The sequence below is a fragment of the Lissotriton vulgaris genome, chromosome 6 (genome assembly GCF_964263255.1).
Source record: "Lissotriton vulgaris chromosome 6, aLisVul1.2, whole genome shotgun sequence".
Lineage (NCBI taxonomy): Eukaryota > Metazoa > Chordata > Amphibia > Caudata > Salamandridae > Lissotriton > Lissotriton vulgaris.
In genome coordinates this window covers 552,227,601-552,299,689 of record NC_141694.1, presented here as the reverse complement: position 1 = coordinate 552,299,689, position 72,089 = coordinate 552,227,601, and positions in this window count along the sequence as shown.

The window sequence follows — 72,089 nt, the reverse complement described above, 5'->3', positions numbered from 1 at the left end:
TGATGTGCACTGTCACCCAACTGTGCATGCAGCTATTGACAGGTATACCTTTTTCCAAAGGAAACAAGCAAAGATGGAGTCAGTAGATGACTATGTTGCTGTGCATGAGAAACTAGCGATCACGTGTAAATTTGGGACCTTGCATGATGATCTCATAACAGATCAGGTAGGGATGCATTTTATTAATACTAGATTCCAAGAAAAACTGTGGGCATGCGGTGATTTACCATTGAATGGAATTGTCACCCTCGTAAAGAAGGCTCAAATGTCCAAAAGGTGTGCAAAGCCTGCATTAAAAAATGGTGGGGATGGAGAGTCTGTGTGCAAGGTAGCAATTGCCAAGGATGACAATAAGAAAATGGAGAAACGTAGTGGTAAAGGTCCTGTGTGGAGGAATCTGTTAAGGGAAAACTTGAGTTGGAAGACAGAGGTCCAGTATGTTTCAAATGTGGTATCAGTGGCCATATGTCCAGGGACGAAAATTGCCTGGCTGCTAAATGCAGGGGCGCATATTGTGGAATTGTGGGCCATTTTGCCAAAATTTGCAGAAAGAACAACAGAAAAGGGGACAGAAATGCTGTTAGATGTGTGATGGAGGCTGAAGAAGATGTAGAAGGAGAACAAGAATCTTATAGTGATGAAGGTGTTCTTAGTATGGAACGTGCATTGTTGGATGTGAATGTTGATACAAGAAAGAAAACTATGTACAATGTGGTTATTGGATATGTCCTCATACACATTGTGGCAGACTCTGGGTGACCATACACTAAAGTGCAAAGATCTGTATGGGAGGATACATTTGCAGTTCTGGATGATCAATTGCATCCTACAGACTGGAGAAAGGATCCCCATGGTGGGCATTAGGGAACTGAAATTGGAATTTAAAAGTAGAACAGCCCAAGGGAAATTGTATGTAGTAGAAAAAGGGCCATCTGTATTTGGGTGGGTTGATAAGGGGAACTTAGGTATTACCCTGGACCCCAATAGTGGGGACCAAGTGATGCTTGTTAATGAACAACTTGAACCTATGGTTGATGAAGCCAAGGAGCAATTTCCCAGTGTATTTTCGGGGAAGGTAGAGAAGTTAAGTTGTTTTGTTCACAAAATTATACTGAAGGAGTGAGCAACACCAGTGTGTCATAAGGTCAGGAAAATACCTATAGGTGTCAGGAAACGCATAATGAAAGTGTTGGATATACTGGAAATTAAAGGGATAATAGAACCTGTAGAGAGTGCAGAATCGTGAGCACTCCTATTCATAGCTCGGATACCTGATGGCTGGTTACATCTATGCGTTGCCTTCAAGTGCTTGAAAAAAAATATAGAGATAGACAAGTACCCCATACATAGCATTGATTAACTCCTGTCACAATCCAAGGATATAAAATGATTTTTCACTATAGACGTTCAACTGCATTCATCTAGCAAGAGCCTCACTGCATTTGTCACTCTTTTTGTATGTTAAAGATTCATGCTCATGCCGTTTGTCCTTATGTCAGCTGCTGCGGTGGTTCAGTGCTTCATGCAAAAATTCTTTAACAGCGTCGAAGGGGTGATGTGCTTCCAGGATGATATACTAGTGATGGGCTGAGACAGACTTGACCATGACACAATGTTGAAAATGGTGTTAAGAAAATTAGTGGACAAGAATCTAACAGCTGAGTTAAAAAAATTTGATTTGCAAGTTTGCATTGAAATCAATAACTTACCTGGGTTATGAGGTAAGCCGAGATGGTATTGCCCCCAAAAGGCCATCATTGAGGTAGTTGGTAAGGCCCCAGTCCCAACATCCAAAGAAGAGGTCAGGTCTTTCCTTGGTCTCACAGAATCTTATTCCAAGTTTGTACAAACTTTTGCCAAGAAGACACATGGCTTAATACAACTGTTAAAGGTGAGGAAATAATTTGGTTGGTGTGAAGAATTACAGACAGATTTTGAAAGAATAAATCAAGACATTACAGCCGTTCTTTTGTGAGGGTTTGAGATAGTGGCATACAGTATTGTCAGATGCCATTGGGATGCCAGTGGAAGCGGACTGGGAGCAGTATTAACTTAAGTGCCTGGAATGAGGGAACAATACACAGTAGTATATGTTTCTCGTTAATTGTCTCCCTCTCAAGAAACATTCTCAGTAATTGAGAAGGAGATGTTGGATGAAGTCTTGGCGATTGAGAAATTCAGGAAATATTTGTGTGGAACCAGGTTTGCGAAAGCCTTTTGAAATAACAGTACCAGATAAACCCTGGGGTCAGCCCCCTCTTTCCCCTCTGGAACATCAAATAGTCTCAGGTTGTGCCGGCCTTGACAATTCTCTAAATCCTCCACCTTATGTTGCAGTACACTAATTGTAGTGTCATGGGTGTGCTTTAGATCAATCGTCTGTGACATACCGCCAGATTCATCATTCTCCCGTTTTGCGAGGCCCTAATAGCGATTCATAGTGAATCGCTATTAAGGACTCGCAAAACGGGATTTATGTAGGAATCGCAATATTTTTTGCGATTCCTACACATTCTTTATTTGCGATTAGCAAATTGCTAATCGCAAATAAGGAAAAACTCCCCATTCATTCCTATGGGCCAAAAGGCCCATAGGAATGAATGGTGAGTATTCCTTATTTGCGATTAGCAATTTGCTAATCGCAAATAAGATAGCGATTTGAAGGGTGCCAGGGGTGTCCAAAGGACACCCTGTAGCACCCCTCAAATGATCTGTGACACAGGTGTTGCACACACACATGTCCAAAGGACATGTGTGTGTGTAACATGCAACTCAGAAAAATGCATTTAAATGCATTTTTCTGAGTTTTCGCAATTTACCGCGAGGTCTGACCTCGCGGTAAATTGCGCCTAGAAATTGCGAATTCGCAAATTTAAATAGGATGTTGAATTGCATTTAAGGAATCTCAAATAGAGATTCCTTAAATGTCATTCCTCGCAAAATTGCGAGATCGCAATTAGCGAATTTTACATTTGGGATGCTGAATCCCAAATGCAAAAATCGCTCTCGCAAAGGGCCGGATTCTCAGAATCTGGCCCTTTGCGAGCGCAAAAAAGCTTGATGAATCAGACTGATAGCCTCCGCAGTGTCTGCCACACGCTGCTGAAGGTATACAATATCCTTTACAAGAGTATCAACCTTAAGTGTTGCTGCCTGTAAGGCAAGTTGGATGCCTTGGTTGTCAGTTCTAAGCTGCGAAAAGTGCTCCTGAGTTTCTTGCCTTTAATCTTTTAAAGCTTGAAAGATTAATGCCAATGACGGTTCTGAGGGAAAGCTAGGCTGTTCTGTTGATATCAAATCAGGATTACCAACATCAGTTCCAGAAGCTTCTGAAATATCAAATGAAGCCGACTGCATACAGGCAGTAGAGGCAGTAGATATATCTTTTCCCATGTCGTCCACTACAGTATCCCTGTTCTGGAGCGATTCTGTTGGGCTACTCCCAGATAGTCGAGAGATAAGCTACTTGACCCCACCTTTCGTTTGGATGCAGCGACAGAGGGAGGTATCATTAGGTACCTCTTCAGGCTTTCAGACATCCTGAGGAGTAGGAAGGCTGCAGGTTGCGCTAGCGCTTTACTGATTACTGTATTTTTTAATAATACTCATTTTTAAATCTTTGCACGATATTCTTGCACGTGCTGTGCTCTACACTTGTTGTTCATTCTGACTGCCTCCCCGGTCCACTGCAGCTTGTGTGTGCTGTTTGAGTGGAGGGAGTGTCATCTCTCAAAGAAAGCTGAGGGATTCCTACCTACTTCCCGTCGGGGCACACTAGAACGGCCATTGTGGCAGGATGACGCTCTAGTGGTTGTGGAGCCCCTGACTATTTTTGGGCAGCACAATGCCAAAGCATAGCTTTCAGACAGCCTGAGGAGTTTGAAGGCTGAAGGTTGCGCAAGCGCTTTACTGATTACTGTGTTTTTTAATAATACTCATTTTTAAATCTTTGCACGATATTCTTGCACGTGCTGTGCTCACCACTTGTTGTTCATTCTGACTGCCTCCCCGGCCCACCACAGCTTGTGTGTGCTGTTTGAGTGGAGGGAGTGTCATCTCTCAAAGATAGCAGAGGGATTCCTACCTACTTCCGGTCGGGGCACACTAAAGCGGCCATTGCGGCAGGGTGATGCTCTAGTGGTTGTGGAGCCCCTGACTATTTTTAGACAGCACATCGCCGACGTGTAGCTTTCAGACAGCCTGAGGAGTTCGAAGGCTGGACGTTGCGCTAGCGCTTTTCTGATTACTGTGTTTATTAATAATACTCATTTTTAAAACTTTGCACGATATTCTTCCACGTGCTGTGCTCACCACTTGTTGTTCATTCTGACTGCCTCCCCAGTCCACCGCAGCTTGTGTGTGCTGTTTGAGTGGAGAGAGCGTCATCTCTCAAAGACAGCAGAGGGATTTCTACCTACTTTCGGTCAGGGCACACTAAAGCAGCCATTGTGGCAGGGTGACGCTCTAGTGGTTGTGGAGCCCCTGACTATTTTTAGACAGCACATCGCCGACGTGTAGCTTTCAGACAGCCTGAGGAGTTCGAAGGCTGGAGGTTGCGCTAGCGCTTTACTGATTACTGTGTTTATTAATAATACTCATTTTTAAAACAAACTTTGCACGATATTCTTCCACGTGCTGTGCTCACCACTTGTTGTTCATTCTGACTGCCTCCCCAGTCCACCGCAGCTTATGTGTGCTGTTTGAGTGGAGAGAGTGTCATCTCTCAAAGACAGCAGAGGGATTTCTACCTACTTTCGGTCGGGGCACACTAAAGCAGCCATTGTGGCAGGGTGACGCTCTAGTGGTTGTGGAGCCCCTGACTATTTTTAGGCAGCACAGCGCCAACGCATAGCTTTCAGAAAGCCTGAGGAGTTCGAAGGCTGCAGGTTGCGCTAGCGCTTTACTGATTACTGTGTTTCTTAATAATAACTTGTATTTAAATCTTTGCACAATATTCTTGCACGTGCTGTGCTCACCACTTGTTGTTCATTCTGCCTGCCTCCCCGGTCCACCGCAGCTCCTAACTATTTTTAGGCAGTATGGCGCCGACGCTCAGCGGACGTGCGCAGCTAGCACGCCGCTGGCGCACCAAATACGCGCCAAAGGCAAGCCCATCTGCGCCCGTCTACGGCCGGATGACGGCCAGGGCCAGGGATGCTGCCCGATCCAGCGCTGCTGTCAGATCCACTTATACACAGGTCGAGCTGTTCGCTCTCAGGACCTACCCCTGCCCATGCTTGCCCTTTACGAATCTGTGAGACACCAGGGTGGACTACACATGTCGGCACTGTGATTTCTCCATTAATTGGGCAAGTCCTTATAGCTGCACTTCATCGCAACCTCTTCAACCTCCCCCGGCCCTCCAAAAGGCGACACTCAAGGCTGGCTGATTAATTGCAGGTCCCTGGTTAAAAATGCTTTGGATATTTGGCAATCCATTACTGATAACAAGTGGGATCTGCTATTTTTGACAGAGACGTGGCTTAGGGAGGATACCAATCCCGCTCTTTCCCTAGCCATTCCTGATGGCTATGGCATTGTTTGCGATAACAGGAAGAATGGGAAGTTGGGTGGGGTGGCCATTATTTATAAAATCAAATGGGAGATTACTGCAGCTCCCTTCGAACTAGTGGATTCAATTGAGGGTCTATCTTATTGTATAATGCCCTCAGCAACTTCCTCCTGCTCAGGCCTCCTGCTTTATAGACCCTCGAGTTCCAACGTGGCGGAAATGGCGAGCATTGCTGACTACATCGCGCAAGCCAGTATACGTTATGCTAATTTTACTGTCTTAGGGTTTCTGAATTTACATGTGGACGATATCTCATGTCCACACAGCTCAAATTTTATTGCCACTTTAATAGGATACAATATGATTCAACACATCTCGGCCCCTACTCATAAAGCAGGACCTGGACCTGATCTGCTCAAATTTGCCCGATATCACAGTATATGCTCCGATACCTGTGATATGTCAGATCATTTTTTGATCCCTTTTCAATTGGTGTGGCCTAGCCCTCAGAAATCTATTTTCACTCCCAAAGAATTCAGACAGAACTGGAGTAGCATTACCTCAGATTCATTAACGCAATTCACTAAGAATTATAATCCCGTCCCCTCCCATGATCTTGATGTCAGCATTTTGCACCTGAGTAAGTGGGTCGGTCGGGCACTGGAGGCTCTGGCGCCACTAAAACTAGTAAAATCACCTAGGTCCTCTCCCTCTGCGCCATGGTTTTCTGTGGAGCTTAGACAAAAAAAGGCAGAAAGTAAAAGACTAGAACGTGGTTGGAGGTTGACGTACTCTGTTGATAGTAAGACAGGCTATCGGGCAGCCCTTAAAGAATACCGTAGATTGCTTATAAAAAGCAAAAGAGAGTTTTTAGCTGAGAGAATAGACAATGCTAAAAGCACCTCCACAGAGATTTTTAAAATTGGCAAGTCCTTTACCGATCCTTTAGCCCTTACCCACTCTTACTCTCCCTCACAGAGCTTATGTAATAAACTCTCCGAGTTTTTTGAGGATAAGATTGCCGCGATATACGCATCTTTACCGGATTCAGGAGATGATCCCCACATCTCTACTGATTCTGGTCTAGGAAAGCCTCCCAGCATAGTCCTCTCTGAGTTTCCTGATGTGACAGATGAAGTCTCGCTCTTAGAATTGCAAAATTGTAAATCGGGCTCCCCGAGTGATACCTGGCCAGCTAAAGAATATAGGGCCAGATGTAGGTAGCCCTTTACCGATCGGAATAGGCCGAAAATACCGATTTTCGGCCGTTTCCGATCGGTAAAGGGCTAGGGAGATGTAGGTGCACATATTCGGTAATTTTACCGAATCGTTATTATTACCGAATCAGTAATAAGTACCGATTCGGTAATAATTACTGAATCGGTAATATTTACCGATTCTGTAATATTTACCGATTCGGTAAAATTACCGAAAATGCTATGCGGGTAGCCAATTTTCCATTGGCACATGGCTTACAGAATCGGTATTTTACCATGGAATACAAATCCATGGTAAAATACCGATTCCTGTGTACATGCACATCAGTGCATGTACACATGTGCCATGTGACAGACAGACGTGCCCTTAGGGCATGTCTGTGTGCCACATTGCACACATGCCCGTTTTGGGGGTGCTAGAGGGTGTCAAAGTGACACCCCCTGCACCCTTGTGAATTCATTAATTACCGATTCGGTAAATACAGAATCGGTAATGCCTATTCATTCCTATGGGCTTCAAAGCCCATAGGAATGAATGGGCATTACCGATTCGGTATTTACCGAATCGGTAATTAATAAATTGTTAAGGATTCGGTAACGAATCCAGATGTTGGGACCTACATCCCATTTACCGATTTTGAAATACTGAATCGGTAAAATTCGGTATTTCAAAATCGGTAAATGGGATTTACCTACATCGGGCCCATAAAGTCTTAGCGGGGTTTCTCAACCCGCGTCTGAATCCTATTTGGAACTCATCACTTAAACTGGAAATATATCCGATGGCCTAGAAACATGCCTTTCTCCAGCCTATTTTAAAAAAGGTGAATGCGGATCCAGAAGTCCCGGGTAACTACAGACCCATCTCTCTACTGCTGGCCCACGCGAAGATCTTGGAGAAGTTAGCCTACCAAAAACTGTCCAGCTTCATTGAGGCAAATGATCTTCTTCACGAGTCACAATCCGGCTTTCGGGCCGGTAATAGTACAGAATCGGCATTATTTGAAATGGCCGATTCAATACACTGGGCGGTAGATGGAGGTTCAAAGGCAGTGTTAGTGCTGTTAGACTTGTCTGCAGCATTTGACACCGTCTTACACCCTATCCTCCTGAATCGACTTAAGGCCATAGGAATTCAGGGCACGGTACTCACCTGGATAACGCCATTTCTCTCAGACCGCAAACAAAAGGCTCAAACTCATCCTTTTACATCACCGGTTAAACCTCTTAAATGGGGTGTGCCACACGGCTGTGCCTTGAGCCCGCTGCTTTTTAATGTTCACTTAACCCCACTTGCGGAGATGTTCACTAAAACGGGGATCAAAATTGTCTCTTATGCTGACGATACTCAGCTTTTATTTACTTTCAAGGCGGTATCGGTCACCACTTTTGATCCCCTTAAAACATGTCTTAAGAATATTACGGCCTGGATGGATTTCTTGAGACTTAACGCTGATAAGACTGAGATCTTATTTTTTTATCAACCATCCCCTCTCTCCTCTATTCTATGGTGGCAAGAGGATTTGGGTACGGCTCCCCTTCCTAAAGAATCGGTGAGGAATTTAGGCGTTAGATGGGACAACCGGTTATCCCTCGGAGTTCAGGACCAAACTGTTGCAGCCACTTGTTTTGGAAAAATCAAAACCATTAGGAAATGTATGAACTACCTGCCGAATGCTACAAGCAAAACAGTAGTCCATGCCTTTATAACTTCCCATTTGGATTACGCAAATGGCTTATATCTCGGCCTTTCGCTGGGCTTGATTCACAGACTACAGACATTACACCAACTTCATTGGCTTCCCATTGCTAAGCAAATTGAATTTAAGGCCCTGACACTGGCATTTCGTGCGGGCAAGGGGCTAGGGCCCACCTATCTTAGAAGGAGACTTCGCCCTTATGCTCAGACCAGAATGCTCGGTCCAACTCCCAATGCCAGCTGATCATACCCAGATTTTAAAAAGCCAGATCCAGGGGGGAAATCTTTCGAGGTGGGTGCCACTAAATGCTGGAACAAATTTCCCATGCACTTACGGCATATCCAGACGGAACCTTTGTTTCGTGAAGCCCTTAGGCCAGCCTGCCTTCCTGCCCTCCTCATTGTCTGCGATAGTGCCGGGACACCCCGTTTGGGTAGCTGCGCGCTTAATAAGTGCCTATTTATTATTATTTATTAAGTGACATACGTACACTTTGTTGGTCAAGTTTGGTTGGCGTCTTCTTATTACCCCTTAAATGCGTAGATTTTATATTTACATTTCTTTTCTTGGCCACAGTCTTTGGTGTTTTCTTTGTATTTCGTTCTGCTTTTTCTCCCCTATGTCATTTTTAAGTTTTTCCCCTTCCTCCAAAGAGCTCATATTTAAAGGTGATTGTAAGTCCATTGGCACTTCAGAACAGTCGTTAATAGATGATGAGATCAAACTCTCTGGGCAATTGTCACCTCCCCTTTGTTGCAGCCCAGTAATCTGTTGTTGTCTTGCTGTATCAGACTGTAAGCTATCAGCCATATTAGCCATATTAATTACACTAGCCATGTCAATTGTGACAGTCGCGCTGCCAGCGCCACCCTCTGTCTCTGCCATTGAGTCAGTCTGAAGATTAGTCCCGCACAAATCCCCATCAGTCTGCTCTAAAATGTCCTTAATTAATTCATCTTCCCCCTGCACGGGAACAACTCCTCCTGCAGGGCTCCATCCTTTCTCTGTGCCCCAACAGATTTTTCCACGTACATTTGCTGGCCAGGAATAGCCTCCAACAGAATGCCCACAATATCTTGGCTACTAGCACTCTCAATAGGCAAATTTAGTGCAAACAATTCTGCAGCCTTCCCCGATCTAATTAACTGGAGTATGGGCTTACCGACCATGGAGCTGTCAGCCCGAGATCTCGCATTTGCCGCACCAGCACCAGCATCAGCGTCTTCAGTTTCCTCCACTTCTCCCGTTACAGCAGGAGGCAACTGTAGGAAGGTGGACATCTGACTATGGTTACCCCCAAACTTTTTGCCTGGTGTTTAGCTGGTTTTTTGACATAGTTGGCCTGGGATCCTACTATTCAGGGCCCCAGGCTGATTGCTCTCTCCTTAAAATGGACTCCATGTACCTTAGGTGCATACACAATTGGAACTGGTTCACCTTATTGGCCCCTGTAACAGTGTACCCTAGGTACCCAGGGCATAGGTGTTTCCAAGGCCTGCCAAGGGCTGCAGCATGTATTGTGCCACCCCTGGCCTGGCCTCCACATTTGACACAACTGGCTGATCGCTCAGCTGGGGCAAGTTGGTGTAATCACCTCTTGCTTAGGTGTAGTAAATCTATACCTAACCTAAACTGGACACATATGTTCCTATCAGCCACTCCTATGGAAGGCCTCATCAATCCTGGAGGCAGAGTGCTTGGAAATATGTGAGATGGTGCTCTAGCATGAGCTGAGCCTGTCTGCAGCTGTCGGGAACCACTCCCTTAGCTGTTCCAGGATATTGCCATACCATATACTCTTAAGTGCATTATAATCCTCGCGGTTATATGCTAACTTTGGTTTGGCTTTATCAAAACATGTCGAGTAAGGTGTCATACGATTTGGAATACTATCCCCTCGACAGTTCTGTCGACGGGGATAGCATTCCACCCTTCTAGAGGGACACGACATGTGTGTAGCTTTAACCCCGGTTAAAGTTAAGAAGAGCCTCAGCATCACAAAATGGATGCTGCCACCACAGACACAAGTCTGACCTCCTGCTGCTGGGAGTCCTTCCAGCAAGGGAGGCTTGGACAAAGGGTTTCCTGCCTTGGGAGGTGCGAGCACCACCCCAGACAGGATTTTGTGTATTGGGTAGGACAGGGCTGAATAGATTGAGACATGCCCGGGGCACACAAGGCGTCCCTGTGCATAAGCCAGTCCAAACCGGTCGTGGGACTTTCCAGACCCAGGCCTGGTGAGGAGCTGGACAAAGGAAAGGGGGTGTAACCGCCCCCCTTCCTGGTCCCACCCAGAGAAGGGACCTAGTAGGTGATCCACCCCTCAGATTGGGAATAAGAGTGGGAGCAGTGCCATTGCACAGCAGATCATCCTGAATCAACTTTAAACAAAGAAGACGACTGGACTTCGACATTCTGCTGCACAGAAGACTGAAGAGCATCTCCCTTGTGGCCTAGGAGTGGCCACCCTGTGAACACAGGCACAACCAGCGAATCGACATCTGCTTTGCCGCCGCCTCCCGCCGGAGCCCGAGCCCAGAGCCTGACAAGACCCAGACTCCCAGACTTCTCACAGCTCGATCCACAGTCCCTGCAAAGAAGGGACCCATGGAGGCACCGAGAGACGTGGGACCGGACATCTTGGAAGACACCCGAAGAGCTGACTGCGCAGCATCAGAGGCATCCTCGATGTTGTGCTTTGGGGACTGAGAAGCCGCACTACCGAGCAGCCCTTGCACTGAAGATCAGCCCCCCAGTATCTCCACGATCTGCGTGGGGCCCTTTTGCATTGTGCCACTTGACGCGCCATCCCGGCCACTAGCCATGTGGTCAGCGGCCATCTTGGCGACAAAACCGAAGAACTACACTGTGGGTCTGGTTGCTCCAGACTTGCCCTAGCTCCTGTAAAAAGGAGCTCCCGCTCTGACCTTGCTGGTCCGAGTAACAAGCCTTTCTTGATTCCTGCGTGGCTTGCTTTAGCCAAGGCCTGTTTGCTTTAATCAAGTTGCCAACACCGCCAACAGCGAGAAACCTACGTGGGACAGTTTGTGACCGACTCCTGGATGTCCTTGACCCCCGGTGTCCACGTGGCTGCAGAGAGAAGCTACACCTCAACGCCTGGTTGCACCCGACATCTCCTGGTTCCAATCTGGTTCCACGGTAGTCACTGGCTAGTGACTTTGAACATTGTCCCCTCTGCTTTCAGGTCTTCACATCTTCAGATCCACCCTTGGATCCACCGGAACTCTTCACATCGAGCCGCCTGTAGCATCTTCAGCTCCAAGCACCATCGACCAGCGTGACGAAACCCGACACTACTTCGATCCTATGCACCCGCTTCCTGTGGGTGAGGTAAATCAGCAACGCTGGTGTTCCTACACTGGTACACACCTCTAGGGCCTGTGTCTCAAGTTTCAGCTTTCTAGGTCACTCGGAAGGTTCCGAACTAACTAACTTTCTAACTTTTACGCACCATAGACTTTGTATTGGTGAGTGCGTGCACTTTAAACACTGCACCCGAGTCCCGCTGGCCTTTCCCGACTTAGTCACTGCTAGTCCCGAACAGCTCCAGCGATTCCCAAGGCCCTAGGCCTGTTTCCCTATCGATTGGTATCTCTTATACCACTTTCTTAGTATATGGTTTAGGTGGCCCCTAGGGCTCATCCATATTGTGCAACTTTTGTGTATTTTAAACTGTGTTTTGTTTAACGCTTGTGCTTCTGCGCTCATAAAGAGTTCAGGGGATATTTGTAGTTAATAAATATATATATATTTTCAATATATATCTGTGTGGTGTCCTTTCATTTGGTATTCAAGGGTGTTGTGTATGGTAATACAGCTGGCTTCACATGCCTTTCAGCGTTTAGCCTAAGACTGCTTTGTCCACGTTACCACTAGGATAACTGGTCTATAAGGTGGACTTACAACCGATCATCATAAGGGTTGTTTGGACTGATACAAGGTGGTTCCAGAATTGGAAACATAATATATCAGGCCAACTTCTCACAGCAACTGCCTGCCTGCACGTGTTGCACGAGCTGGTACCTTCGGTGGAGCCATCGTGAATCTAGTGCCCGTATCTAGAGCTAGGGATTTCCAGCTGATTACGGAGCTCAGCAGACGGATCATCTGAGGTCTGTAGAGCCGCCTGGAAGTACCGCTGTGTGTTAACGCCAACATATGCTACAGGTATCACAGAGTTCAATTAGTTTATAACTAGCTTTTCTTCACTTTGTTACTGTAGCACTATTTTCACGTAGGTGGGATAATGTTCAAGCTCTGTTTCACTGCATCAATTCAGCAGATTAAGCAATCCATCCGGCGGGATGTACGAGAGCTGCTCAGAGTGCCCGTGTTCCCGGCGGCGTCAACCCTCCATCTTGCTCCTCCCCTGCCAGAACCAACAAAGACTGGGACTGGGATAGCCAGATTCAGCGGGCACATAGACTCCCTCTCAGGCCTCAGAGACAAGTGTCCCGGTTTCCTAGCTCTTTGTTAATATATTTTGGTAACTTTCTGCTGCGTCAGGCTGTAAATTTAAAAGCCCGCCTGAGCTCTCCTATAACAATTGATGCTGTTACCTTTTTTGTGCAATCAGATCTGTGTAAGGCTTCAATGTATAGGAAATGGCAAATGCGGCAGTTAATTCATGGTTCTTCAGCGCTGGGATACCTCCGGGTGACTATCGCGCTTTACAAAAATAAATAATAATAATAATAATAATAATTGAACCTATGAAAGCTCTAAATGCACAGGTGTTTCTACAAGAACCAGCATGTTTTAAGGTTTTAAGAGGCGATCAAACGTATTTCTTTTCTATGTTAATGAGGCTAAGGAAGCTATCAGTAAATGGCAAAATGAGAAGGGTGAGAAGAAATGAAGTGATATGAATGAATATTAAATGAACAATTAGGCATAGATTGTTAAACTTTTATGGCTTCGGGTGCGGGGTTTTGGTTGTGGGGTTGTGTTCTGGGTGACCTGTTTTCCTCTGGCTTCAAGGGGGTAATTCCTCTCCCAAGTAACGGGGTGGGTTAGCGGGATGGTTTGGGGAGGGGTCAAGGGGGGAAAATATGGAAAATAAAATCAACAAGACAGCTTAAAGAAAAACTAAGTATGAGTTTGTTAATAGTAGGGAAGTGGAGAAGTGTGGCTCACTGGTTAGAGGAGGCAGACCTGGAAGCAGAGGTCAGCCCGGGACCAGGGTTCAATTCCCGGCTCGGCGGGGTCTTGAGTCCTAAAATGTCCACGGACTCGACAATTCTCGCTCCGGTGCCTACTCAATTCACGGGTTCACACTCTGCGACTCTGGTCAATAGCTTGCTTAATCTCCACAACGGCCCCTCGCGGTGGGATGCCTGGCTTTCACCTTGCGGATACCCTGCCGGGGTTATCTCACAGGGGAATACCAGGACAGGTTCCCTAAGCAAGCGCTTAGATACTGGGTCGGTGATTTGCGCTATATAAGTACATGTACATTTACATTTACAAGAAGGAAAGCTAATGGAAAAAAACAAATGTTGAAAGGTGAAAATTAAATACAATAGGTTACATGAAAGGAAAAAGATACTTTGATGATGGATAGAATTAGGTGTATAGTTTGGAATGTCGCCGGTCCAAATAGATAACTCAAGAGGCAGCTGGAATGGGAAGAGTTAAAGATACATAATCCTCAGTTTTTTTTTTTTTAACAGAAACACATCTTTCTTATAAAGACCATAAACTTTTATTACAATTGGGCTATGAAACTATTGTCTGTACTTCACAGTCCTGTTCCATTAGAGGAGTGGCTATATTGAAGCAAAAAGGCTTTTTCTGTGTGATACAAAAAACAATGCTGGGAGATGGATAATTGCACAGGTTGAAATACGATACAAAAAATATGTTTTCTCTGCTATATATGGTTCTAATGCAGACAAACCATTAATCTTTGATGCTTTAAATATGAAATTATTAAATTGGGAGGGGGGAAAGATGATAATGGGTGACTTTAACTGTATTATGAATTATAATATAGATACAAGTAGACAAAGGCCCACTCACAGAATGTCTAAAACAAGAGTTGCGATAGTGGAGCTGGGGCGCTTACAGTTAGTTAAAGATCTTTGGAGATATTTGTATCCTAATGTTGCAGGATATACTTATTACTCGTCTCCACATCACTCATATTCAAGAATAGACATGGCGTGGGTTGCAAATGGGATTTTTGCAACAGCTGATATAATGATATGCCCACGTATTACTTCTGACCACAATCCTCTTATGGTAACATTTCAGGTTATAGCAGGAGATAAGACACGTAAACCCTTTACTTTTCCAAAATACTTGCTTACAGATGAGACATGTATAGAGACTACTAGGAAGCAACTTGAAGTATTTTTCCAGGAGAATATAGGTTCAGCTACTTCTGTTATAATATGGGACACCTGGAAAGCAATTATTTGAGGAATATCCTTGCAGTATGTACTACAGCAAAATAAAAAAAAGCAAAACAATATAGAGGAAGGTATTTTTGCGATAAGACAGGCTGAAATAGAGCATATGAATTCGGTCCGGTTGGGATCATCTAACCAGGATGAACTATTAGTTGAATTAATTGATTTTAGGGTGGCTGCTAGAAAAGTATCCAGGGAAAGAATTGTTGCAAGATTTAATAAGTATTGCGCTTCACAATACAAATTTGGCGAACATGTAGGGAAAGTCCTTGCTCATAAGGATAGCTGACAATCGGGCTAAAACTCACATCAAAGAAATAAGGGTGGTAAATGGTACTATGTACACAGAACCAAAAGAGATTTTAAAACAATTTTCTGCTTATTATCAGAAATTATATACCTCCAACATTGTAACAAATGAGGAAGATATACAACAATATCTTCGAAAACTATACCTGCCAAAGCTAAAAGAGAAAGATATTATTACAATAGGTAATGATAATAGTGAAGAGGAGATACTTTTAGCAATAAGTGCACTCTCTTTGGGAAAAGCGACAGGGGAAAATTCCTTACCTTTGGAGTTCTACAAAGTATTTGAAGAGCAATCAATCAATCAAATATCTTTATTCGGATATACATTATCCATAAAAGTACAGACATTCACATACCGGAGAGGTGTCACAAGACTCTCAAAACTTTCACATGTGGATGCAATCAGTAACTCGCGCTCTTGCCCCTACAGAACGCCGAAAGAAAGATAAGAGGTTTAATCCTAAAAAGATAAGTGCCCCATGGTACACGCCGGCTCTTTCAGAATCCCCCCTCCTATGTAAAAAGGGCGAAAGAAAATGGAGGAAAGAATATGACCTGAACGCTAAAATACTTTATATAAAGCTTAGGAATTCATATCATTCTCACATAAAATCCGCTAAGAAGGATTACTTTACCAAAAAAATTAACAATGCCCAACAAAGTCACAAGACGATTTTCTCTATAGTAAAATCTTTTACTCATCCTAAAGCTCTGCAAACAGAGATTCCTCCCTCCCAAATTCTCTCTGATCATATCGCAGATTATTTTGAGGACAAAATAAAACTTATACAGAAAGACTTCTCATCGGATGACTCTTTGGTCGTTAATAATATAAGAGATGCCTCCACAGCCACCCTTGGTAATTCTCTTAGTACCTTTTAACAGGCTACCCTTACACAGACACGCGAGGCTATCTTGTCATGCAAATCAGGATCTCTCTCAGAGGCCTGTCCTCCTCTTATCCTACACCAAATTGTGGATATTGTGAACCCCATTACTAATAATATAGTCAATGACTCCCTTAGTTCAGACACTGTTCCTCAGGAATGGAAAAGAGCTTCAGTGAAACCTTTAATGAAAAAACAAAATAAAGACCCCACTGAACTTTCTAATCTTCGCCCTATATCCTTGTTACCAGTGTTAGGAAAAATAACAGAACGAATGGTGCATTCAGACCTAACAAATTATGTAGAAACACATAATGTCCATCACCACCAACAATCAGGTTTTAGGCCAAAGCATTCCACAGAAACAGCATTAATAGAACTCACAGATTCTATTAAAACTACACAAGATAAGAATTTATGCTTGAAATAGTCAAGCAGATAAAACCCAGTTCGCACAAAAATACACCAATACACATTTTAAGTTCCAACCATCAGTAGAAGATAAAAGAAGCAACAATTGTTCTGTAAAAGATGATGTGTTGCTGAAATGGCTCAAATGTTGGATTTGACTCAGCGGTGAGATGAGAGATCAAATGTATTTTCATTTCCAAAGGCGAAAAACAATGTTCATTTATACTTTATTGCTGTCGTAATCACTGACCATCCTTTTAATGTGGGCGAGCTTGTTCTTCAATTCTTTGCAGCGTTTCTTCCTGTTCAGATAGTCTGCAGAAGCTTTCACTTCCTTTAGCCGATTGAATTCAGCTGCAGCCACCCTATATTCCTTGGTATTTTCGGGATGCTCGTCTAGCTCTCGATCCAGCTGAGTTATGGCTTTACTGATTTCCTCCAAATCAACCTGCAGCTTTTTGTACTCCTGAAGGTCAGCATCAAATTCACGCTTATAATCTTGTCTTTGTGGGTCCGAATCAATAGGTGGGTATAGACTGTCCAGGTCGTCATCAAGCTCATCACAGGACTCTCCTCCTGTATTGTAATCTGGTTCATAAGAGTTTTTATCATTTTGTCTGGGTCTTCCTGGTCTCTGCTTTTGCTCAGACTTCTTCGTAGTAATATCAGATCCACTACTGTTATGTTGACGTGTGGGTGTCTGGCCAACACTTTGTACTGGGTACATTACTTCCGGTGTCGGCTGTGATTTGTAGGGACTGGGATAAGACATAACCCCAAATTCTTGTCTCGGACTAGAATATTTTTTGGTATCTTGAATGTTACTCTTGTAATAACTTTTGTGTCCTATTTGGCAAATTCATTGAATATCAGGGACGCACAGAGTTCGGTACTGCTTTCCTCTGAGCCCGGCGTTATTAGCATGACGAAGATGCTGACATCTTAACAGGGTTTCCATATAGTGGCATGGCTAACAATTGCCTTATGTTTTACAATACAAAAAAACGATTTAGTAGCATGCCGGGTTCAGTTTAAAAAATAGGACCTACTTTGACAAGCGTTATTACTCTGGCAAACAATGTAAAATATAATTAACATTTTTTTATGTTTTATCTTTAAGTCAAAAATAGTGTTTTTATCACCTCCATTTAAAATAAATATGCATTTTAGAATTGTAATTTTGTATCTTATGTATATTGAAAAATCGAGTTTTTTTTAAAATGCTACATGTACTTTTCTACTCCTGCTTGTATATATGTACAATTGCAATATTTTGTTAGTGATTTAACCATTATAGTCTTTTCATCTTGAGAACTAACATAAGTGGTAATTATGTTCTACTCTGCTACATTAAATAGATTTGAGCATCAAAAAAAAAAAAACTACACAAGATAAGGGAAAAAACTACTCAACCTCTCGGCGGCGTTTGACACCATTTCTCATAATATCCTCATAGAAATGCTGAGAGAGAGTGGGATAACAGACACTGCCCACAACTGGATCAAGTCCTTTCTCTCCGAACGCACACAAATGATATAACTTGGTTCTTATAACTCCATGGACAAGAAAATCACTTCTGGAGTACCTCAGGGCTCAACTTTGAGCCCTTTGCTTTTTAATATTTATATGGCCACTCTTATTTCACTCATTGAGTCATACGGCATCGAGGTTACATCTTATGCCAATGACACCCAATAGATTGTAAGTTTGGGAAAAAAACTCTACAGAAGCAGAACAGAATTTCCGTGACTGCCTGTCCAAAGTCTTTCAATTGATGAAAGATAACCACTTAAAATGTAATTCGAGCAAAACCAAAATATTGCCTATAGGCAAAAACACTAAATTTATCCCTAGTGATTGGTGGCCAGAGGTAACTATCCCTCCCCCGGATACAGTAGAGGTTGCGAGATATCTCAGAGTTTATTTTGACTCATCACTCGCCTTTGATCACCATGTAAGGAGCCTAGCAGGAAGCTGCTTCAGCATCATAAAATCTTTAAAGTAATTTGTTTACTTCCTCCCAACAAATTCTAGAAAATCAGTGACGGTGGCCCTGATACTTTCAAAACTCGACTACTGTAATAGCCTGATGGCTGGAATAAAGAAACAAACGCTAAAAAACTTCGGAGTGTCCAACATGCTGCAGCACGACTTGTTTTAAAACTTCCCCAAAAATCTTCTGCCTCGGCGGCCCTTAGGACACAGCAATGGCTCCCCCTCCACAAAAGGATTCTTTTTAAAATTCTCTTAATCACTTTGAGAGCACTAAATAATATTGGCCCTAAATACCTTTCGAAAAAATTCACACTTTACCGGCCTAATAGAGCGTTAAGATCGGCTGGTACAAACTTAATTAAAATACCAAAATTTAACTATAAGACCAGGGGTGGCAAATCACTCAGCTACCTAGCATCCAAGGCCTGGAACGCCCTCCCCAAAACACTTCTACTTCAAACCTCAGAAACGCATTTCAGAAAATCACTGAAAAATTGGATTTTTAATGCAACAGATGCATTGGTACTAGCAGCAATCTAACACGCCATCTTCCTTACCTGCTCATTCTTCCTAGCGCCAGGATGCTCCTTTCGGAGCGACAGTTCGCGCTTTACAAATAAAGAAATTAAATGAAATGATCACGTACATAGTCCATCATTATTAATGATAAAATCAGCGTTAAAATATTCAATTAAGATATTACTAAGTTATCCATATCTTTGATGAGAACGACGGTATTAAAGTGACAGTGTGCAAAGTGCAATATTTCCCTTTAGAGCAGCTAGGAATGAACAAATCACTAATTCTCAGGTAGATAACAATTAGCAGCATCAGATAAAGTGTAACTGTGCATAGTGCAAAAATATAAGTGAAAGCAATACAAAAACCAGTAAATACATACAATACGGCCTAATCCGACAATCATCAATTCATAGAAAAGCGTGAACGAGTGGCCATTTTCAAAAAGGTACACACTCGATATATAATGTCATCATCTTTAAGCTGGAGAATAGTTTTGTATGCTGCCTTGAAATACTTTATGCCTATCGCTTTAAAGAATGGTATCAATAACTGAATGCTGTAATTTTGATAAAAACAGCAAAAGAACAGAAAATGTAACAAGGACTGTTTCCCTAGGTTGCCACATGGGCAGGCCAAATTCTCAATATTGGGTTGATATCTTATAGGGAAACACAGCAAGTACTTTATTGATCCTGATCTGAGACGAAAAAGAAGGCTACGCTCCCAGCGTGTAATGTCTTTTAAAAGGTAACTAATTGGTAGGCAAGAAGGGCGTCCGCCATCACCTGTCATTAAAATATACTGTTTCACGGATACTTTGGCTGATTCCTGGGCATATCTTGCATCCCCATAGTGTTTATATGAAATTTTGCGGATAATCTTTCCGTCAATTCCATCTAATTGGTCAGGGTTATTAAACATATGCTCAAGATTAACTGCAATCAAATCCGCCCGTACCTGGGCCAGCCAGGGGATATCTCTGCCCTTATCGCATTTTAGGCAATCAGTCAAAATTTCCCTAGTCAGAGTGGCGAATGGGTTTTTCCAAACCTTAAGCCAAAACAGGACAGGGCGTGACCTGATATAGTCCTCCAGGTAAGACATTCTTAGCTCATTATGGCATACAAAAGTGGGCGATGAAATTGGTAAGCACAAAAGCCTCTTACAAAATCTACTTTCCTCGGCCTGAACGCTTTTCAAATTTATGTAGCCCCAGATTTCAGCCCCATAGGTCATAGTGGGTACGCATTGTGTCCTATAGATTTTAAGTAGGGACAGTACCACCTCAATTCTATTTGGTTTGGGGAGGTTTAATACTGAGTTTATAGCTCTTAGAAATTTGGTCCGTCGATAGGCCAAATGTGGAGTCCAAGACCCATTGTCCGAAAATTGTATGCCTAAATGAGGAAAAGTGTGAGTGCATATCAAATAGTCCTGGCCCAAAGTGATGCTATTGATAGAACGTTTCTTAGTGCCACAATACAGAGATCCAAACTGTTCATAAAATCTGCAAATCCCCTAACTAAAAGTCTCAAAGCATTCGGTGTACGACCCATTAAAACAGCATCATCTGCATATAATAAGGACAGCAATTTATTACCGTTAATTATGGGGACATCGGGGGTTTGGTTAGACAGAACATTGTGAAGTTCATTAATATATAAAATAAACCAATGTGGGGCTAGAACGCACCCTTGTCTAACACCTCTACCGACCGTTATATCTCCTGACACTTCTCCCTCCATACTTATCCTTACCCGAGCCTTTAAATCTCTATGCAGATATGCTGGAAAGTACACCAAATCTTTGTCTAGACCATAATCCAAAAGACATTGCCAAAGCCTTGATCTATTAACAAAATCAAAGGTGGACAAGAGGTCCATAAATGCCAGGTAGAGCGGACTGTGTCGGGCGATGGTATACTTCCCTATTATTAAATTAAGGTTCAAACACTGTTCCACAGTACCTAGGTGACTGCGAAACCCCAATATTTTCATTGTCTGCCCAAGTCCTGATTCTGTTAAATAAAACTCTCCCCAATATTGAGTATTGTCAATTAGCGAGATGGGCCTATAGCAGCTTGGATCAGATCTATTTCCTTTTTTAAAAATTGGGATAATTATAGAAGTTGACCATGTACTAGGAATATTTGTTGAGATTAAATTGTTAAAAACATTTAATAACAAAGGAGCCCAGAACTCTGGCTTGAATTTTATGAGGTCGATGGGCAGCCCGTCCGGACCTGGGGCCTTATTTCCCGCACTTTGGAGTATTGCCTCCTCAACCTCACTTAAAGACATTTGGATTTGGGTGGGCATAACATTTTCAAAAATGTCTTCACATTCGGGCGGGGAAGCATATATTTTTGAGAAATGAGCGACCCACGCTTCACTAGTAATATTACAGGTTAAGGGGGTGGATGGATTCCTAAAAGCTCTTAGGGACTTAGTGGCTGACCAAAAATTGTTTGTATTATTAAGTTTAGCAGCGCAGGCCAGGTTGTTCCAATATTCCTTTAAGACCGTGTCACGCGTAAGTTTTATTACACAATTGTAATTACACCTTAAAGTTTGAATAAAGGTAGGATCTCTAGGGGAAACTAATAACGCTGCTCTCAGGTCCCTGTTAGTTCTGGAGCAGATATTGCCAAACCACCTAGGATCAGATTTATGTGCTGCTGCCGGTCTAGAAATCAATTATTTAGTGCCTGTGCATAGTAAAATAAAAGCGGAAACTGCTTCAGGATTAGGGTCTGCCAGAGTAAGACAGGTCTCACAGAGGGAAGGATGCGTTTTTACTGTCTTCAGGAAGGTCTCCCTACAATCCATACTCTTCCATTTGACTCTTAAGCTGTCAGTTGAGAGCTCTAAGTTTCCCGCTCCCAGTTCTCTTCTAATGTTGGGACGCGGGCTACCCTTAATGAGACTGCGATGGGATTATGGGCTTCAAAGGTAGATGACCTAACCTCCACTCCGAGTAAGTGATCTTGTAATGAGGGGGATATGAAGACATAGTCTTTGGTTGAGGCTCGTCCTAAACCTCTATAGGTGGGAAGTGGGTTATCAGTGATATTTATGGCTGCAATATCCATTACGTTTAAAAAGCTGCAGCTTGATAGGTGATCTAGTAGCTCATAACCTCTCTTGCATGGATTGTTTAGAGTAGACTGGGGAGAACTCCCAGTAATTCCTTTTCCTATCTTTGCATTAAAGACGCCCCCCAGGCATATCCCTGCCAGATTATACTTTCCCAGTAAATTGTCCGGGTCTTGAATAAAGTTAAAAAGGTGAACAAAATTAACATTTGGAGTAGTTAAAAAAATTATTATTATAAAAATTAATAAAACAAATGGAGGCGCCCGTGTATAAATTAAAACTTGAAAGTTATTATTCCTGGAGTGAATTGATTTAACTCTACCATCTGCGGCAATACTGACCCATGTTGATAAACGCCCCGATGGTCTACCATATTTGGAATTAGGGGGGATGATGTTAAAACACTCATACCCTTCGAAGTATAGCTCTTTAGTTGCCCAAGTTTCTTGGAACATAATGATGTCAAATTTGTTTATCGTGTTAGCCCAATCTTCTATGTTTAATTTTGATGCCAAGCCTGCCAACTCCGAACCTTCAATGTTGACTCAGAACAGTCAGTTAGATGGGACTGTTTCTCCCCGGGGCTATTGATAAGAATCTCCCCATCTACCATGGAGACCGATCTGGTGGAGGGAATTTTAGGTGAAGGTCAATCGAGGGGGTCTAGGTCAGAGATAGCCGAAAATCGATTTTCCCACTGATAGGAAGAGCTAAAAAGTGGACTCTGTGTGGGTGGTGGTTTTTAAAAAAACCCTAGGGGTAAGGCACAAATGCTTGTTGAAAAGAGGCTATTGATTTCTTTGACTGCAAATATGGATCCAACAGTCCTAGGCCTCGAAAAATTAATAACGATGCAGTCCCCACTAATAGTTTTTGCCGCGGGTCCCACCCAACCCACCCTACGTACCATTAAAATTTCATGCATGTCAAACCTCCTATACCCTTTATGTTTGGCCATCCAGTCCACACATTTATTCCGCAGTTGTTCCCAAAACTCTGAAGTATTTTTCTCAAGTGGGGGTACCTCTGCGAGAATTAACACGTATGGGCAGGGTGCAGGTGGTAAATGTAAGACATCCTTATTTGGTTCGGCTTGCCCCATGTAACCAATATCGACAAAGCTCGTGCTAACTATCGGTCCACCTTGTGCATCATCGGGGTTTACATTTTGGGTGTTACCGAGTCGTACTGTTTTGTTAGAATCAATTATAGTTGGCAACGACTTTACAGTCTGGGGCACTTGACGACGGGGGAGAGGGGATTTACTGGGATGTTGACCTGTCGATTTGCCTCGTTATGTTCCCTACAAGATGTTGTGCCCTTAATAGTTAAGGATTCTAGGTGATCTAGTCGCTTCCATAACTTATCAAAACGTTTGTCCACAAGCCCTTTAACCTGATCGTACAACGTGTCAACAATGATATCTATGGCAGTGTCCCCAAGTGTAAAGTTTGAGAAAACAGTTTGCGTAGATTTCATCTGGGTGGAATTACTTTGGGTGACCATATCAACTAAATCAATGGGATCACTACTTGGAACACTACTTGTGATTGGGTCTACCGAGTTTGTGGCACCCCTGATCCACATGTTTAACGTTGTACGTTGAGAGTTCAAAAATGGGGGCTGTCTTCGTTTGGGTTTGGGGCCGGTTGGTTTTAACACCTTCCTCTTCTTTCTTGTCCCACATATTTCTGGATTAGGGGATGCAACCTGATTGGCTATAATCAGAGATTCAGTTGGGCTGCGTCCAGTTTCAAGATCATCTATTGAACCTATAGAGCCAAGACCTTCCTTGTCCAGAATAATCTCTCCTGTTAAGATTTGTGGCGAGTGTTCAATCGCTCTATGTCTCACTGTCTGTGCCTCACTTATTTCTGTAATATCAGTATGATATGCATAATGAGGTTTTAAGGGGCCCAAGGACAGTCTTCTCTCAGTTAGCTCGATTTCACTGCTAACCAAGTTCATTGCCTGTTCCAGCATGGTATCTATAGATGTTATTTTGCGCGCTGGGGTAGCGGCGCTGCGTTTGCCCATAATGTCACAGCCTAATTTCAGAAGAATGCCAAATATTTAAGCACGGCACTCACCACTTATATTCCGGTTGAAGGTTGAACTCAGATTGTTAGGGGGCTGGCCCAGCCCAGTCCCGACCAGCCCAGGACAGCCACAGATGGCCCGCCCTTTGCCTGGGCTTTTCCCTGCGTCCGCCCGCGCGCGTCCCGCGTCACGGGAGACCGGATGTAGCTAAACATCCCTGTTGAGAAGGGGGAGGGGCTGCCGCTCCTGCTCGCGGCTCACTGACTGCTGGGACACCGAGTCCCTATGCCTGCTCCCGCTGCCGGTATCTCCGGGTCTCCTGGCGTGGTGTCCTGGCGTGCGCTGGCTTGCACACACACACGAAGCAAAGAGCAGTTAATTGAACCGTTTAGAGGAGTCATAAAATATATTGGCAATCATGGTACAGTGCCTGAACCCTGGAATTTGAAGAAAAATAAGCCTCCTCATGAGTGTGGCTCTTATAGGCCTATTTCACTTATCAATTCAGACGCAAAAATATTTGCCAAAATTCTTGCTACCCGGCTGGCACCAGCTATGTCAGACCTTGTCTCGGTCCATCAACATGGCTTTATCCAAGGAAGGGAGACTACGGCTTATATAAATACTGCTATCTCTGCCTTTGATGTTGCTGAAAAAAATGATATTGCATTAGGCATGTTGCTTTTAGAAGCAGAAAAGGCGTTCAATAGGGTTAACTGGAAGTTTTTATGGGCTGTACTGGCAAAAATGGGGATAAAGAATATTTTTAAACTGTGGATTCAGTCTTTATATGATAAACCACAAGCAAAATTAATGTATTCAGGGATACAATCAGAGGTTTTTTAAATATTTCGTGGCACGCTACAAGGATGCCCACTTTCTCCCCTTTTATTTGCCCTTCATATCGAACCGCTTATTTTTTCGTTACAGTCTAATCCCAAAATTATACTATCACGACAGGGTGCAAGCTCACTAAAGATAATCGCTTATGCGGGCGACATAGCGTTCTTTACAGCAGAATCATTAAGAGCAATTGAGGAAATTGAAAAGGAAGCAGCTGGGTTTGGTGAAATAGCTGGTTGTAAACTTAATACCCATAAAACTCAGATACTTTTAAATGTTATACCTAGGGAACCAATATGTGGGGTGTGTGCTGTTGCGACGTATATAGGCGTTTCTTTGAATTGAGTCTTTGATAAAGGAAACGGCCATTATGTTTAAAAAATGGCATAAACTTTCCATTGGCATTATAGGCCAGGGTAATATTATTAAAATGAAAATACTCCCAAAATGTTTGTATCTTATTAGGTCTATTCCTTTGCGAGTCCCTAACAGTTTTTTAAAAAGAATAGATGGTCTCTTTAGTAGTTTTATTTGGGGCTATAAGAGGGCATGAAGAGCAATTGATTTACTTAAATGCCCCTTTGATCAGGGCGGATTAGACTTCCCAGATTTTAAGATGTATTTTTGGTCTGCATTCGCGTGTCGTTTTCAGAGTTTATGAATTCCTTCATGCACTACCTTTTTACACCAATTACTGCTGGCAGAAAATAGCTTGATGTATTTGTATAAAAACATTAATCTATTTTAAGCGTGTTAAATTTAAGACCTTACAGGATACTATGTTTATCTGGAAAGCTATCTTAATAAATTGTGACTTATCATACTATCATGATAAACTTCCTTTGTGGGGGAACCCAGTTTTTCCTGAGATCTTTCAAGATACTACAATTAAATGATGGGCTGACTTTGGTATCTTAACACTTGGTGACTTGTATGATCATGGTGGTTTTGCTTCTTTTGAAAATTCGCAACTTTTGTTACCTGGGAATATGGTTTTTAAATATTTGCAGATCAAGAATTATATTTTGACTAATTTAAAATTGACAAATATAACTAAGTCAGAGATATGGGACATATTTTATCAGGAGAGAGTTAAATCTATGATTAGTCATATGTATAAATTTCTCATTAGTTTTAAAAAATGTGATGGCAATAAATTAGCCGAAAAGTGGAGTTTAATATTGGGGGAGGAGGTCACGGTAAACAATATAGAACATAGTCTAAGGGTAGTTAAGAAATCTGTACATGCAACCAATTTACAAATGCAACAGCTTCGGACTGTTTGTATCCTTTATTATACACCCAAGAAAATAGCTAAGTGGGTTGTTATAGGATCTACCAGTACGCAAGAAAAATGCCCTAGATGTGATCTTTTTGCAGCAAATATAACACATATCTTTGTAACGTGCCACAAACACAATAATTGTTGGCAACAGGTGGGTCAGATGTGTTCTCAAAAGTTAGGGATAGATTTTCCCCTACTGTGAGAGACATCATGTTGGGACCTGAAAACTTCAATCATAGACAGAACCGGCTATTACTGATATTGTTGGCAATAGCCAGATTGGTGATTGCTCGAGTTTGGATCAGTTCGAGCCCTCCAAATATAAGTGATTGGTGGATGTTGATGAAGGAAATATACGCAATGGAATATGATTTGACGAATGCAAGGGGTACTCAAGCTTTGAACAAATTAAAATCTATATTGGAACTTATATTCTAATGTATAGATACACTAACTAGGATTGAAGGCATTGGAGAATTAATTGTCTTTTGTTTTCTCATTTGTGATTAACAAATTATCTTACTGTTTAGTCTTTATTTTATACGGGATATATATAACCTTCCCTGCTGTTTGTTGTATATGTTGACTGGTTGATTAATAAAAATATATAAAAATGGAACCAGGTTTGCACTCCGTACGGCCCACAAACCACAAACCACTGGTCAAAGTACTCACATTCATTGGTATTTTCAGGGCTACAGTACTGATTGCAAAGATGACATTGAGAGTACTATACTTTTTGTATGCTGTTGAATACCTACCTGGAAAAGGAACAAAGTTTCTGATTATTTGAGCCATTCTCCCATACCATCAAGTAAGCAAGTAAGTGTGGAGTGGGATTACTACAGCATGGCTATGATTGGCAATAGCAAGGTAGCTATTTTTGATGAGTACTGGAAAACTAAATATGAGGATGAGGAATATGAGACATTAGTCAAACAATTTATCATCAATAAATATTTGGGAAAATAACAATGAATCGAGTAGTGATTGCAAGAAATTGTGAGAGATTAAGGACAAATTATCCCTTAGTCATACTGGACCTATTTTCATGGGGGACAGGTTGGTACCTCTAGAAGGGGTTGGATTGGGAATTTTGAAAATAAACCATGAGGGACACCTCAGCATAGTTAAACTGAAAAGGAGAGTGAAATCATCCTATTGGTGGCTCAGCACAGATGTTGACAGAGAAAGATTTGTGAGGAGTTGGCAGTTATGTGCCAATTCTGACAAAGCACAGTCAATGCTTCAGACATCTTTGAGGGACCGTAGGGGACAAGAGTTGTAGTGTAGTTCCTATATTCTCAATAGGCTCTGCGCATTGGAATAATATAGCCTATAGATTTGACGTAGGACTTAGGTCGACTAGGTCTCTATCGAACATATTAGACTTAATTGTGAGTGCCAGCTAGCTAAGAGGTCACTAGAAACTTTTTCGAATGAACAAGAAGGAATTAGTTTCTGACAACCGCATAAACATGACAACTTTGTTTCCCCAAGATAAAACTGATCTTCAGAGTCGTGGAAACAATAGATAGATATTTCACTCAGTCAATCGTGCATGCTTTGTTTCATCAGAGGTGCAGAGAAATAGAGAGATGGGCGTTTTCAATAAAAGTGTATGGATCACGTGAGTCTTTTGAAGTTCTTTCTATAATTGAACTACTTGTTCCCAAAGCAACTTATGCTTAATTGTGTCACCTGTTGCATCTTTGAAGCCGTTTTGAACGGCAAGTATTCATTGTAAGATTAGACACAGTAATACGAATCGCACACTATGAGTGTGGGGAATTCGCAATCAGTATTTTCTAGCGCCATCTTGAATGCCTGTAGTTCAGCTCGCTGAGCTGTACAGTCTCCGAGAGATTACGTTTTTGTTACCACAGGTCTGAATTTGCCATTGTGCCAGCGACCTTTAACAATCGCGCATGCAGGTTGTGCTGATCCCTCTGTATAAATTATACATTCCTACTGTTCTAGAGGGAGAATTTCAGTCGGCAAAGGACATTCTTGTTCATATCGTAAACATTGTTGAGTTTTCAAGTAAGGATCAAAGACGTATCCAACTTCTGTTGCAGCAAGAGAGTTAACCCATTGTATCCATCTCAGATGTAAAGCCTTAGCATTTGGAATGCTTGCTTTTGTCCCTGCCTCTAAGGCAGGTATTGGAGTAACAACTTGTATGTGTTTTCCCTGCGCGAGAGCTCTCTCTTTTGCTACAGCAGTTTGAAACGCTGTCAGAATTGTTTCTGTTGAAGTGAATTTCATATCAGCTTGTGTGTACAAGTGTGATATATAAGCAATTGGTACTTTTTCTCCTTCATTAAAGGTTAAATACGTGAATCCGCATCTTCCTGGGATGATTCGGATTACAAGGTTGCATACGTTTACGCATGTCTGCAAATGTGTTGTTGCTAACATGTCTGTTTGCACTGAATGCAACATTTCTGTGTGTTTTTGAGTCCAATTAGTAGTTTTGAAATCAGGTTTGATTAATTCGTGGAGAGGTTTAACACTTTCTGCGTAGTTTAGAATATAAGTTCTTCCAAAGTTCAAGAAACCTAGAATTGACTGTAAGTTTTTCAGCGTTTTTGGAGGTTGGAGCAGCGCACATTTCTCTAAAATGTTTGCTGCCATGCTTTTGCCTTCACGTGAAAGTTTGTATCCTAAGAATAGGACGTTGAGGTGGGCAATTCTTGATTGTTTAAAGTTGAATTTTTACCCTTCAGATGCAAAACCAAGTATTATGGTGTTCACCCTGTTCAAGTGCCTGTCCAAGTCATCGTCTGTAAGATAGATGTCATTGACATAAGATAATGCCTCATCATCATACATTTGTAGTAATTCTGTTACTCTGGTTGAAAATAACCCTGTACTATTCTTGAATCCCTAGGGGAGACAACAGAAGTGACACTGTGTCCCCATAATTGAGAAAGTGGTCAAGTACCAGCTTTCAGGTGCGATATTTTGACAGAAGAAACCATTTGAAATATCTAATGTAGTTTTATACTTTTTGCGCACAATGTTATTCATCAGTGCTGCACTGTGTGCATTTTGCACTGCAAATGTTTTGCAACAAGAGTTTAAATGTCTGTAGTCCAAAACGAGATGATATGTATTGTCTGGTTTGGAAACAGGAAACAAAGGATTGTTCATGGACGAGGTGCATGTTTCAATCACCCCGTGGTATTTAAGTTGATCTAAGATCTCCCTGACCTGTGTTTTAGCTTCTAGCTTACCTGGATACTGCCTCTGAGCAGTTTGTTGATATTTCAACTGGATTTTATGGTGGGGAGACTCCTCTCCCATCCTACATGATTTTTATATAATGCTGGAGCCTGGGCTACAGCCCATTTTCTGGCATAAGTATATTTTTTATGAATCGGAATATGATTGGAGAAGGCTGGCATAATGGTCTCTTTGTCATGTGGGCACTCTGTGACAAATTTTGGTGGCCAGTCTTTTTCAGCTAGAAGAATGTCATAACCCTTAGAGAGCTTCTCCCAAAAGAGTGCTCTTGTTTTCCTAGTTATGTCCCCCCTCCATTAGGAGTGTTACCTCATCTAACTTATCGGGTACACTTACCCTGGTGTCGGCAGTTTCAACTTAAATATACTCATTCAAGTCCACTATCTCCAGATGATCCTTCAGGATCTTGAGAGCTAAGGTGACTTCTGCTGCACTGTCCAGCATTGTCTGGGCCAACTCCCGTTCTTGAGTTGTGTCCTCAAGATCCTCGGCATGTCTGATTTTTAGAACTGCTACCTTCTTTTTGGTGAATTGGGTTTTCTTATTTTTTGGAACGTGTTGATCGTCTTTGGACTTCACGCATTCTTCCTTTTGTTCACACCGTCCTCTTTCCGATTTCTGTGAGGAACTCTAAAAGGTACGAGAGGAACGTGTATCAGTATCTTGATAACTATCAGGTTTTCTCAAATTATCCCTGTTCCTGAGTTTATACCTCTTTTCAGAGGGCTCCCTTTGAGGAGACCTACCTCTGGATTGAAAACGCTTCTCTTTAGGAAGTGTCTGTCTAGTATTTTCCCACTTCTTTTTAGGAGTAGTGAGAGTGTTTTTAATAAAAACCTTTTCAGGATTTTCTGTTAGTTGGGGCTTTAATAGTTTTCAACCCAAACTATCTCTATCTAGTTCTTCATCGGATATTTCAATTATTCTTGCTAGTTCATATAGAACAGAACACCATGGGTTTTTGTGAAGATTGCAGCAAAGACTGTACCCCAAGTGTCGCAGTCCTCCAGATGTGGTGCGATCCCCATTGGTAAACAGATTGTTACAATTCTCTGTTTCTCATGAGGTGTACTGTCAGGAAATACTGCCTCGATTTGAGTGATTTTTTGAGCTAACCAGAATGGAATTTGTTCCCGATTTGCGGGCAATTGAATTTACCAATGACTGATTGTATGGTCTGTGGTGTAATTTTATTTGTGTTCCCCTGATGAGGGTTTTGCTGTGGAATCCTGATAGCAGGTTGGACTGTTAGAGTCCGCATGACATATTGAACCAATTGTCTATGTATTTTGATTAATTGTTTTAGTTGAACTAACAGTTCTTCACTTGACATTTCTTCAATGTCAGGATGTGGTGCATAGCTGGCTAGTACTGGCCATGTTGCTCCTGGTCTACCTAGTGGACCGAGCCTGGTAATGTGATTTTGATGTTCAGGGCGCCTTTACACCAGAGCTGATGCTCTTGGTAAGTTAGTGGAATTTCAATCTCCTCGAAAGGAACGTTTTCCGCTGGAGGTTCCTCTACTTTGTAGAAGTGGAACACATGTGTTACTGGATTTGCTTCATGGAAGACAATTCATGAATAGAATACCTCTGTCTGCCGATATTCATGTGCCTCTATGACAAAATTACCCTACCACCTGTTGATGATAGGCCATTTGTTATTAGCTTTATAGTGATGGTTTTCCTGGATCATTATAGCATCCGGGTCATTTTGTTGGAAACCTGTAACGTCTAAACCCGGTCTGGTTGCAGCTGCAGCTCCACCGGTCTCGTTTTTGGTCATTTTGTTGACTGAAAAATTGCAGACCTAGTTTCAAGGAAACAAAGATAAGGTACACAATATTTGGGAACACTGTATCCTTCAATGTTGAATCAGACCAAAAACTAATACATAGGATTTTCGTCCTACTCAGTTACGCCGGATATTTTATCCTTTTACCCACTCCAGACGTCTATTGGAGTATTTTATGGGAAAAAGGGGTCTCTGTGAAAAGCACGACTGAGTTACTCTAGTATCTAGCGTTAAATTAGTGCCTTACCAAACGTTGGCCACAATGTAGTGTAGTTCCTATAGTCCCAATAGGCTCTGCGCATTGGAATATTATATCCTATAGATTTGACGTAGGACTTAGGTCGACTAGGTCTCTATCGAATATATTAGACTTAATTGTGAGTGCCAGCTAGCTCAGAGGTCAGTAGAAACTTTCTCGAATTAACAAGAAGGGATTAGTTTCTGACAACCGCATAAACATGGCAACTTTGTTCCCCCAAGATAAAACTGATCTTCAGAGTCATGAAAACAATAGATAGATATTTCACTCAGTCAATCGTGCATGCTTCGTTTCATCAGAGGTGCAGAGAAATAGAGAGACTGGTGTTTTCAATAAAAGTATTTATTGAACAGTCTACTTTCTCATGCAAAAGAAATGAAGAACTGCTACAATTGTTATACTGACTGTAAAATATAATGCGTACAGCAAGAAGAGTATTATGAAATAATACAGTAAAAGCATGGTATGGTTTCTAAGCCATAAAATACGTACATAAATAACAAAGACTCAATATACTCAACTGGTGCTTCTAAAATACGCCTATATTGACTATTTGACACAATGCGTTATTCCATTATATATGGATCTGTCTTAGGTCAGCTGCACAAAAATGGCTTTCACACAAATCCATCCATTTACAGACTGATCAATGTTCTGGTGGTAGAAGCAGCGCAATAATGCCAGCCTAATCCTAAAAATTCTCATAACCTGGGCAGAGTTACTGGAATTGATTCAATTGAATTCAAGAGGCGTCCAAGACAACTATGGAGCCTTAGACAATATCATAATTGCTTTGATGATAGCCTGCATGCATCTAGCACCAATCAAAGCATATCTCTGTGTCTGCTTTATTGACTACTAAGCTGCATTTGATACAAAACTGGAATTTACTTGGGCTCAAATTAAAAGGATGGGGTATTGATAACAAGCTGTGAAGAGTTATTCAGGCCCTTGTACTTTGACAGGTGTGTCAGAGTAAAACTAGGCCATGGCAAGTTATTGATCAAAAGGATCTCTATAACCAGAGGCCTCAAAAAGGACTGTGGGCCATATTAGCAAGAAGCTCGTTAAAATTATCACAGTTTTAGCGGCATGAAACTGCTGGTAAAGCGGCGATAATGGGCTTAATAATATGCGCTATAGAATTCCAATAGAAGCCCAGGTTAGATGTGCCGGACATCTAACCTGGGTTTGTATTGGAAATCTGTAGGGCATATTAGCAAGCCTATTATCGCTGTTTTAGCAGCAGTTTCCTGCCGCTAAAACTGCGATAATTATAACAAGCTTCTTGCTGATATGCCTCTGTGTTTTATCCCATTGCACTTCAACCTTTAGGTAGCAGACATCGGTAACAATTTACACAACTATAAATGCTGGCCTCTAAATGGAGAGGGCAATCCAGTTACTAAAGTATATATATATATGTCTGACAATGTGATTTTTGACAATTCACTATTGGCTTTCAGCACAAATTGAGGAACTTTAAATCATATTGCACCAGACGATAAAACAAGACATATCCAGTGTCCTTCATTTTGGAAACCGGAGAATTAAAAACAGTGTAGGTTATTTAAATAAGAAAAATATTAAGAAGGCTCACTCCTACAAATACCTGGGCCTATGGGTCAATAGCAATGAATACTTTGCAAACTATTATTTATTTCAATTTATGTCATCGTATAGATGTTAAGATACCGGTCCAACATTTTTCAAGCATCATTGATCAGACAGTTAGAGACAGCACATTGCAATTTATTCAGGCAACTTTTCACCTTTCCCTCATCCTTGTCCAAAGCCCAAATATGTTTGGATTTCAGTATGACATACCAGACAGTATACCAAGCAAGTTGCATTCTATATTTTTGGGGAAAATATATGGAAGTAACTCACTCAGGTCTGCATTATGGAACTAAAGTGACAATGTCATGGCCGATTTACGTGAAATTCTGCATATGTCTAAACTCTGTGCTCATAGATCATGTAGATGCCACCATAAGACCATAGTGAGAAAACAACAGTGTCTTCACTCCTTTACTCTAGATCAGTCTACATATTTCTCAATGAAGCACAGAATTACTTAACTGACTCTGTTCCGCTGGGGCCAAACACAACCTTTTCTGTTGTCAGCACTATCAATCAGAATAAAACAAGACATCACAAGACTTAGGGTCCCATTCACAAACGTAAACTGAGACGAAGGTCTAATTTTTTGACTTTTGGTATTCAAAAAGGGCATTTACCAGTAGTGAATGTCCTTCGTGAGTACCAAAAATGTAACTTTTCGACTTTTGATATTCACAAAGGGCATTTACAAGTAGTAAATGCCCTTTGTGAATACCGAAAGTCTTAAAGGTAGACTTTTGTCTAATTTTCCCTTTGTAAATTGGGCCCTTAGATTTGGGGCATTTTGTGGCAGATTTAGTAGGGCTTTGAGTTGCCCTGCACCCCACATGGGGGCCCAAGGGTAACACAAAACCTAGGTGAGATTTATCAAGCCAGGCAAGGCCATCTTGTGTGGCCCTACATGGCTTGATAAATTGAGAGTAACGCACAGCAGGGCAAATCGCTGCCTTACATCACTCTGCTACAGGGAGGTGATCCCTGGGTGGAGCTTGGTGTTCTCACACATCCACCTATGGATTTCGATGCAATCCCAGATTTACCATTAGTGGTAGACCTGGGAATGTGTCAAGATGCTATGCCTCCCCAGTTGAGGAATAACGTGGAGGTTTTTTTCCATTTTATACATGTGCTGTATTCTACACCATTCTTAGACAGAGGAAAATAGCTCTCAGGATTGTTTTTGTGCAGGAAGGTGTCCATTCCTGCACAAAAACAATCTTGCCTAAAACTCAGGCACCCTTGCACCATGACGCATGGGTGCCTACATAGGTGCTAGGCAGCCAAAAGTATGCCAGTGCTTGGAAAGAACAGCAATGCGTGATATAATGTTAAATATGGCACACATCTACTCTTTCTCTTTCAGAAAGTGTAGCACGTGAAAAATTGATAGATATGGCCTTTCATGTGGGTGAGATAAGGCAAAAATTGAAATATTTGTGTGTCACTCTACAAGCTGTCATGTTTATCCTTATTTGAGGGAATAGATTTTTAACTGAACATTCCAATTTTTTTCCCAATCCTTTTGATGACTAAATATTAGTTATTGCTCTCGGCCACTAAATGAGTGTTTTAACCTGACAAACTTGCAACTGGCCAGCAGTTTTATAAGTTTTTCTTAATGCAGTCCTCGACAAGTTAGCACAAGTAGGTATTATAAAGTAATCCTCATACATGACCTTGCAAGCATTCAGGCACAAACTAGCATCTCTCTATGTATTAATCTGGCACTATTGCACATTTCAAGTTTCTTTTCAGCAACTTCCTTACCTAATCTCTGTTTACATTTGTAATTATTTTGTATATTGTTTTATATATGAACTGTCATATACTCACCATTTGTATCAGTTTTTACTAACCATAAAATAAAGATGCATTTCGATAATATTTTAACTAAATATATTTTGAATGATAATTTAAAAAAATGTATCACAAATAAAATAATGTATGTGTTGCATCGAAGATTGTAATACATAAAAAACAATGATACTGTATTTTAATTTTAAAAAAATCCCCTGCCCTAAGTAAGGAACCGATGCACCACCTTCCCTAAGAGTAAAGAAGGGACCCATCACCTTCCCTGCGTCTCTTTTTGTTTATGATTGTGACACATCCAAGGTACATTGTGTGGAAAGTGTCTCATCTATAGTTTGCTATGGACAGAACATTTTTTACCTTCTAAAATTCATATTTGATCACTGTATTGTGGACTTTTTTTCTTCGTTTTGGTCTTATGTGGTTTAGATAAAGATTACTTATTTTTCCAAACCGGTGTGGTGTCCATTTGTAGTGTTTTCACTGTATTACTGTAGTTGTGCACAAATGCTTTACACACTGCCTCTGAGATAAGCCTGTCTGCTTGTGCCAAGCTACCAAGTGGGTGAGCAGGGGTTATTTGAGAAGTGTATCCCCCTTGCCGTAACTAGAAAGAAGCGGCCCTATTTGGACAATTAGAGACACCCGTTTCTAGCAGAGCTGCATAAACAAAGTCATAGAGAGAACGCGCTATTCAGTGATCCACTATGGTGACAGAAGACACTATCTGCAATGGCTTCTTAATTAATCAGCCAAAGCATGCACCTGATGAATGTGATTAGGTAGCAGCAGCTGCCTAGCTACAACTAGAAACTGGATCACACAATAATATACCAGTCTAAACTTTAATAAACATAACTTACCTCTAAGTGTGAGCAGCATGCTATTCAGATTTTTTTTGCATTGTAGAACATAAACACAACAAATAATTAATAATCAATGAGCCCCGAAATCTTGACGCCTAGCAGGTTGAGCAGGTCCTGTTCCTGGGCAAGAATGTCATGTGCCTCAGCTGCTGGGCATGTGCCAAACCTCACTGGTATGCCACACCGCCCCCCGCTAGGAATAGCCACTGTCCAGCTTGCTGCCAGCATACAGGGAAATTGTTGCTCCATAAAAAAAACTAGTGCTACCATCTCTTCTCCAAAGATTGCCCAAGATGTACACCTGGACGGCTGCACCACCGGCATGGAAGCCGCCCATCTGCCATAGCGCTGGGTGGGGAAATAATAAACTAAGAAGGGAAAGGAAAGGAATGTAAAGATGAAAGAAATAAGGATAGAAAGGGAAATAAACTAAGTCTAAAAAAGTTAAAAAAACACCCAAAAATGATACAAAAATGTAAAATATACAAACACAAAGATGCACACTATTGTAAAAAATAAAAGTTTGGGGTGAACAAGTAACCAAGATGAAGAAGAGATAAAAATTTAGGCCCAGCACCATCACAGAGAGCAGAAAAACAAGATGGCCATGCACATGCAAACTGCGTGGTGCTGTTCCTGTGTGATTTAGGACCTGAGCACACTTCATGACCATATAATGCCATTCCTGCGTGATTTTGAAGTGCGTGGATGCACTCCACGTTCTCAATGCAAAATGAACAGGCACGCCAGCAAACTCTGCCCGAATGTGGGCTCCGCGTCGCACTGCAGAGTTTTTTTGAGACTAGAATAACTCCGCCCACCCCTAGACAAAACCTCACACCCAAGATGATAAGAGAGCAATGAGGTTTTGTGTAGACCAGGGGTCTCCAACCTTTTGTGTAGTGAGAGCTACTTCTGGTTCGTGAAAATTGTCGTGAGCTACTAAACCCCAAGCAACTCGCGCATTTGTCCGAGAGACCCCCCCATGCCAAATCTAAAAGCTAAAAAGTGGGCAACATTTGCAAATTAGGATTTAAACTGTAAACCAAAGACATTTTGAATAGTAGGAGATGTTCTTCAAGGTATGAAGACTAGTCTATTTGTGCTTGCAGCACGCAATGTTTGGCAATATCAGAAAAATTAACAATAAAAACCAGCCCCCCAGCCAATTAAATCAGCCCACAAATAGCCAAAAAAGCATTGGCACAGCCCACCAGCCAAAAATATTGGCCCATAAACAGCTCAAAAAACAACGAATTCACTGATCTGTCAGGCCAGCTCTGCGGGTAGGGCCTGGTTCAACTGTAGGACATTCCCACCCCAATGACCTCTCAAATGCAGTCCTATCAAATGGCTTCAGTCCCACCATGTACATATGGTTTAATAGTCAATAATGGTGCACATTTAATAATTGTGGCCATATACAAAGTGCATATTATAAACAGACATACTTTTCTGGCTCCTGGCAGTGTTGTCAGGGCATTATAAGTGAGGAAAAGTTTGTTTAAATTTAAAAACTACTCTTTTTACCCAATCATGTCAACTCTGTGATATAACCCATTGTAGATACCATCTTATCTGCTTCTCCGATTAAATATAAAGGTGACAGGCTGAAAAGGCAGGTGCTCTGGCCGTTCAATACAACTTGTACCACATACACAAGCAGTTATTGAGCACAATGAAAAGCGTGGTGCCAGGGTGGGAAAGGCAGGGGGCATACAGTTGTATGCATATGTTGTGAACTCACTCCTTGCAACTTAATTGGAGGCCTGCCTGAAATAGTCACTACTACTGTAACCTCGAGGCACTACAGAGGCCGATTAATTGAGTTTCGGCAAGCCGGTTTTAGTACACAAAGGGCAAGAGAGGACATGGGGGGCCCGAGTAATGGGCTACTATTGCAGACCTGAACTATTGAAAGCCCAGGGATTGACACACCGGAGCTTCTGGCTCCCTTTTTCACCTCCTGACCTATGTAGAGGGCTCTGTTATTTTGAGACTCGATACATACAGCTATCACACGCCTGAGCGATCAGATGCTGGGCTTTTCTGTTAATTCCTTGTTGGTCATGCATGAATGCAACCAACGCAGGTCCGGCTCTAGGACTGTGCGATTTATGACACCACACCAGGTCACAGGGTGCCCCTTCACTTTGTAGGGCGCCACTCATTTGGGGGCGGTTAAAGACTTGGTGGCAGACACCAAAAGCTAATTATTGCTTTCATGTTGCTTGACTGAAGTCTCACGCTCGCCTTTCATTTCTGATACCAGGGCTTCAAGAGCAGTCCTGCTCCTTCAAGCACACTTATCAAGACGCTCTGGAATGGATGTTTACAGACGTCTGGAATTGAATATTAATCAGTGTGTCCCCGGTTTCATAACTTTAATGCTCTTTTCAAGCTGCACACCATGAAAAAATTGCTTCGAAGTCAATATGCTTTCTTGAAGATGTGGCATGGCGCATGAGAGCTGTCACAGGACTCAACGAGGTGCCATCAACGAGCCATGTTACTCTAAAAGTGCGCACGGTGATACAGTGCACATTGGCATGATGTGTAGTCATTCTGTTTCATGCACAACGTTAAAAAAAAAGAGAAGCTTTGAATTGGTGTCCTTTGTTTAAGTGAGAAGAAACTGCTAGTAGTGGGAAAGTAAAACGCTATAAAACACAACACAAAATGAATTTTACTTTAGAATGTTACTGTGTTGTCTGTGAGCAGGAATGTGTTCATCATTTAAGATTGTGCCCTTTGACTTTGCCCCTACACCTAGTGCACGTACAGCAAGCCTCTTTCAGCTGCGCTGCAGGAATTCCGTCTGTCCCCGGGCACCCCGGGGCCTCTGCCTCCCTTTACAGATAACTGACTGTAGACCTGCCTCCTTAGACCTGGCAGGCACAGAAGAGGCGTCCATCTGGCTGGGAGATCGCACTAATGATGTGAAGGGACTTTAATTGGTGTCGCGCTGTGAAAATTGCAGTATCTGTAGTGGAAAAAGATGTTGTGGGACATTTTCTCGCGTGCTGTACAGTAGCACTGCCAGAGGTTAACTGCAAAACCAGGGCACAACTGAGGTGTTTATTGTGCACGCACATGGAAAGAAGCTGTAAGTATTCTAGGTTGTATGTAAAATGTACTTTTACCCGCATGAGTGTTGTGGATCCAGGCCCCAAGGTGTGCTCTCACGTCTTGCCTGCTGCTGATGATCGATAAGGTGGCAGGCTGCACTGGTGTAATCAGCAGATGGCGCGGGTCCCGGCAGTTCTATACTGCTTGTATGACCTCGAAACCCTGCTCTGCCATGACTGCTTCTGCTCCACACTAGCACCTTTCGCGCTCGTGATTCTAACAATGAACAGCGCGGTGCTATGGAGGAAAAGGAAGGGGGCTGATCTCCACGTAGAAGAGGAACGTCATCCTCTTCGGCCCAACCCGCCCCAGCTAACTCTAAGCCAATCAGAGCTGCTGGTTTGGATTAGGTCGGGAATCGCAGCCTGAAAAAAGCCTAAAAAGCCCAAACAACACCTAAGGGTTACTAAATTGAGCAGCAAGTATAACGAGCTACTCACAGGGTCTCGGCGAGCTACCGGTAGCTCGCGATCGACCGGTTGGAGACCCCTGGTGTAGACTATAGAGGTCTTATTGCAGTTAGTAGGACTGACTGCTGCCCATCAATTGCCAGGGCAGATGAGCTGGTTGATACGCTGGCCTCAGCCAAGTATTTCAGTACATTTGACCTGACTGCTGGCTACTGGCAAATCAGATTCTCTGGGAATGCCAAGCCAAAGACAGCATTTTCAACCCCTAGTTAGCATTATCAATTTATTGTAATGCCTGGTGGCTTGTAGAATGCACCTGCCACATTTCAGAGGTTGGTGAACAAAGCCCTGACAGGTCTGGAAGCCTCTAATACAGCATATCTAGATGATTTTGCTGTCTCTAGCACCACCTGGGATGATCACCTAGTCAACCTCATGATTGTTCCTGGAGGCCTGGTAACAGGCAGGCCTCACTATCAAGGCCACACAGTGTCAGATATGGCAGAGCATGGTTGTTCACTGGGCCCCCTTGAAGGTAGAGGCCAGGTTCAACCATTGGAGAACAAAATCCAAACCATGATGGACTTGGGTTACTCCCACAACCCATACTCACGTCAGAGCTTTCTTGTGCCTGACTGGATACTAAAGGAGGTTTTTTAAGGGGTATGGGTCCATAGTGACTCCCCTTAATGATCACATCTCCAAAAGAATGCCAAAGAAAGCCCAGTGGGCATTTAGCTGTTAGGCGGCATTTGATGATCTGAAGCAGGCCATGTGCACTGCTCCAATTCTGTAAAGTTCTGTTTACTCCAAAACCTTCATTGTCCAGACAGATGCTTCTGAGATAGGGGCAGGTGCAGTTCTATTAAAACTTAATGCAGATGACCAGGATCAACCAGTAGCTTTTATAAGCAGAAGGTTGACCCGCCAGGGAGAAGCATTAGTCAGCTATTGAGAGGTAGGTCTTTGCTGTGGTCTGGGCCTTGAAGAAGTTGAGGCCATACCTGTTTGGTACTTACTTCATTGTTCAGACAGACCATGAGCCCCTCTTATGGCTAAACCAAATTAAGGGTAAAAGTCTCAAACTTTTGAAGTGGTCTATTTCCCTACAGGGGATGGACTTTTCTGTGGGACATAGACCTGGGGGTAACTATGCCAATCCCGATGGACTCTCCAAATATTTCCACTTAGAAAATAAAGACTTAAGTAGACAAGGTTAGTCTCATCTCCTTGGGGGGCTGGGGTTATGTAGGGAAGTAGGGTCTGCTTTTATGGTTACCCCCACTTTTTGGTGGTGTCAGTATGTTTTTTGACTAGTCTGACAGGGATCCTGCTAATCTGGACCTCAGTCACTCATCCTCTTGAAATTTACCTTGCTAAGTACTTCTGTTCCTCTATAATTGGCTACTGGCGTACCCTTGTAAGTCCCTAGTATATGCTTCTGAGGTACCTAGGGCATAGGTACCCCAGGAGACTCCCATGGGCAGCAGCATGTATTGTGCCACTCATGCAAGACAACTCAAATGGTGACTACTGAACTGCCATTGCAGCCTGTGTGAGTGGGTGCTAGCACCTCTCAGGGATAATGTAGGTGTTTTTATATCTGAGGTCAGTGAACTCAAAACCTCTAAATCACCCCTATGGCTAGCCTTTTAATCCTGAAGGCAGGGTTTGTGGTGAGGGTGCCCCTGCATGAGCAGGACACCCCTTCAAACCCTGGTGTAAATTCTCCAGGCTTTGTAAGTGCGGTCAGCCATTTTGATACATATAGTAGACATAAGTCATAAAGAGATATCTAACTATATAGTGGCTGCACCAAACCCTGTCATGTTTGGTACCAAACATGTTGGAATCATACCCCAACACTGATTCCAGTGTTGTAAGTATGATCCCATATACTGAGGCTCTCCCTTAGGGTACCCCCATGTACTCCTCGTTAAAGCCTTTCTGAGTCTGACAGCCAGCTAGTGGTGCTGCCGGCCATAGACACAATTCTACCCTCCTGCTGCTGAGACAAACTCGAGCAGGGTAAGATATTTCAGTTCGTTTTCTGTCACAGGGAGGTGTAACCATATCCCCAGACAGGATTTAGTGTATTGGACTGGGGTAACTGTGCTTGCCAGCACCACTAGACTGCTTTGAAGGCAAACTTTGGTGCCTTCCGTGCATATTCCAGTTTGAACCAGTTCAGGAAGCCCTTGGCTCTCGATCTCGCTCTGAACTGGACAAAGGACATGGGAGTATCCCCCCTCTGTCCAGTTCCTCCTTTGGGAGGGAACCCTGAGTTGTCCTAACCCCTTTTCTAGAGTATTTAGGGCTTACCTGTGGGTGGATCAGATTCATTGTGGGAAATGATTTAGGCCCAACACCATGTCACTCTTGGACTGTCTGGACACTTGGATTATGCTGGACTTTACCTGGAACTGAGACTGCATTAAGGAGGACTCCTGCTGCTCCTTGTCATGCAGTTCTGCAAATCTTCTTTGACGTCTGTGACTGTCTTTCTTACTGGATCTTCAACATACCTGTGGGCATCAAGTGCATACAGAGTATTCTCCCTTGCAGTAAAGGAGTAACGTCCCTGCGTCTGCAGGCACTGCAACAAAGCTGACTGCTCAGCAACACAGGAGGTGGTTCTGCATCTCCCTCTCCCCTCTCTGTAATTTTTAGGCCAGTAACCCTGATTTGAACCGCTGGTACCAAATCCCTGTGTACTGTGTTAACTTACCATTGCCAAAGCTTGTTGGTTGTGCACTCAAGAGATCTTTGTACTACTAGAAGCTCCAGCCTACAGCATCTCTTCCTGCCAAGTACAAAATCTTCCATGCATCCTCTGCACTGTAGGCCTTCCTTCTTGGTGAGTTGCTTGAGGTCCTCTTGCGACTACTGTGCCTTTGGCCTGGGGTCTTCATGAGGATCTTCTTCTGCTTCAGTGGGCTCCTCTGTGTGCTTGGGGCCTACTCTGAGTCCCCTGCATTTGAGTCCCCTGGATCTTGCTCCTTCTTTGCTTTTCAATGCTTGTTGCAGCTGCCAAGGCTTGTTGGTGCTCCAGCCAGACATCAACCCCCTGGTTCTCAACTTTCATCATGGAAAAGCTTGTGCACGACTCCTGGTCTTCCTTAGCCTCGCCTGATCCTCACAGCTGCAGCAACAAGGCCACCATCAACTCCTTTGAACCATCCATCATCAGTGGCATTGCGCTTCCATGCCTCCCGGTCACCTCTGAGTGGCATAGACACTGTCCACCTGCTTACAGGTTCTCCTCTTCAGGAATCCACCCTTTGATTCCACCAGTCACACGCACAGTCTTCTCCAGTGGCATCTTTATGGAAGACCTCCATTGTTTCCAACATCACTTCGTATCTATGCACCCTGCTGCCCTGGTGAATGTTTCCTGGTTCCTGGGGTATCCACGGGTGGGGTGACTCTCTAACCTTCTGTCTTCAATGGGGTTTCTTCAGGGACCACTGAAAAGGGTCCTTCTGTAAAACTGCAACTCTGACTTCCCTATTGACACGCAGCTCTGTTTCCACTCTGCCCACAGCCTCCGTGGGGTTCCTGGGTACCTACCTTGGGTTTTTCATGGTGTCCCCAGCTCCTGTGAGTCTCCTGGTCCAAGTCCCGACTTTGGTTGCAGTTCGCATTCCACTTTCTTAATATATGGTTTGGTCTCCCCCTAGAGTCTACTCTATTTTGTGCTTACTTACCAGTTACAATTTAAGTACTCTTCTGCATGTGTGGTTCTATCTCCAGGTAGGTAGGAAATATATAAAATGTGTAAGTGAGTGTTGTGTAATAAATATTATTATTTTTATATATACACTTTACGGTTTCTACACTACATTATTAGATCTGGTAAAACAAGTTGCTTAACACTCCTTAAGATATGACATCATGCATGACATGCCTATGACATCATTTATGACATCACTGATAACATCTCAAATGACATCACTGTTGACATCATTCAAACAACTTTTACACATTGGTCTATAAACGGGTATAGCAATAGAGCTATGAAAGTAAGTCCAAAATAATATGAAACATTTTTACTGCTATCATACATACAAACCCTATAGGAAAAGCAAGTTTGTGTTTTCAAAAGTAACCCTATACCATACACTTCCTGGATAGCTGAGTTCATGTTGACTTTTAACCGCAGATAAAACGGTAACCTATACTGCACACAGTGTTCAACCTGTATGCAGCTGTTCGGGAAAAACCAAGGGGCATATTACCAAGGGCATTATCGCCGCATTAGCGGGACTTTTTCCCGCTAATGCGGCGATAATTTTATCGCCCTATTACCAAGCTGTCGCTAACACCAGTTAGCAACAGCTTGTAGGTGATAGCGGGCATTTAGGGGCCCACTTTGCATGTCAGCGATAATTATCGCTAATGACATGCAAAGTGGGCGTGCCAAGATGTTAGCGACTGAAAACAGTCGCTAACATCTCTAACTCCTATTAACAACTTTTGGAAATATTCGCGCTAAGCGCGAATATCTCCAAAAGCTAACGCCTGCTAAAAGCAGTTCTTAGCCATGTTATCCAATGGAAGGTGGATAACATGGCTAAGAGCATTGTCACGATAATGCATGAATATCGCTGATTTTTCAGCGATATTCATGCATTTCGCAGGATTTTTACCGCTATTGAGATAAACCTTGATAATATCAAGGTATCTCAGCGGTAAAACTCCTCGGTGCTCTGCGATATTTTTTCCCCGCTAACCAAGCAATAGCGATAATTATCGCTATTGCTTGGTAATATGCCCCCAAGTTCCTCTGAATACTCAAGCTTTGTTACATAACTAATACCCTACTACGGAAAGTTTTTAGATGTGTCGACCCCCTGATAGTCACTGAAGCTACATTGATAAATGCAATGGGTATGAGCAGAAAAGTGGGTATTGTGTTTACTCTATGGAGAGAGTGTACTCTGCACCATACTGTTAGCAGACAGTGAAACTCTCAGCAGAAATAAACAACAGGATATTAAGAAGCATCTACTATGCACAGTGGTGAAAACAGATACCCATTTGTGTAAGCAAAACATGTGCATGTACATAGGGTAGTACCTGGTGCACACAGCCTTCTATGTTAAGTAGAAAATATCATGCTAAAACGATTCTGTCTAATAACACAAGGCTACTTACAATACTTAGTATGTAGGATGTACAATCTTTGACATGCTGGAAACTTTTCTGCAGTCTTGAAAAATGTGTGTGGAACATAATGAACACAAGTCATCAATGTTCACCTGCACACAGTTACTCTTTAAGGCAAAGATTTATAATGTGTTCAATAGGTCTACATGCATATGATTCATTAGGATCACATGCTTTTTGTAATCTTTTACTGATTACTGGACACAGGCTGTACAAAATTAGGTAGATAAGTGATATGGTACTTACCCGCCACTATGTAAACTATAAAACAAACTAACACACCTATTGGATGATGTCATAAGTGATATAATTTTACATGTTATCAGTGATGTCAGAAATGATATCATAAAACATGTCATGAGTAATGCCATATGTGAGGTCATAAGCAGTACATTTCATATTTTAGTTTCATATCGTGCAGATGATGCACAATATGAATATACTTTGGTACTGCATGGGTGTGGGCATTTGGTACAAAAATGAATGTATCTCTCCTGCAGAAACCTGCTCTTAATGTTTAATCTTTTCTTTTAGTGTTGCTTATTTCAGATCAGCAGAGTCACACGTGATGTGGCAGCACCTTCTCTAACATCATCAGGGTCACAAAGTAATGTCATGTCTCTTCCTTGAATGTCATCAGTGGCTGAACGGTTGAATGATACGACTTCTGCTACTCCTGGCACTTTGGTTAATTGACGCCAATGTAGCACACCCGAAATTACAAGTGCATGTTATAAAATTAAAGAAATGTGGACCATTATGCTTCACTGATATTGTATGTCAGTTGTAAAGCAAACTTTCACTTTTGATGCATTGTGATATTATCTCTCTTCAAAATGCTTACACAGCAAAAGAGGTACTGTATCATAAGGAAGATTTTTCTCCTCATTGTGCCTTTCTTACACCTCCCATGAAGACGGATATGTTTTTTGGAGCTGCCTCAGATTTGCCATATCTCCTAAATCTAGGGCTGTGTCAAAAAACAATGGATATTGCTGGTAATACCCCCAGCAACACACATTGCATGCTCCTTTAACGCAGAAAACTGTGTTAAAAGGAACAATATTTATCAGGCAGCAATAAGCTCCAAAAAGTGGCTTAGTGCTGCCTGGTAAATATGCAGGCTTCAGTGCCAGGGAACGTCACAAAAAGTGATGGTCTGGTGGCGCAATAGTGTCGGTAGGGCCTCATAATTTAGGCCGACAGAATCTAAGGGGGAGATTGACTAACACTTGTACTGGGTTTGCATCACATTAGTGATGTACCGCTGGTGCAGAGTGTTGGAATAAGATTTACTTTTTATTGGAAAAGTCTTTAAGTGATGCCATGCATTACTTTGCTCTAATTTACGTCAGGATGCTACATGGATTCCCAAACCAATTTACAGAGTTTTATAAAGCAGGCCCTCCAGCCAAGCGTCCCAAGTAAACCACCCAGTTACACTATACTGGAGAGCTCTCTGAACATCAGGCATTGCTATTAGTCCAGATAGTTCAGTCCAGCTTCAGTTCGCTGTTTAAATCTAATGGAGATTCTGCAGCACACTTGCTTCAACTTCATACATTACTTTTTTGTTGTATTATGACTGGTTGGTTATCTTGTCAAAGTGTAGTCATAGTCCATTAAAGTAAGATTTTTGATAGAAGTATTGGGAGCTTCAGCGATCTATGAATTATGAACAATGGGGCATATTATCAAGGGGGTTTATCTCCGCTTTTTTTACTTTAAAAGCCAAGAAAGCGGACATAAAATTATCTCCCTATTACCTAGCTGTCGCTAACACTAGTTAGCGACAGCTAGTAGGAGATAGCGACCATCTTGGGCCCCACTTTGCATGTCAGTGATATTTATCACTAATGAGATGCAAAGTGGGCGTGCCAAGATGTTAGCAACTGAAAACAGTCGCTAACATCGCTATCTCCTATTACCAACTTTTGGAGATATTCGCGCTAAGCGCGAATATCTCCAAAAGCTTACACCTGCCCTGAGCAGTTCTTAGCCGTGTTATCCAATGGGAGGTGGATAACATGGCTAAGAGCATTAGCTCGGTAATGCATGAATATCGCTGACTTTTCAGCGATATTCATGCATTTCGGCGATTTCTATTGCATTTGCGATAAACCTTGGTAATACCAAGGTTTATTTGCTGTAAAAATCGCCGCAGCGCAGCGGTAAATGTTTGTCTCTAACCAAGCAATAGCGATAATTATCGCTATTGCTTGGTAATATGCCCCAATGTTATTGTTGCCAATTAACGTTGAATGAGCGCTAACATAGCATTTATATGTCACTGACAGATAATCTTTTACTTTTCACGTTCCTGGCTACTCTAATAGGCTTAAACAGCGTGAGACTGTCACCGAATATTAACGTTATGTAACATGTTTGTAATGCGATATACCGAGTCATATTCTTCTGCGTCTGAGCTATGGTTTCACGGCAAAAATACAACACTTCACATCCGGAAGTAACATTAAAGTTGTAGCCAGTGTCCATCAATAGGTAACAAGATATATTTTCGTCTTCAGTCTTTATTCTTTCCTTCTTTAACATTTCTTGGAGATTCCCAGTTCAGTTTAACATTAATCTGTGCGTCCCTCCCGTGGTTAGAACTCAATTAAGCATTTGCTCGTTTGCAAATGTACAAGAAAGAGCACACCGATTACGAATGATGGCAGCGCCCAAGACATCCGATAGGATGGTATTATATATTTCAGCAGGGAATAAAAACATTTCCTGAAATGCTTAGAGCACTGTGTTTTGTTACAATATGGCAAGCATCCAACATCGGATCTGACAACATTACAATAGATTGTAAAGTATGAAGTGTACAAGAAACGAAGTACAGAATCCGTTGTGTTAACAGACTGGAGCAGAAACGTATGCTTCAAGCACAATAAAAAAAAGCTAGTAATAGCTAACATGCAACAGATTTACCATTCCAGAAAGACTCCATATGAGTTTCTTAAATAATACAGAGAGAAAGTGTAACAGGAGGATGGCCACATAACACTCTGATCACCATCCCTGGACACATGTCAATTGGCTTATCAAATAATTTTACACATCTAATGTATAAACATGGTCATTGCAGAAATGATAAGACGTGAGTCAGTTGAATGAAAGAGTGAGCTACTGAGTATGCGACGGAGTTTTTGATTACAGATTATGGTGCATTCTGTAAAACGATAAATATTTATATTAGCTGCAACATTCACATCTCTGATAGCAGAAACCATCTGTTTTAACAGTGTTCTTCATATAAATGAGCTTGACCCCAAACATAGCAAGAATTTATATTTCATACATTAGACCTCATAGTTCTAAATATTTGTCCATCACAGTGATCAAATATATAAAGCCTAAAAGAATTATATATTCATTGGCAGTTTTCCCACAGAGCCAGATGTCCCATTCATTCACAACAATACAGTTCTAGACATACTAGCACAAGAGTCTGGTGCCTTCAGATCCGTGCACCTTTAGACACCCGGGGCCTGACTCACAAGGGTAAACTTACACTTTTGTGTACGTTTAAGATTATTTGCTATTCACAGAGGGATTTACTAGCAGTATCTTAATTAATGTGGAGTCCTATCTTTTTATGTGCTGAGATTCTGTAGTCATAAAGATACTACTTGTTACACCCTCTGTGAATAGCATACAATTGTAAACTTACACAAAAGTGTAAGTTTACCTTTGGGAATCAGGCCCTCATTAAATAATAGCTAGAACATCATTGTTATTAACAACGTGACACTTTCCAAATGGCATAGTTGGCATTCCGGGAAATAATCTAGAGTATGAAACTGGAATGGTGCACAGTCTAAATATTGATTCCTAAATATCAACCTACAGAAATATCGAGTTGGAAATATCAAAGGTGTAGAATATCGAGGGCAAAAATTTCTTTGGACAGAATATCGACCCTAAGGTAAGTAATATCAATTTTTTTTACATTGATGTAAGTAATCTCGATGTTACTAATATGGAAATTTGTATTATTGTTATGTATTTTGTTATGTATTTAATATGTATGTATTATATGTTTTTTGTTAAGTATTTTACTTGTTTTAAATTATATGTGTACTATTTTTATATATTAATAATGTTATTTTTAAGTCAATTTTATGTTTTAGTACCGGAGCGGGTTCTGGGTTTATAGGGAAATAAGGTGGGAAATAAATTAATTATACTAAATTAATTATTCATTTTTAGGAATTATAAATTAATTTTAATACATTTTTGCGTTTAAGATCTGTAGCGGGTTGTGGGCTTATAGGGGAATTGGGTGGGAAGTAATTTAATTGTAATTAAGTAATAATTTATTTTATTTATTGGTATTGATGATTATTTTATTTTTAATTAATTATTAATTGGCAATAAATTATTTTATGATTTTTACATGTTTTTAATTGGTAATTAATGTTTGTAATTGGTAATTATTTTTTTTAATTGGTAATTAATCTTTATTATTTGGAAAGTAATATTTATTAATTGTTAATTAATGTTTCATAAAAAGTGTTTTTGGTATACAACATAATTTTATTGTTTATTATTTTTTAGATGTTAATCAATTTGTAATAATTCATATGTTCTCTGTTCTGAAAAATATTTTATTGTTCAATATTTAATATTTGGTAACTAATATTTATTAATTAATATTTATTGGTATTTATTGTTGATTTATTGTTAATTATTCAATTGTAATGATGTTTTTAATATTTTTTAATGGGTATTTGTAAATGAGGTAGAGTTATTTACATTTTTAATTTATTAATTGCTTTAAATACAATAGTTATTTATAAGAATGTTATATTTACCTTCTATGCTATCCAACGCTTTCCCTACTTTTGCACTCTCTGGAGTAGGAATAGTAATTTTTACCCCTACGCTATACAACGTTTTCCCTACTTTTGCACTCTCTGGAGTGGGAATAGTAGTTTTAACCCCTATGATATCAAACGCTTTCCCTACTGTTGAACTCCCTGGAATGGGAATAGTAATTTTTACCCCTCGCTATCCAACGCTTTCTCTACTGTTGCATTCTCTGGAGTGGGAATAGTAATTTTTACGCCTACGCTATCCAACGCTTTCCCTACTGTTGCACTCTCTGGAGTTGTTTTAGTAATTTTTAGCCCTACGCTATCCAACGCTTTCCCTACTGTTGCTTTCTCTGGTGTGGGAATAGTAATTTTTAACCCTACGCTATCCAACGCTTTCCCTACTGTTGCACTCTCTGGAGTGGGAATAGTAATTTTTACCCCTTCGCTATCCAACGTTTTCCCTACTATTTCACTAATTGGAGTGGGAATAGTAATTTTTACCCCTATGCTATCCAACGCTTTCCCTACTATTGCACTCTCTGGAGTGGGAATAGTAATTTTTACCCCTACGCTATCCAACGCTTTTCCTACTGTTGCACTCTCTGGAGTAGGAATAGTATTTTTTTACCCCAACGCTATCCAACGCTTTCCCTACTGTTGTATTTTCCAGAGTGGGAATAGTCATTTTAAGTCCTACGCTATCATTACTGTAGTTTGTTTGGAATAGTAGTTTTATTTATTTAGCTTTTTAATATTTTTTGTATTATTTTAGATAATGTAGTAAATAATTAATTTTAATAATATTGAACGTATATTTATTTTTAAAATGTAATAAACATAATAATTTACTTTTTATTTATGTTATTGTTTTATGTGTGTAGATGTATTTGTAATTTATAATATTTTTTAATAATTTATAAGTTATTAAAATAATTATTACAACGTATTATTAAGTAAGTATATATTAAATATTTTATGTATATGTTTAATTAAAGTTTTATTAGTATATATGTATAATTTATTAATTTTAAACATTATTAAATATGTTAACTATGTATATTTTATTTATAAGTAATATTTACTTTATTTTACACATTTTTATAACAGAAAAAACCTAATATTTTTAATAACGATATTTTTAACATCGATATTTTGGTTTCGATATTTTTGTACTGACCATGTTGTAGATAGGATGTCGATATTCTTGACTTCAATATTCCTGCGTCAATATTTCTGTAGGTCGATATTTTGTAGGTCGATGTTCTGTCAGTGATTCAACTGGAATATGTTGGGGACGATGGCGCAGGTTCGTGGCTGCCCTGGGGGCATTGCATTCATCATAATAGGGTGCCTTTTACTTTTAAAAGGTGCGCTCGACGCAAACAGTGAAAATGTGCCTTTTCTGTAATACGGGCCAAGGTGTATATTTGACATCCAGAGGAAGAAGACTAAGGAGAGTGATTTGTGCACCTTGGTGTCTGTGGGCTTGCAGTCCACCTATGGTGATTCTGGACGAGAACTGTGAAAAATGATTAACTGACAGAAGCAACTTTCCCCTCCTGAGGCGGAAGCCGGGAGGTCTCTTCCCTTTACTTTGTGCCTATTTAGCATCCTGTGCCTATTTAGCATTTTAGTGCATTTTAAACTTCGTGTGTTTTAACGCTTGATTTAATAAGCTTTGAGAGACTTCCTTGTGCTCCCTTGTGCCTTGTGTCCCTTTTCCACCTCCCTTTGCCTCCGGACCGCTCTCGGCCGAGTATCGACGCCGAGGGCTGGTTACCGGGTTTGGCGGCCATATTGGGTGTGGGCCGGGCGGGTGACGCGCTCTAGCAGCGCTTAAAAAGGGATTAGTGAGCCCGTGCGAGTGATAACTGACAGAGGCAACTTTCCCCTCCTGAGTCGGAAGCCAGGAGGTCTCTTCCCTTTACTTTGTGCCTATTTAGAATCCTGTGCCTATTTAGCATTTTAGTGCATTTTAAACTTCCTGTGTTTTAACGCTTGATTTAATAAGCTTTGAGAGACTTCCTTGTGCTCCCTTGCGCTTTGTGTCCCTTTCCCCCCTCCCTTTGCCTCGGACCGCTCTCGGCCGAGTATCGACGCCGAGGGCTGGTTACCGGGTTTGGCGGCCATATTGGGTGTGGGCCGGACGGGTGACGCGCTCTAGCAGCTCTTAAAAAGGACGGCTATGACTCCGCGCAGCGGACGCGTACAGCGGACGTGCCGGGCCTGCGCCGGAGTCGTGCCAGAGTCCTGCCCGTCTGCGCCCGTCCGCGTCTCGGAGGCGGACGGCGTGGCGGGAGGTGCTGGATCTAGGCTCTCTTATTCGGCGTCAGATCTCCTTACATTTAGGAAAGATATGGCTGCGTGTCATGTGGTCTTTCCTGGGCGATGCAAAGGCAAACGCCGGGGTGCGGATGGCTTTCAAGCAATTCCCCGGCGCTCCGGGCCTCCAGCCCTCCAGCCCTAAGACCATTGCTAACCATAAGTGCCTCTTACTTAATACTCACTCTTTGAGCAGACATGCCCTTGATATTTTCGAGCTGTTAACTGTTGAAAAACCTGTTTGTCTAATGCTCACTGAAACGTGGCTAGGAGAGTCCTCCAACCCTGATATTGCGACTGCTATCCCTCCTGATTATGTGATTTTTAGACACGATAGACTAATCAGGAGGGGTTAGGAGTGGAGATTGTGGTCCGGGGATCTGCCACTTGTGTGGTTATTCCTATGGAGCCCATTTCTGGCTGCGAGTCCCTGGCTTTCTCTATTGCCCTATCTTCCCATCAATCCTTTTCCGGGCTCCTAGTCTACAGACCACCAGGTCAGCGAGGGTCCTTTTATGAGGAGCTGCAGGAGTTAACCTCGGCACTTTGTCTAAAGACAGAACACTGTTTTGGGATTTTAACATACATGAGGAGGCTGGGATGGACGGTGATACGATTAAAATCAATGATGTCACCGCCCCCCTGGGCCTTATTTCCTATCTGTCTGTTCCGACTCATAACAAGGGCCACACCCTTGATCAGGTGTTTTCCACCATTCCCCTTGTTATGGCCAGTCCCGTCCCTGTCCTCTGGTCGGACCATTTTCTGATTAGCTTTCAGATTCGGGGTACTAGTAAATCCCCCTGTGCAACGTCTAGTCATCCTAGACAGACTAGTCGGGCATACCATCGGGTGACCCCTAAAGGTCTGGCACAGGCCTGCTTGGAGCATCCCTGCCTCTATCAGATGACCTAGAGAGGGATCTTGATTTACTACAGAAGTGGCTAGTGGAGCGGTTAGATGAATTAGCTCCACCGATTGCGCCCCGGACAACCACCAGGCGGACCTCTGCGCCTTGGTTCACGGAGGCTCTTGCGCTGTCCTGGCACAATTGCAAGGTAGCAGAGAGGCTCTGGCGCTAGCAGTATGATCCTGGGGCCAAGGCTGCTTATAAGGCTACTATCAAGGTCTATCATGCGGACATTCTGGCCGAAAAGAAGAACTACTTCTCTGCAAGAATTGAGACTGCCTCAAGTTCCTGCAGGGAAATCTTCACTATTGTGAAGGAGTTTATAACTCCTAAGGCTAATGCATCGCATCATGAGTTGTCTGAGCCATGGATGATCTTATTAGCTAGCTTTTTCACCACTAAGATTAAGCGGATTCAAGACTCTTTTTCTTTCTTGGGCCCTAGTGTTGTTACCATCCCGAGGGACCAGCTGAATTCGACAGCTGGACCTGGACCCTTTCTCTCGGAGTTTCCATCTCTCTCTGACTCTGTCTCTCAGGACTTCCTGATTAAACTCAAGTCAGGCTCACCCTCTGACCCTTGCCCTGCTAAATTTCTGGCTAGGGTAGCGGAGGTTCTGAACCCGCTGATTAATCCAATTCTTAATTTGTCACTGACTAGTGGTGTGGTCCCTGTGGTTTGGAAACAGGCGATGGTTGTTCCACTCCTTAAAAAGTCAGGCCTTGACCCCGAGATCCATGCCAATTATAGGCCAATTTCCCTCCTGCCTGCTCTCGCAAAGATAGTGGAAAAGCATGTACATACTGTGCTCTCCACTTTTCTTGAAACCCATAGCTTGCTGCACCCTACCCAGTCGGGCTTTCAATCCAACCTAAGCATCGAGACAGCACTTTTGGAGGTCAATGAGGCCATTAAGGAAGTGCTGGACGCAGGAGGAAGGGCCATGTTGGTAATGTTAGACCTGTCGGCGGCTTTCAACACCGTCCCTCATGAGGGTCTCCTCAGCAGACTCCATGAGATCGGTCTGAGAGGGACGGTGTTGAGCTGGTTCAGATCTTATTTAGCTGGTCGCCGGCAGGTGGTCTGGGCCCCCCCATACTCAGCCGAAGTACCGCCTTTGGAGGTCGGAGTCCCTCAGGGGTCGGTGCTGAGCCCGACTCTCTTTAATATCTTTATGACCTCTTTGGCGGGGCTGGCGGAGTCCTTTGGGGCTCAGATCGTGTCATACACCGATGACACCCAGCTCCTTTTCACTTGTAGTAAGGGGGCTGAGTTTGACGGAGAGAGCATCCGCGGGTGTTTTGGGGCTGTTTTCGAGTGGTTTCAGCGAAACAGCCTCAAGTGCAACCCAGATAAATCTGAGGTGCTTTTCTTCGGGTGTCAGGCTCACCCGAGCTGGCAGGATTGGTGGCCTGTGAACATGTTCCTTCCTGCGTCCTCCTCTCTGGCTGCTAAGAACTTGGGGGTTAAAATTGACAACAGCCTATTGCTTAAGTCCCAGATCCTTGGACTGACTGGCACTTGCTATGGTCTCCTCAAAATGTTACGCAAGTTCCTTCCCCTGCTCCCGCTAGTGCATAGGATAGGAAGACTACGGTCCAGGCTCTTATTTGTTCTAGGCTGGACTACTCAAATGTTTTATATTTGGGTCTTCCGGATTATCTACTACAAAGACTCCAGGTGGTCCACAACTCGGCGGCACGGGCGATTTTTGGCCTACCTCGCCGAGCGAGAGCCTCGTATCTCCTACACTCCCTACACTGGCTGCCTATTCGGAAGCGGATTGTTTTTAAAACACTTACGCTGGCGCATAAGGCACTCCATGCTGTGGGAGCTGAATATATTCAGAAACGTCTTGCTTTCTACAAACCAATTAGATCCCTCAGATCGGAATCTCTTGGTCTTGCCATTGTCCCTGCTGTTGGGAAAGCAAGGGTAGGGGGACGATCTTTTAAACGCTTGGCTCCCCAGCTATGGAATACCCTCCCTCTGTCGCTCCGCTGTACTTCGAATCTGCTGGCCTTCAGAAAGGGTCTGAAGACGTGGCTCTACGGACAGTAATCTGCTTGTTCTTTTCTCCTTTTTTGCCTGCCCTCTTTAGTCTGCTGTGGGTTTGAAAGCGCCGGGACACTCCTTGGAGTAGCCGAGCGCTGTATAAGACACCCATAACATTAACATTAACATTAACATGATAGTATGATCGCTGAGGCCTTTTTTGGCTGCAATCCTGAGTAAAATTCAGTTGTGCATACTGTGGCTGTCATTTCAGTAGAAGATTGTCCTATTAATGCCTGTGCCCCTATCAAAAAGGTAGTCTGAACATGGCCTTATTGCCCACAGAAAACCAGCCTGTTTGTGACTGCTGCACAAGTAGAAATAGGCTTCTGCCTGGCAACACTGAACACAGAGGTTCGGCTTGGTCATGGCTGCAACTGGCCCAGAGTATCAGCCTCTGCAGGGCTCAACTGTTCACCTGTGACTGTCGCTTCCATCTGCTCGACAACTGCAGAACCAGGGACCATGCTAAAAAAGGACTGCCAGATCTATGGCAGGTGGGTGCCCTGGCAGCCAGCACAGAGATACCAGACAGAATTGACGGTAGCACCACCTCCTAGAAGCAGGAGAAGGGTGAGCACCTTGAGAAGGAAGCTAGATCTCTAGGAGGAACTAATCTACCATGTGTGGTAGGAAACTGTAAACACTGAACTGTAAAAAGGTTGAGCACAAGCATGCTAGTGGGGAAATCTGCACCTGAGCAATAATCACATTTAATATATAGTCCAAAGAGGAGAGACCAGACAAGAATTCAGGGGCAGGGAGAGATAGTGGATATATGCTCAGCCCTGACTAGCAATGCACAGGGCACTACATTCACTAGTGTGCCCCAAATACTTTTCCTTCTTTAAAGTCAATCACTGAGTTGGACATTCCTTTGTTGTGCTGCTCTGTGATTATTGAGCTTGCGGCTAGAAGACCCCCACAACTCCCTGAGAAGTAAGTGACTGCTTTGCAATGGTACCACTGAAATTCAAGTGCAGAAGGGATTGTACTTGGCCGAGGGTTAAAGAAGGATACACCCCAGGGCATCATAGACAAATGACTCTAACCCCCATGGCCAATAGCATCTGCCCGCCTTGTGGCACCATGAACAAGGTGTGACAGATAAGCCATTGTTCTAACTGTTGAAAAAGTACTTAATAATTTAAACACAAAGGATACAATATAACATGGGCAACGTTCAAATATTTTCCAAGAGCACCCACAGACAGAATCTGAGGAGGCCCACCCTTTTATGGTCATTTGTCTGCTTGAATTAGGTAACAGGAGATGGTTTAATATTTTCTTTAACAGTCCCAATGTTAACGTTGGATGATACCTTTCTTGGATTATGTTTACTAAACCCATTTTCCCATAAACATAATCCAAGAAAGGTATCATCCAACGTTAACAGTCCCAATGTTAACTTTGGATGATACCTTTCTTGGATTATGTTTACTAAACCCATTTTCAAGCATTAATGAACTACTCATGAAACTTATGAGTGAGGATTAAAAAACTGGAGGAACCTTTCTAATTTGTGGATTTAACTTTTTGATGAACTATGCATAAACTGTTAGACTTTATTGTCAATTGAGTGCTGTGCACTGGGGAGTCGTCCTCCAAGTGGGGGAAGCTGTGTATTAGTCTTCTATTGTTTACGCTGGCAGGCACAGACAGCGTTATCTCTGGGAGCACGCCACAGACCAATAACAGGGGTTAATTTTGGATTCACCACGCTGTGCAAGTCCTTCTTCAATTCTTTGTCATCTTCCCACGTCTGTCATTTTCCAACTTCCAGTGAACCTACCAAAAGGCTTGAGGTTGGCTCAACTGTTACCCCTGTCCATGCTCAAGGAATGAGGAGGGTTTACCTGGCCATTATATTGCCACCAACCTTGCCTACCCTAGGGAAAAGAAGTTGCCCTGTTCAACTCTATGGCATAATGTCTTGATAATCCTACTTCTTCCCTGTCTCTCATCCTTGTGTTTCCTCCTATTCCCATATGCACAAGCATTGCCCAAACACAGGCAAGGGGTGTCATATTGATCATTGAGTCCACCCCTTGCCACCTTGTCTAAAGGATAGGAGTGAGTTCTTAAGACCACTGGGCATTTAGCTCTACCCCAGTGTCACAATCCCTACTGCAATGATGACAATAGGCATGGCAGCTGTAAAACATTCAGTATTGCTTCAGCCAAATGCTGTTGTAAAATGTGAATTATTGGGTCAGCTCACTGCCTGACCTCATCAGTGCCGGTCGCTCAACCCGCCGCGTGGCCCCTCCCAAGGTCACCCGGTCCCCCTGCTGCCACCACCTGCTCGTCGCTGCCTTGCCTCCACTGTGCCCCTGACTGCGTTCATCTCCCTGAGTTTGTCTGTGTCGTTGCCGCCTTGCCTCCGCTGTGCCCCTGATTGTCCGCGTTCGTATCCCTGCATTGTGTGTGTTTTGCCGCCTTGCCCCACTGTGCCCCTGGTTGTCCGCGTTCGTATCCCTGCGTTGTGTGTGTGTTTGCCCGCTGTCCCCCTGACTCTGTGCCCCTGTTTGCCTGCTGTTTAGCCCCCTGCCTTTGGTTGTACCTTAGCCCCCTAGCGCTTCAGCCGCTGCTCCACCCCGCTCCTTGCCGCTGCTCCCCCGCGGCCACGCCCCTCGTCATCCGGGCCCTCTCCCATTCGCCACCCCGCTCCCACCTCCCAGCTGCTCCTCCCTCGCCCCGCCTCCTCCACTCTCCACTTATGGTAGAGTCCACGCGTACGCGCAGCGGGCGTGCCGATTGTGCGCCGAAGTCGCACCAAAGGCAAGCCCATCTGCGCCCGTCCGTGCCTGGACCGCGCCCAGCGCCAGACCCACTGGCCCCCGCAGATGCCAGCCCACCCACCAGACTTACGCCGCCACCACCCTCAACGCACTCAACAATGCCAGACACCCGGCTGCTACCGAGCCACCCCAAGACGCACCCACGGACCCTTCGCCTGCCTATCCTGCAAGTTTTCCTGCATCCGGACCTGAACCGCACCTGCCAAGCCGAGCACCAGTGTCAACCACCTGAAGTGCATCGTGCTCAACACCCGCTCCAACCACAGACAGGCCGTGGAACTCTGGAACCTGTTCGACACCACATCCCCAGACGTCACCTTCCTCACGGAAACATGGATGAACGCCTCCTCAGCGCCTGACATCGCCATCGCCATCCCGGACGGATACAAGAGCACCCGGAGGGACAGCGTCAACCAGACAGGAGGAGGCATCGCCATCGTCCACAAGAACACCATCCGCATCACGACCAACTCCGACGACACCCTCACAACCACCGAACATCTTCACTTCCAGATACACACCGACCCCAGGACCACACTCAGAGGCACCCTCATTTACAACCCCCAGGACCTCGCACACAATTCAGCGAAGACATCGCAGACTTCATCAGCCCGCACGCCCTCGCCTCCGCTGACTACATCCTCCTAGGGGACCTCAACTTCCACCTGGAGAACAACAACAACAACACCACCACCCTGCTGGACAACCTCACCATTCTCGGACTCAAGCAACTGGTGAACACCCCTACCCACTACGCCGGACACACGCTTGACCCAGCAAGTACATCTCCTTGAGCCACTCCACCGGACTCCACTGGACAGACCACAGCTGCGTCCACTTCAGCTTCAGAAAGACCACGACTCACCACCACCCGCAACAGGTTCCCCGTAGGAGCTGGAACAAGATCACCAGCGACCAGCTCACTACATCGCTGAGCCAGAACCCTCCCGCCAGCTCTACGGACCCCAACCAAGCAGCCAACAACCTCACACAGTGCATCACCAACTGCGCTGATGACCTCGCACCTCTGAAAAACCATCCCAGCAGGCCCGCAAGCAAAAGAGCCTCCTGGTTCAACGACGACCTCAAGAACTCCAAGAAGAATTGCCGTACCCTCGAGAAAGCCTGGCGAAAAAACCCGACTACGGACAACATGACCGCCCTCAAGCACGCCGTCTGTAAACACCACCAGTTGATCCACACCAACAAGAAGACAGCATTCAAGGAATGAATCGACAACAACGCACAAGTTCAAGTTCAAGTTCATAAATTTGTATAGTGCACTACTCACCCAGAGGGTCTCAAGGCGTTTGAGGGAGGGTGGGTGCATTACTTATGGAATAGCCAGGTTTTCAGCTGCTTTCTGAAGGAGAGGTGGTTCTGTGTGAGGCGAAGGTGAGTGGGGAGAGAATTCCAGGTTTGGGCCGCTAAGTAGGAAAAAGATCTTCCTCCCATGGTGGATCTTTTGATTTGCGGAGTTACGGCGAGGGCTTGATTGGATGAGCGAAGTTGGCGGGTGTGTGTGTAGAAGGACAGTCGTTTGTTGAGGCATTTGGGTCCAAGGTCGTAGAGGGCCTTGTGTGCGTGGGTGAGGAGACGGAACGTTATTCTCTTGTTGACGGAAAGCGAGTGGAAATCTTTCAGGTGACCGGAAATTTGAACTTGACGGGGTATGTCGAGTATGAGTCTGGCTGAGGCGTTTTGAATGCGTTGGAGTTTTTTCTGTAGTTTGGCTGTGGTTCCGGCATAGAGGGTGTTTCCATAATCTAGTCGGCTAGTGACTAGTGCGTGGGTGACTGTCTTTCTTGTTTCGGTGGGGATCCAGCGGAAGAGTTTTTTGAGCATGCGTAGGATGTTGAAGCAAGATGATGAGACGGCGTTGACTTGTCTGGTCATCGAGAGGGAGGAGTCCAGGATGAAGCCCAGGTTACGTGCGTGGTCCATAGGTGTGGGTGCTGTGCCCAGAGCTGGTGGCCACCATGAGTCGTCCCATGCAGAGGGGGATGATCCTAAGATGAGGACTTCCGTTTTGTTCGAGTTTAGTTTTAAGCGGCTGTTCTTCATCCATTCGGCTACTTCTTTCATTCCTTCGTGTAGGTTGGTTTTGGTGGTGTTAGTGTCTTTGGTGAGGGAGAGGATTAGTTGGGTGTCGTCAGCATAGGAGATGATGTTGAGGTTGTGTTGGCGTGCGATGGATGCAAGGGGACTCATGTACACGTTGAAGAGGGTGGGACTGAGTGATGATCCTTGTGGTACGCCGCAGATGACTTTGGTGGCCTCTGATTTGAAGGGGGGAGGCGGACTCTCTGGGTTCTTCCGGCAAGGAACGAGATGATCCAGTCCAATGCTTTTCCTTGTATTCCAACGTTGTTGAGGCGTTGTATGAGGGTGTTATGACAGACTGTGTCGAAGGCGGCGGAGAGGTCAAGTAGGATGAGACCAACTGTTTCTCCGTTGTCCAGTAGCGTTCGGATGTCGTCTGTAGCAGCGATGAGGGCGGTTTCTGTGCTGTGTTTGGCTCGAAAGCCGGACTGTGAGGGGTCAAGTGAATTGTTGGATTCAAGGAAGGTGGCGAGCTGACTATTGACGGCTTTCTCGATGACTTTGGCCGGGAAGGGGAGGAGCGAGATGGGGCGGTAGTTCTTAAGTTCAGAGGGGTCTGCTGTGGGTTTCTTCAGAAGTGCGCTGAGTTCGGCATTTTTCCAGCTTTCTGGAGCAGTTGATGACATCGCGGAGATGGGGTGCGATGAGGAGTCTGCTTTGTTGAAGATGTGGTGGGGGCAAGGGTCGGTTGGTGAACCTGAGTGGATGGAGTTCATCAGACAGATGGTGTCTTCAGTCGTGATTGGGTTCCAGGAGCAAAGGTTGTGAGAGAGCTGTTTTGGTTCGGAGGTGGGTGGAGTGTGTTCTTCTTTGGACAGGTTCTCAAAGCTGTTATGAATGTCGGCGATTTTGTTGTGGAAGAAAGACGATAGAGAGTCGCAGAGGTCTTGGGAGGGAGTGATGTCGTTGGTGCCGGCGGTGGGGTTGGTGAATCCTTTGACGATGTTGAATAATTCCTTGCTGTTGTGAGTGTTGTTGTCGAGCCGATCCTTGAATGCTGATTTCTTGGTGGATCGGATCAGTTGGTGGTGTTTGCGGGTGGCGTCCTTGAAGGTGGTCAGGTTGTTAGTGGTTGGGTTGGGTTTTTTCTCCAGGTTTTCTCGAGGGTGCGACATAACTTCTTGGATTTCTTAAGGTCATCGTTGAACCAGGGGGCCTTTTTGTTACCTTGTTTGATCTGGTGGTTTTTCAGGGGTTCTAATTCGTCAGCGCTGTGGGTGATCCATTGTGTGAGGTTGATGGCAGCTTGGTTTGGGTCCGATGATTTGGCGGGGGGGTTTTGATTAAGCGATGTGAAGAGTTGGTCGGTGGTGATTTTGTTCCAGTTTCTTCGGGGAATAGGTTGTGGTGGGATGTGGGTCGTGGTCTTTTTGTAGTTGAAGTGAACCCAGCTGTGGTCCGTCCAATGGAGAGCTTTGGTGTGATCGAAGGAGAAGTGTTTTCTGGAGGTGAAGATAGGGTCGAGTGTGTGTCCGGCCAAGTGGGTGGGGGTGTCAACAAGTTGTCCAGAAGGGTGGTGGTGGTGCTGTCGTTATTCTTTTCCAGGTGGAAGTTGAGGTCTCCCAGGTGCAGATGAGGCGTTCATCCAGGTTTCTGTAAGGAAGGCGACGTCCGGCGATGTAGTGTCGAGTAGGTCCCAGAGTTCAGTGGCGTGTTTGTGGACCGAGCGGGTGTTCAGCAGGATGCACTTCAGGCGGTTAGAGTCGGAGCTGTGTTTGGAGGGGGGGATTTGGTGTGGGTCCTGATGCAGGCGAACTTGCAGGAGTTGCAGGCGAATGGTCCGTGGGTGTGTCCTGGGGCAGCTACGCAGCATTGTGGGGAGCGTCTGGGGTTAAGGGCAAAGAGGGTATCGGCGTCATACGTTATGCAGGCGGGGTGGCTAATGCGGGAGCCAGGGGGTCTGGCGCTGGGCGCGGTCCAGGCGCGGACGGGCGTAGACGGGCTTACCTTTGGCGCATCTTCGGCACGCATGGGGCGCGACCGCTGCGCGTGAACGCTGCACGCAGAAGCATCTGTCATATGTAGATAGTGGGGGGGGAGGGGCGAGGGAGGATCAGCTGGGAGGCGGGAGCGGAGCAGAGAGGACGGGCTCCGAGGCACAATAACAACAAAATGGCAGCAAAGTGAAACCGGGAACAGGATGGGGCACACAGAGTAATTGAAGATCTGTAAACAATCTCAGAAGTAAGCGCTACAAATATAATTGCACAAAAACTAGCAATGCTAATTAGGATCAAGGCTATGAATCAAAAACAATGAGCCTGCGCATATGAATCAACACAATGCTTAAGTATGGAAATCGCTATAATTAATTGGAAACACTCGATTATGCTTCTACCAGTATAGAGCTATGGCAAGCAGCAGCTAGCGGACACAATTGCACAGAGCAAAGCAATGAGCACAGCCAACGATACCACTGAGGAGCAGGGAGCGTGGGGAGCGACCGCTTCTGGAAGCGCCAGGACGGTCACAGCGCTTCTGAGGGCGGGGGTCAGGCTATGCAATCAGTGGGAGGGAGGATCAGCTGGGAGGCGGGAGTGGGCGGAGAGGACGGACTCCGAGGCACAATAACAACAAAATAGCAGAAAAGTGAAACCGGGAACAGGATGGGGCACACAGAGTAATTGAAGATCTGTAAACAATCTCAGAAGTAAGCGCTACAAATATAAATGCACAAAAGCGAGCAATGCTAATTAGGATCAAGGCTATGAATCAAAAACAATGAGCCTGCGCATATAAATCAACACAATGCTTAAGTATGGAAATCGCTATAATTAATTGGAAACACTCGATTATGCTTCTACCAGTATAGCGCTATGGCAAGCAGCAGCTAGCGGACACAATTGCACAGAGCAAAGCAATGAGTGCAGCCAACGATACCACTGAGGAGCAGGGAGCGTGGGGAGCGACCGCTTCTGGAAGCGCCAGGACAGCAAGGAACTCTTCAACATCGTCAAAGAGCTCTCCAACCCCAGTGCCGGAAACAATGACATCACTCCCTCGCAAGACCTCTGCGACTCACTCGCCTCGTTCTTCCACAGCAAGATCGCCGACATATACAACAGCTTCGGCGTACAGACCACGCACCCAACCACTGAACCGACACCCCCCACGACCACCCTCCGCGAATGGACCCCGATCAGCACCAAAGACACCATCCACACGATGAACACCATCCACTCCGGATCACCAATCGACTCATGCCCCCACCACGTCTTCAACAAGGCCGACTCCGTCATCGCACCCCAACTCCGGGACATCATCAACTGCTTCTTCAGCACCGCCACCTTCCCGGAGAGCTGGAAGCATGCCAAACTCAGCGACCTCCTGAAGAAACCATCAGCAGACCCCGCCGACCTCAAGAACTACCGCCCCATCTCGCTCCTTCCCTTTCCTGCTAAAGTCATCGAGAAGACCGTCAACAGACAGCTTGCCGCCTTCCTCAAGACGAACGGATCCCTCGACCACTCGCAGTCCGGCTTCCAAGCCAACCACAGCACCGAGACCGCCCTCATCGCAGCCACTGACGACATCCGAGCCTTGCTCGACAACGGGGAAACAGCGGCCCTCATCCCCCTGGACCTCTCCGTAGCATTCAATACTGTCTGCCACCGCACCCTAGTGCATCGCCTCAGCAACATCGGAATCCAAGAGAAGGCACTAGAGTGGATCATCTTGTTCCTCACCGGAAGAACCCAGAGAGTCCGCCTCCCCCCGTACAGATCCAAGGCCACCAAAGTCATCTGCGGCGTACCACAAGGATCATCACTCATCCCCACCCTCTTCAATGTCTACATGAGCCCCCTCGCAGCCATCGCACGCCAACACAACATCAACATTATCTCCCATGCCGACGACACCCAGCTGATCCTCTCCCTCACCAACAACCCAGCCACCGCCAGAACCAACCTACACGTAGGAATGAAAGATGTAGCCGAGTGGATGATGAACCGCCGCCTGAAACTGAACTCAGACAAGACGGAAGTCCTCATCCTTGGATCATCACCCTCTGCCTGGGACGACTCCTGGTGGCCCCCTGCCCTGGGCAGCGCACCCAAACCAATGGACCACGCACACAACCTAGGCTTCATCCTGGAATCCTCCCTCTCGATGACCAGACAAGTCAACGCTGTCTCATCATCATGCTTCAACATCCTGCGCATGCTCCGAAAGATCTTCCGATGGCTCCCCACCGAAACCAGGAAGACAGTCACACAGGCACTCGTCACCAGCCGACTGGACTACGGAAACACCCTCTACACCGGAACCACAGCCAAACTCCAGAAAAGACTCCAACGCATCCAGAAAGCCTCCGCACGACTCATCTTGGACATCCCCGATACAGCCACATCTCCGGACACCTGAGAGACCTCCACTGGCTCCCCGTCAGCAAGAGAATCACGCTCCGACTCCTCACCCACGCAATCAAGGCCCTCCACGACCTGAGCCCCAGGTACCTCAACAACCGCCTGACCTTCTACACTCCCACCCGCCAGCTACAATCGACTAGCCACGCCCTCGCCGCCGTTCCACGCATTCGAAGAACCACCATGGGAGGAAGATCCTTCTCCTACCTGGCAGCCAAGACTTGGAACTCCCTCCCTATCCACCTCCTTCTGACCCAAGACCACCTCTCCTTCAGGAAGCAACTCAAGACCTGGCTGTTCGAGCAGTAGCGGACCCCCCTCCCCCAAGCGCCTTGAGACCCTCTGGGTGAGTAGCGCGCTATAAAAATCCCCTGATTGATTGATTGCTTCACCTGTTTCTTGTTCAGAATAAGAACACCTGGCCAACAGTCAGCAGCCCCAGAGCTCTTTGTTTGAATAAAGGTTGCAGGAAAAGATGGTCCACGACAGCTCAAAGTTACAGAAGTGCACTTTTTGACACACGCATGCCCCTGTTCTCGATCTCTTGGGAAACCATACTTATGAAGGAGGATCATACAGCTGGCAACTGCGTAATTGTCATGCTTGTAATTGTGAACATGTGTGTGTAATTTTGTTAACACAACACCAGGCCGGAATCCTCCTCTGTTTCCCCATCAGGGTTTTTGTGAAAAATTGGAGACAAGATCATGGGATTTAAACCACACCCAGTGAATTTCAGTGGCTTTAGCTTTTGTTTTGGAATTATAATATCACTCTAACCGCATTTCGTCCCCTAATATAGGTTTCCGGAAGAGTGGTCACCACCCATATTATCACCTTCTTTTAACTGTGTTATTTTAATGTTTTTTTAAGTTTTATTTTTAAAGGAATAGTACTGGATATTCACTGGAGGGTAAGGTTCGATGAAGGGTCTGGTCTAGCTAAGGTCGTGTTGCCACTTGCTCTTGAGCCCAACAACTGCCACACACAGCCTTCATCCATGTGTTGTTATTTTACACAGGGATTGGCATCTGGCTACGTCCTCTAGCATCTGAGGAGTTGCATGCCTGACCTCAACTTTGTCCAGGTGTACATTTCAGAGGTAGGTGGCAGGGCCTGGCCATTGTCAAGATTCTGCATCCAACTGCCAACACATCATACAGGGCCCTGAAACCAACCTCAGCCCATTGCTAAACTTTTTATTCAAACATTTTTTTTCCAGCTCATGAATCTTAGCTTGTTTTAGATATTAGCAAGCTCATTCTATATGAAAGTGTTTTTCTATTATACCCCTATAATTGACCTGTGTATTTTTTCTTCCAACCTTGCTGTCTGTTCTTCTGTCTTGCTTAGAGATACCTTACATTTGTTCTTGTATTTGTGTAATTCATGAATTAACTGAAACTCAGAAGTTTGGAAAAATGGTGCTCATATATGAATACAATGTAGCAGCAGAGTGCTCTCGTTTTTTTTGCATTCTACAACTTAAACTTCTTCTAATTTAGGGGCATATTATCAAGGAAGGCGTTACAATTATCGCCGATTTAGCAGCAGAAAACTGCAGCTAAAGCAGTGATAATGGCTTGGTGATATGCCCTTGAGAATTCCAGTAGAAGCCAATGTCCAGGTGTGAACATGGCCTTCTATTGGAATTCTCAAGGGCATTTGATCAAGCCCCTTTTTGCCGCTTTAGCAGCAGTTTTCTGCCGCTAAAGCGTTGATAATTTTAACGCCATTCGTTGATAATATGCCCCTTAGGGGCATATTAACAAGGGCCATATCACCGCTTTAGCGGCACTTTTTGACGCTAAAGCGGCGATATTCAGCAAGCTGTAGCTAACAGCAGTTAGTGACAGCTTTTAGGCGATAGCGACCTGTTCGGGGCCCGCTTTGCATGTCAGAGATATTTATCGCTAATGACATGCAAAGTGGGCGTACCCAAACTATTAGCGACTGAAAGCAGTCGCTAACACAGATATCGCCTATCAGCAAGGCAGGCTTAGTGATAAAAAATATCGTGCTAAGTGCGATTATCGCTATAATCTAACACCTGCTAAAAACATGACTTACCTGTTTTTCCAATGGGAGGTGGATTGTCAGATTAAGTCCCCATTGGCGTTAATGCGTGAATATCGCTGGATTTCCAGCGATATTCACGCATTTCGCCCCTATTGCTGGATATTTTAGCACAATGGAGAAAAACATTGCTAATAGCATGTTTTCTCCGCTAACGTATCCAGCGATAAAAAAAAAATGTGCTAAGCGCATTTAGCGATAAATATCACAATTCCTTGCTAATATGCCCACTTAGTTTTTGTAATTTGCATGCATTTTCGCTTTCATTGGTGTATCTAGCTTGCTGATCGCTGTCTTAGTACTGATCATTGTATTTCTCGTTCTCTGTGATTTTTTTAATGATGGTGATAACTGTTGGTTTGGGAAAATTAGCAAATCCCAAAATAACAAAAAATAACCAAGCCAATCTCTTTTATGAAAATATCAATTTGTGATTGATAGAAATGTACTGATTCCTGCTTAGGAGTTTAAGAGCCAAGATCTGTTTCGTTATTAACTATGTAAAATCGCCACAACACCTTTTTTAAATGCAAATATTCCACAAATTACTGAAAAACGCTTTCTGAGTGAATTTCTACTCTCATGCCAAGTTTTAAGAAAATTCATTCAGTGGTGTTTGTCATAGTTAAGAAAATTCATTTTTTATGCATAATCTTGATTCCCCTTAACTTTTTTTTCTGCACATATATGCATGTAACTTGGCATGCTGAGACAAAGCCTTTTATGCTAAGAATGTGCCGAATTTCATGAAGATTCATCAACCGGTGCCAAAGTAACAGGCAAACCAACAAATGCATTTTAAATAAAAAAGAAAGCAGAACCGTAGCTATAGAGTCACTATCTGGCATTGTAAGAGGAGATGTGGCAGGTTACTTTGTAATAAGTTCTCACATGTTGCCTTATGGGAGAAGTGAAACCCAGCATAAGCAGCTACACCGGGGTGGGTTTCTATGGGCTTCTTATCTGCAACTTGACTCTTAAGAGATCATAATTAACTAAAAGGAAAAAATAAAGGTGGATTGCTAGAAAAGGGAAGGAAGGATGGACAAGTGGGTGCTTGGGAGGGTAAAAGGGTGGAGGGGTGAGTGAACGTTGGGAGGGTAAAAGGATGGATGGATGGGTGAAAAGATGAGTGAAAGGATGGATGAATGAATAGGTGATAGGATGGGTGGGCGAGTGGGTGAAAAGATGTGTGGGTGAAAGGATGTGTGGCTCAGTGGGTGGATGAGTTGGTGAAACGATGTGGAGATGAGTGGATGAAAGGATGACAGAGTAAATGGAAATCTAAAAGGATGGATGGATCGGTGAATAAAAATATAGCAGAGTAAAAAAAAAGTCTGTGAACCTAATAATGAGTGGCAATTAAAGTTTGTACTGTGCGTAAACCCCTGTTTATGCACAAAGCGGAATTACGAGTTTAGATTTATTTATCACATCTGTTAGAACTGGGGGTCTCTAGTTGGCAGAGGTAGGTACCACTGTCCAAATAGGGACCCTTGATTCTAGTCAGGGTAAGGAGGAAACCCTCTGAGATAACCCCTGCTCACCCTCTAGGTAGCTTGGCACAAGCAGTCAAGGCTATTCGGGAGGCAATGTGTAAAGTATTTGTACCAACACTTACAGTAACACAGTGAAAACACCACAAACTGACTCCACAACAGTTTAGAAAAATAAAGGTATTTAATCTAAACTGCACAAGACCAAAACGACAACAATCCAACATACACAGTTCAAGAATATGGTTTCAAAAGACTTCTTAAGGTTGCAATAAAAGTTCTTTAAGTTGCAATAAAATAATCCACAGTTGCGTGAAAAGTTCACAGTTGCGTCACGTTTCAGACACAGTACCTTTAGTCGCGACAAAGTTCCAAAAGCAGAAGCTGGTGCGGTGGAAAACAAGCGATGCGTTGCTCCTGAGACCCTGGGGAGGCGATGCGACTGCCCCGCTGCAGCAGCGGGCGTGTTGCGATGAATCCGGTCTCTATGGGGAGGAAGGCCACTTGTATGGATTCCGGTGCGTAGGTTCCGTAGGATGTTTGTTCTCGCTTTGCACGATACGGCATTCTCTGGAGTTGCGACGATCTCCGGGGCGACGATGCGCGAACCAGCGGTGATCTTCTCCCTCACAGCTCCTCGATGTGATGGCTTTTGCGATGACACTCGCAGCGACATGATGCGGTCCGCAAGCAAGCAGTGCGGCGATCTCACCCAGCGACGACAGACTCTGCGACGACACTCGCAGCGATGTAAGGCTTCCCGCACCGATCAGGTGCGTCCCGCAAATGAAGGATGCGACGGCTCTGACAGCGGTAACAGGTGCTGTGACGATCTCGACCTTCGTAGTGGCGGAAAACTTCTCGCACTGTCGGGGATGCACTCCGCAGCGAGCGATGCAATAACTTTTCACTTGCAAAAAGTCTCTCAAGCTTAGTTTCAAGCTTCCCAGCACAGGTAAAACTTCCAGAGGCCCCACAACTGGATCACACACTCTTGGAAGGACAGAACTCTCTCAGCAGAGTTCAGAGAAGTTGGGGGTGAAGTTCTTATGTTCCTGGGACTTCAGAACAGGGAGCCAGCTCTTCTCAGGCACGAGGAGATTCCTTCAAGACAGGGGACACAGCACAACAGCAAAGTCATTCCCCTCTCCTTGGCAGCAAAGCGACAGGTCAGTCCAGCAGAGCAACAGCAGGATAGTCTTCCTTCTTCAGATTCAGCGTTCTCCTTGGCAGAGGTTCCTTCTTGATTCCAGGATGATCAAATTTTCTGTTGTCAGGAGTCCTGTACTTATACCCCTAAAAGTCTTTGTTCTCTTTGTGCAAGGGGGCCTTGAGCCCGGTCTGAACCAGTTCTGGGTGTTGCTTGAGCACTTTGTTTGCCTGGCTTCTTCTTTCCTTTCAGAGTGAGGGGCAGGGTCGTCAGCCGCCCACCAGGAGGTGGAGTCAGCATTGTGGCAGGGAGGCACAGCCCTATTCAGACCCATGTGCTAACTCCTCCCACCACTCAGGTTGCAAATGCAGTCATTCAGCCTAGGGCTGACTCAGCCAGCCTCCTGGGGAATCTCCAGCCCCTGTCACTCTCAAACCAGACAGTCAATGCACAAACAGGCCAAGGCACACAGAAGGGTCAGACAAGAGAACAGCAACTTTCTAAAAGTGCTGTTCTCAAACACAGGATTTAAAAACAACCTTTCCTAAAAGATGTATTATTAAATTCTGAGTTCAGGGAGACTAGACTCTTATGTCCTATCTTGTTCCTGTGGGAAGAAATGCTGGTAACCACTGTCAAAATAAAAAAAAAAAAAAAAAAAAAAAAAATAAATAACTTTATTCGGTTGTTCGAATTGACAACCATAAAAGTATTTACACTACAGATAATAACATGACATACACACAATCTTAAAAAAAAGTCATAATCGATTACAGATAAAAAAAGATCACAGAGTTAAAAATACTGCACTATATCAAGATATTGGAGGCCCTTTAAAAATAGTATTCTTTTGACAATAAATTTAGATATTACAATCAGAGATAATTATCCTTCCATACTGTTTCTGAATTTGATCGCCATTTTCAAAAAACCACAAACAAATAAAGTGCAATCACAATTTAGCAGCTGTAAAAAATGTTGTGCTGGACGATATTGACGAAAGTTCAATTCTTTCAAACAGGGTTTCAAGCATAACTTCCTTGGTACAGCATAAAAAGGGCAGAAGAACAGAAAGTGTGCCAGGTCTTGCGGAGACTTTTCGTCGCAGCCGCAAGCTGGCAACACTTGACCTCCATGAGAACCCCTAGGTACCGCCAACATAAGATGAAACAAGTTGAACCTGAACCTAGTTAACAAAAAACGGTCATAGCTTGACATTTGCCAAGTCAGGTAGGGTTCCGTAAGTAAAGTGCTTTTAATTAGTATGTGATTGCGTACACTTTCTTTTTTTAATTCACATGATTCCCTTTCCTGTTCTCTTAAAACAATAAAAGCATTTTTAATTAAAATAAGATCCAATTTAGTAATGGATTCCGGACATAAAAAGAGTTCAGGACGGCCTAAATCAGAAAAACATTTCAATAAATATTTGAGCCAGGGAATTTCCATCCTGTTATCCCATGTAAGAGCTTCTTTTAGAATAAGCTTGGTCAGCGGAATACTGTCATTTAACCAGCTATTCATCCAGCATAACATGGGATTCAAAGCAATTTTATCACTTACATACGGGACCCCCAGTTCCTCATGCACAGAAAAATTTGCTGTACCCCTTGGAACCCTTAAAATCTGTTTTAAAAAATTGTTTTCAACTATCTGAAGTACGTCCAAGGGAACATATCCCCATATTTCACTGCCGTAACAAGCTGTGGTTACACTTTTGGCCTTGTATAATTGGAGTAGCGCGGTAACTGGACTATTTCCCAGCTTTTTAGAGAAATCCAATATAGCTGCATTTACCCTTGTAACATCTCCCTTTTTTTTCTGTATCACGGGTCCCCATTTAAGTTGACTATCAAAGAGGACCCCGAGATAGGAGAATGTGTGCGTTACAGGTATTTCCACTCCTTCTACATTTAGGCGATTTGGTTTCTTATATCCTTCACCGATCTTCATTATGTAGGATTTGGTGTTGTTAATACTTAAATCTCTGGTTTTCATAAATGTGTAAAAGGAGTCTAATAATATTTGAAGTCCGTTGGCCGTTCTAGATAAAAGGACTGCGTCGTCCGCGTATAATAAAACAGGCAGACCTTTTCGGCCAATGTAAGGATAGTCTGTGTTGGTGCTTAAGAGGGTCTCTTCCAGATCATTAATATATAGATTGAAGAGGAACGGGGCCAGAATACACCCTTGCCGAACGCCCCGAAACACTCCAAAATCTTTGGTAACTTTTAGATCCTGGGTATATCTAACATTCGCTTTGGTGTCTGAATGTATATCTTCTAACAGGTTTACTAGATTTTTGTCGACGCCCATTTTTTCCATGGCGCACCAAAGTTTCCCACGGTTCACACAATCGAAGGCCGAAGAGAGATCCATAAACGCCATATGGATCGTTCCTCTTCGTGCCTTGGTGTACTTCCCGGCTATGAGGTACAAATTCAGACATTGGGAAATGGTAGAGTGTCCAGGCCTAAAGCCATACTGGATTGGCGATATTATATGATTTTCCTCTGCCCAACTAGTCAATCTATTTAGAATTACTCCTCCTATCACTTTTGCCACAGAGTTTATTAAAGATATCGGTCTGTAGCAGGCCGGACTGCTACGGTCTCCCTTCTTGAATATAGGGACTATTGTAGATACCCCCCATGATTTAGGGCATCCACAAAGCACAGCTGCATTAAGTACAGCTGTGAGTACCGGCGCCCATAGTGCTTCCCGTGACTTAAAGAGATCAGGCGGAAGTCCATCGGGGCCCGGTGCCTTATTATTTGACAGGCCTTTAATTCCTTTAACTATTTCCTCATTTGAGAAGCATAGAGATGTATCTCTGCCTATACCAGGATTATGTTCTGTCTGTGAAACATTATTTATAAAAATAGAACTAAAATGGTCTATCCATTCGTCCTCAGAAATGTTCGTGCCCACATTTGGGATAGAAGGACAGTCAAATATAGGTTTGTTAATTATCTCCCAAAACTTCGAGCTATTTTTTAAAGTCTCGGGCTCTAGGAGTGATTCCCAAACACTTTTTTTAACTGCACGCTTACGGGTAGCCAGAGCTTTCTTATATTCAGTCCGCAAGCCCCGGATGATCAATAGATCTCTTGGTTTTGTGTTTAAAGCTTTCTTGAGCTCGCGACTGACCTTTGAACAAACACTGTCAAACCATTTTGGATTGCAGTTAGAATTTGACCTTCCCTTATTAGGAACCATTAAAAGAGACTCCACCTTCTTAGCTATCTCCTTATAGGATGTCAGGATTTGCAAAGGAGCTGATGTAGGGGATGTACAAATCATTAATTCTTGATTACAGGCTACACTAACAGAAGTATAGAAGTGATCACTATCCACCATAGCCCATTTTAAGCGACGCTTCCCGTTAATGCAATTTAAACGACCACGGTCCTCACGAG